We start from the raw sequence: 72,089 nt of genomic DNA on the forward strand, positions 1-72,089 counted from the left end.
TACATTTCAAAATGATCATAATGTTGTCATTTAATTAACAGTCAAGTTAACATTTATGACAAGGAAAATTCTCGTGTATAAGCAGATTAATGTTAATAAATCATGGTGTCTCAAACAGGCAGTCTCTTGTTACCATACATAACACTATATAACGTACAAATACAAGCAAGGGCAATCTGATGTTTCATTGGAGATTTTACTGAGTGAATTAATGTAATTTATCATATCACTAGCTGTAACTTCCAAATTAACGTGTTCAATGTCTAATGCATACATTAAATACGCAAGATTTGTACAAGTGATTTATACTTCACAATAAAAATAAGTTTCACTTTTAGTGTGAGTATTTAAGCGACTGTCGAATGAGACCTATCCAGTATTTGAGTCAACAGGTATATATATATATATATATATATATATATATATATATATATATATATATATATATATATATATATATATATATATATATATATATATATATATCGCACATTTTATTTGTACTAGAGTTAAACATTTTGGACACGATAACATAATTAAATTCAATATGCCATTTTTTTCCGTTCGAAAGTACATAAACATTGATCGACACATTATCACAATGTATAAACTTCTAGAGACATATTATCACAATACACATTTATAGAAATATTATCACAATACACTTTTATTTATACACATATAGAAATATTATCACAATGCATATACATTTATGGATATATTATCACAATACATAAACATTTATTGACATATTATCACAATGAACATGCCCTACCTATTATACTTTTTTTACCTTACTATTATATGTCGATGAAATATACACGTGAAGGACAAATGAACAAAATGTTTTAAAAATATGTTTTCTGGAAGCAAGGAAGATATTTAAAATAACCTTTAGGCGTTAGTTAAATCAAATTTAAACACATTTGCAGACATCCAGTCAGATGACAATACGAATTGTTTATTCATGGTTGTCATACAGTTAGTTGATAATATCAATACTTTCTTCATAGTGTGTGTGTGTGTGTGTGTGTGTGTGTGTGTGTGTGTGTGTGTGATTTAGATTTTTATCGTAGCTTTAACAATTTTTCAGTCATGTCGCTACGATGTCTGCAGTGTGACAGCTTACAGTGATGTCTACCACTGGGGCATCATGCCGCAGACATGTAGCACGATGCCCCACCCAGTCACATTATTCTGACACCAGACCGACCAGTCATAACACTAACCTCTTAATGCTGAACGCCAAGCGAGGCAGCTGTTAGTATCAATTTTGTAAGTCTTTGGTATGACTCGGCCTGGGTTTCTTCATAGTCGTCACACAGGTTGTTGATAATATCAATACCTCCTTCATGGTCGTCATACAGTCCGTTGATAATATTGATAATATCAATACTTTGTTCATGATCGTCATACAGTCCGTTGATAATATTGATAATATCAATACTTTCTTTATTGTAGTAATACAGTTGATAATATTGATAATATCAATATTTTGTTCATGATCGTCATACAGTCCGTTGATAATATTGATAATATCAATATTTTGTTCGTGAACGTCATACAGTCCGTTGATAATATTGATAATATCAATACTTTCTTTTTATTGTAGTAATATAGTTCGTTGATAATATTGATAATATCAATATTTTGTTCATGATCGTCATACAGTCCGTTGATAATATTAATAATATCAATATTTTGTTCATGATCGTCATACAGTCCGTTGATAATATTGATAATATCAATACTTTCTTTATTGTAGTAATACAGTCCGTTGATAATATTGATAATATCAATATTTTGTTCATGATCGTCATACAGTCCGTGGATAACACCAATACTTTCTTCATGTTGTAATAAAAACAGTTCATAGTAATAGTTTCTTCATAGTCGTCATACACTAGTTGATAATAAAAAAAATTTCTTCATCTTCACACAGGCAGTTGATAATATCAATACTTTCTTCATGGTCGTCATACAGGCAGTTGATAATATCAATACTTTCTTCATGGTCGTGCTATATACTCCTACTAGTACGTTGGGTTCTTAGAAGTTACGTACACGTCTTCTACATGGCATACTCTTCTAATTGATTATTTCTTTTTATTAACTAGTGTGATATACCATTGTTGAATACATCTCAGTCATCATAAACCTCTCTCCCTTATAATGTCCATATGGTTTATGTATCTGCCATCCAATTAAGACATGCTATTACAAGTGCAACTTTGGACGTATGATTTCTTTTTTAACAATCAAATTCTGATTAGGATTAATATTAGATCAATCTGCTCTACATTTGATTATGTAACGTTTTATTTTCTTGCATAATTTTTATAACTCTCATAAACAATACAATTAGGAAAGAATACTGCACTCAAATGTAATTTTGATAACAATCATTTAGGAAAAATGTGGTTAGATGCTTACCGTCAGAAACAACTAAACCTGCCAGACAATTAAACCTAAACCCATGCCAGACACTTAAACCCTGCCAGGCAATTAAACCCGGCCCTACACTTAAACCCTGCCAGACACTTAAACAATGCCCTACACTTAAACCCTGCCAGGCAATTAACTACTGCCCTATACTGAATAACTGCCAGACAATTAAAACCTGCCAGACTATTAAACCTGCCAGACAACTAAACCTAAACCCATGCCAGACACTTAAACCCCGCAAGACAATTAAACCCTGCCCTACACTTAAACACTGCCAGACACTTAAACACTGCCCTACATTTAAACCCTGCCAGGCAATTAAACCCTGCCCTATACTTAATCCCTGCCAGACAGTTAAAACCTGCCAGACAATTAAACCCTGCCAGGCAATTGAACCCTGTCCTATACTGAAACCCGCCAGACAATTGAACACTGCCAGACACGTAAACGCTGCCAGGCAATTAAACTCTGCCCTACACTTAAACCCTGCCATACAATTAAACCCTGCCAGACACTTAAACCCCGCCAGGCAATTAAACCCTGCCAGCCAATTAAACCCTGCCAGACAATTAAACCCGGCCGTACACTTAAACCCTGCCAGACAATTAAACCCGGTCAGGCAAATGAAACCTGTCAGACACTTAAACCCTGCCAGACATTTAAATCCTTAAACCCTGCCAGACCATTAAAAGCCGCCAGGCAATTAAACGCTGCCAGATACTTAAACCCCGCCAGACGATTAAATCCTGCCAGGTACTGAAACCCTGAAGACAATTAAACCATGCCAGACAAAGGTATTACAAATACGTGCTTTACATTCTAATAATTAAATTTGTCTTGCTATGCAAGATATATGGTAATTGGTTTAAATATCTACAAACTGGTGATGCCCTTCGTGGCAACTGAGGGTCTTATGTAATATCAATAGTCATATCATGAAGTAATGGAAGCATTTGTTGTCAATCTGTTACCTCAGATACTTACTTCTGCTCCGTCCTGGTCTTTCTAAGCTTGCCAGCTGTTCAAGAGAACTAAGTTATATTTACTAAGCAGTAAACAGTATATTAAAGATACAATATTACCAACCCCATTAGTAGCTTGTTTTCCATTCCGTTAGGAATTTTTCTTTTGTCACTGTTTATTGTACTACAATATTAACTACTGTAATAAATGTATTATATGACTGATTTTAATAGTTTCTTATTCAAATAAAGAAAAGAAAAGCCTTTAATCATGATAATAACGACCCAATAAATAAATGTTAAATTTATGCTTATTCATCAATGATGCGATTATGTTTTCCAGGTATTTGCTAGACTGAGGCAAAAGGAGTTGTGCCAGAGCATGCATCTTATCAGGAGATGCATTGATATGATCTGTCAACAGTGTGAGGATGATCTGCGCATGAATGCACCCTGACAAACAGAGCACTAGAGGCCAGGAGATGCATTGATATGATCTATCAGCAGTGTGAGGATGATCTGTGCATGAATGCACCCTGACAAACAGAGCACTAGAGGCCAGGAGATGCATTGATATGATCTGTCAGCATTGTGTGGATGATCTGCGCATGAATGCACCCTGACAAACAGAGCACTAGAGGCCAGGAGATGCATTGATATGATCTGTCAGCATTTTATTCGGGGATGATTAGGGTTATATATCACAATGCGTTTCTAACACAAATTCACAGGAGCGGATTATTAATACTGATAACATCATCTGACCGCAAGATGCATGTATTTATCACAGAGGTTTAGCAGGTTTTATGTTGCATATAATAGTTTTTAACACAATATTTTTCTTTTTAAATGTAACTTAACATGATCATGATTTCTTATTATTAATTTTTGCGTGTCGTTTTGAAGCAGGCAGGCGTTATGTCTAAATAAATATGCAGAAGCTATTTATTATTTTCAAAGCTAAAAGCAAACCCACTATGTTTTCTTTCGTCAATTTTCCATATTTTCCAACGACTTGCACATCTTAGCTCGACGACTGTACTTCTTTACGTTAAATACTAATGAAGAACGTAAAACGTCACGTTATTAACATAATGATACTAGCACTGAACGCTTTGGTCGTAACAATTTATTCAAAAGAAAAAAGAAAAAAATTCTTTCCTGATAAGCACATAATTATCTAATGAATGTTTCAAACATGATAAAATTGATAAATGCGAATGTGATCTAACACTAAAACGTCGGTTGTATATATGTAACTTAAACATCTGTATACAATTACCAGTCATTATATGTATTCTTCATCAAAAATGGTGGTAGACAACTAAGAACATATGTTTTAATTGTGATTTATTTCTCAGTTCATATTTGTCTTCCTGTTCATTATTTTCTCTTTGGTCATAATTCTTTGTTCACATATATTAAGTATATACAGTCTTAAATTATTTATGCTTAACGTTAGCCCGGCAAGAGACCGTTGGATGAGACAGGAATCACCGACCTGTATTACACGTTACAGCGTGAGTCCATGATGGATTCAAATGACGACCAGGACGTCAAGACAGATCTAACGGACAATGCCATAAGTTTTGAGTAGATAGAGCCATGTGAGAAAGTGATGAATCAAACTCTTTCTTCAGGAAGAAAGTAATTGGAGAAAATTTAAAAGCAGTTTTACAGTATCTTTAATAAAACCCAGCAAATTGTTATGACACTAGATACCATACATGCATACAATTTGAGCTTTGTCATATTTAGCATTTAGCTATTAGATCCAGTGAGTCAGTTCTAAAAATCTTGAGATGATATTTTAAGAAAAGATTGACATATTGGGACAAATTCTTTTTAAAAAAAAGCATAATTGATCCGATTCCATGGAAATGAAAACTATCTAGAAGTACCATCTCATAATAACACCAAGATCATCGGTATGTGTTGTTAATGTGTTGCTACAGTACTGAAAGAAAAAATGTATACAAGAGGTATTGTTAATGTGTTGTTACAGTACTGAATGGAAACATGCATATAAATGTGTTGTAAATGTGTTATTAAAGTACTGAATGAAAAAAGTTATATAACATGAACTGCTAATGTGTTTTTACAGTTCAGAGTGGAAAAATGTATGTAAAATGTATTGTTAATGTGTTGTTACAGTATTGAAATACCATTATTGCATTTGTTTTTCACGCCAACACACAATGTAGTCGTGTTTTTATACTGTGAGATTGATAAAATTGTATTCGAAATAAACACACACACACCCACCCATAACATAAGAATGCTCTGATTCAATCTGTTTGAAGTCAGATCTCCACTGTCCTAAGTCAAGATCTGAGAGCGATCAGGGTCGTATACTGATGACAAATGTTATTAAGATAATTGCTAATTTTATCAGCTAATCAGATGAAGTCTTACATCTTAACGTGTGGGAGACTGAGCTGTATGGCTTAATAGCATCAAAGTCTATTTGATTCACTTTCATATTTGTGAAAGCTGCATTTCCATTGGCTAATTCAAAGGTAATAAGAATGTGAACGTTAAGCGTCTGATTTTCATGTACGACAGTGGATACCCGATTTTAATCAGACTGGCTCAGATTTAACCTGAGACTGAATTAAATTCATTTGTCACACAATCTTCAGTGATGATGTTGCAGAATAAGAAAGTACTTGTTAATGATGCATAAATGTGTTGTAATTATGCTTTAAGTTTAGACAGGCATAACTAATTTTATACATCAAAACATCGTATCTTAGGCCCAACCGTGTCATTTTATGAGTAGCATTAAAGCTAGTTTTGATCCACTTGGTACCATATGAAACCTAGAAAGATGAGTTAATATTTTCTCCTTGTCAAACAGTTTCTAAAGAAAATTTCTTGGATTGTGATATCAAAATGTAATTTTTTTTTACAACTCATAAATATAAATTTAACACAATTTCACCTTTAATAATAATAATAATAATAATAATGATACAGTAAGTTTCGGTAATAATAATGATGATACTAATAACATTGTATATAATTCGCCTTTGTCTTTATGATGGATATCCATAAGTGTGTGTGTGTGTGTGTGTTGGATTTTTACCGTAGCTTTAACAATTTTCCAGTCATATCGCTACGATGCATGCACTGTGGCAGTTTTTAGTGATGTCTAGCAGTGAGACAGGGGCCCTGAGTGGCCGAGTGGTCTAAAGCGCCCGCCGTTACGGATCATTGCCAACTTAACTCTGCGTGGGTTCGAGCCTTGGGTTTGGACAATGTGGCTATGTGAGAAAGCTGGCCAGTAGCTTCTTGTGGGTCGGTGGTTCTTTCAGGGGTTTTCCCGGGTCCTTCTTCCACCATTTATACTGGCCGCCATGTGGAATCACGGTACCAATTGTTTTTCCATATACCTCAATGCTAATGTTTTGTGAAATAAATATACTTTGTATCCTACCTCAGCATGCAGACCCTGTATCCATTTTTCGATTGTCACTTAATTTCGGTTTGCAATCAACGCTAACCAAAGCACGATTTATCCGTCATTTTCAAACACGATTGTGATGCGAGTTAAAATTGCAACTTTAAAACGTTTATTAATATATTGAATCAAGTTTTATATTAAGATATGTGCCGTTGGTCGTAGAGTATTGCTGGTATACAATACTGTATAGATGACACATAGAAGTAAGCTATTTAAGTTAACTTACTGACAATTTTAATGATTCACGTAGAAAACTACTTTTAAAAAATTTGATGATACTTTAAATCTATTTTATTATGCTTGGAGTTCGTTTTAGGCACCCCCATTAACTGCATACATGTATATTAGGCATCCCCATTACCTGCATAAATGTATATTAGGCATCCCCATTACCTGCAAAAATGTATATTAGGCATCCCCATTGACTGCAAAAATGTATATTAGGCATCCCGATTGACTGCATAAATGTATATGAGGCATCACTATTGACTGCATAAATGTAAATTAGGCATCCTCGTTGACTGCATAAATATATGCTAATACACTAGAGGGTTTACATTCAACATATTTGACACATTTTATGATCTGTACATCCTGTTGTTGAGGGAGTGAGAAGGAGGGCGAGAGAGAAGGAGCAGACGAAGTGAAAACTGTGAAATAGGCCCAAATATGTTAATACATAGTTGAATAACATATATAAGGGCAGATATATTTCCTAAATGGGATGAAGTCAATCCAGAAGTGTTATATCCACTGCGGCGTATCAATTTTTCTGCCACTGATATATTTTGATATCTCACTATGAAATATATAATAAGGTTATTTACTTATGTCGCCGATGGGATAAAATCGTTTTATTGCATATTGATATATTATTGTTCAAGGAAGAATGCAGTTTGATCCTCTATTTTCAGACCAATAAAGCAAGTAAGTTATTGTCTAATTCAATGTTTTACTGAGCGAACGTTTAGGTTATAACACACACACACACACACACACACACACACACACACACACACACGTTTGATATATACTGCGATCATACATTATCTCTCGTAACTTATTGTCCTAGATATTGTTGCGTGTATTGTCATGCATTTTCCGGTGTGCATTCACATTTATCGCTTATCTTGAACACACATATAACGTTCTGAAATGATCTACTTTTCTTGATAAACTTGGTACGCCTAGTTTTGGGATTATGTACTATGTATGTGAAGCAGACAAGACAGCATTCAGCGGAGTTTTCTAAACGATCATTCTCAGCACAAACATTCAAAATTTGTATCCATTTATAAGCCTGAACGAAACGAAAGATATTTCCTTTGGACTGTTTTCATGTTTCATAAAATATTTCACCCGTGTCCAATTTGATATTTTTCTAAAATACCAGCTTTTATTCCTGTAGTAACTTGTTCTTACTATTGAAATCAAGACTTTCGGTCTACTTCACAGTGAATCAGCTACATTCAGTTCTGACTGGTGGGTATTGTTTGTTCTTGACGATGGTAAACGTACAAAATACAATTAGAACTGCGTGTGGTCCATTCACTACAAATTACACATGAAGTATCTACATTCCAACTGTGTTGAAATGAACACGAGACGAATCGATGGAGAGACTCTGAAAGTAAAACTGCTCATTAAATAACCAGTTGGGGGTGGGTGGGGTGGATAGGATGTCTTCTTAGGTGGAGTAAACTACAAGTTGCTGAAATTAGCACTGAATCGGTTAGGGGTTAGATTTCGGCCCACACAATTAGTGAGCTTGTGCTAATTGGGAAAAGGGAAGTGGATGTTTCAAATAAAAAAATGCATGGTCGTAAAGGAGGTCGAACATAAAGCTGAGGGAGAAGCAAGGAGGGTTCTCTCAAGTTTTTATTTTCACTGACAGAAATGAGTGCCTGTTGCTAACATACATAACTTTTGCGCGAAAGTGTAAGGAAATTATTAAAATCTTATTTTAAAAGCAATGTACGCTTAGGCTGATTTTTCTTTTAAATTAGTGATATCAGTCTATTTTTTTTTATTGGCACATTTCTACTAGATCACAAATAAAGTATTTAGAAAGTTCACTGGAATTTATTGTTACAGCTGATACAATTCACTTGGTACAATCCTACTACACATCTTGTGTAGAGTTTACACAGTTCACTTATACAATCCTACTACACATCTTGTGTGGGGTTTATACACTTCACTTGATACGATCCTACTATCCAACTTGTATAGAGTTTATACAGTTCACTTTATACAATCCTACTACACATCTTGTGTAGGGTTTATACAGTTCACTTTATACAGTCATAATACACATTTTGTGTAGAGATTATACAGTTCACTTTATACAGTCATAATACACATTTTGTGTAGAGATTATACAGTTCACTTTATACAATCCTAATACACATTTTGTGTAGAGATTATACAGTTCACTTGATACAGTCCTACTACACAACTTGTGTAGAGTTTATACAGTTCACTTTATACAATCCTACTACCCATCTTGTGTAGAGTTTATACAGTTCACTTGGTACAGTCCTACTACACATATTGTGTAGGGTTTATACAGTTCACTTGATACGATCCTACTATACAACTTGTATAGAGTTTATACAGTTCACTTTATACAATCCTAATACACATTTTGTGTAGGGATTATACAGTTCACTTGATACAATCCTACTACACAACTTGTGTAGAGTTTATACAGTTCACTTTATACAATCCTACTATACATCTTGTGTAGAGTTTATACAGTTCACTTGGTACAGTCCTACTACACATCTTGTGTAGGTTTTATACAGTTCACTTGGTACAGTCCTACTACACATCTTGTGTAGGGTTTATACACTTCACTTGATACGATCCTACTATGCAACTTGTATAGAGTTTATACAGTTCACTTTATACAATCCTAATACACATTTTGTGTAGGGATTATACAGTTCACTTGATACAATCCTACTACACAACTTGTGTAGAGTTTATACAGTTCACTTTATACAATCTTACTACACATCTTGTGTAGAATTTATACAGTTCACTTGGTACAGTCCTACTACACATCTTGTGTAGGTTTTGTACAGTTCACTTGGTACAGTCCTACTACACATCTTGTGTAGGGTTTATACACTTCACTTGATACGATCCTACTATACAACTTGTATAGAGTTTATACAATTCACTTTATACAATCCTAATACACATTTTGTGTAGGGATTATACAGTCCACTTGATACAATCCTACTATACAACTTGTGTAGAGTTTATACAGTTCACTTTATACAATCCTATTACACATCTTGTGTAGAGTTTATACAGTTCACTTGGTACAGTCCTACTACACATCTTGTATAGGGTTTATACAGTTCTCTTGATACGATCCTACTATACAACTTGTATAGAGTTTATACAGTTCACTTTATACAATCCTAATACACATTTTGTGTAGGGATTATACAGTTCACTTGATACAATCCTACTACACAACTTGTGTAGAGTTTATACAGTTCACTTGATACGATCCTACTACACATCTTGTGACAAATTTCGTCAGTTCATTTGAGACAATCCTACCACAAATCTTTTGTAGAGCTTCGGATAGTGTAACACAGGTGGTGGAGGTAGTGGTTGGTGGTGGTGAAAAGAAGCATACAGTACGGCAAAAGTAGTTGGTGTATAAATGAGTGCATGTATACGCCCTCGCTCATACTGTGATATATACGGATCAAGATAACAGACGGGCCTTGAATGAAATGTACTTTAAACCTGACAAGGATGGTTAGTGTTCACTACGACATATTAGTTTCCATAACTGCACACATTTTTCTTTTACTTATATTGAATCTATGCCACTGGAATAAATTGTGATAACGCATATAAAAGCATAATCAAGTAAATCAAAATTCTAAAAGCGAATTGACGAAGTCGCAAGATAATGTTTGGGTGCACCACAGGTCAAATATTCAGTTGAGATTACTCATTGTTTACAGGTAAAGACTGAGATCTCTATACGTGTTTAACAAGGCTGGGGACCGAAGGTTGAAAGAGTTTATCAACATCAAGGTAGTCATGGAATAGGAATGGAGCCAAGACGGACGAACATAATTCCCGTTCCCTATCGATGGAATCTACTTCTTACCGTTACTGTTATTACAGGTAAGTATTAAACATGAAAAAGGGGATGCGGATACTTGTTGCTGACGTTGAAGACGCAAGCCAGTATAAATAATCATAGTCTATGGTAGAATTAATGGACTTCTGTCACTTGTTTAACCTCCACGTAATATACTGGAAATCAAAACCGATGTCATTTCAAGGCTACCAACCCCGAAAGCAAAGCAGGTAAAACACGGGATTAAAGTAACCACTTTGTTGAAGCGTATCTTCCGCCCGACTTCGGCATGCTGCTATGTTATTCGCAACTTCCAGGTCAATCATGGAGAGCACAAATTTGTCTGGCAGAAATAGCAGAGGAGTTCCTAATGGCTGGTTATGTCACACGTTAGAGACCGGTGTTTCCCTAAGTCTGGTTCCCTGATCTCTCTCCACTCCGTTACTTTTTGTTATCACGAAGAGTAACGGAGTGGAGAGAGGTCAGGGAACCAGACTAGTGTTTCCCCTGTATACATGTAGACATTGTTGTTGTTGTAGTAGGGTTTAACGCCATTTTTCAGCACACGATAGGCTATACATGGCGGCCAGTATTAATGATGGAGGAAGAACCCGGGAAAACCCCCGAAAGAACCACCGACCCACGAGAAGCTACTGGCAAGCTTTCTCCCATACCCACATTAGCCGAATCCGAGACTCGAACCCACGCAGACAGAGGTGAGATGGCAGTGATCCGTAACAGAGAGCGCTTTAGACCACTCGGCCACTCGGGGCCCCACATGTAGACATAGAACATAATTAATTTTACTATATAGTCTCCACATTCGTTTCTCAGTATTGACCTTTCCATTGTGTGACGATCAATACAAATCATATGTTAATCTAAAATATCTTCAAAGATGACTTCACGGTGAAGTTCTTGTGAAACGTTGACCTGCATTTGTTTGAGAGGCTGCACTGTAAATAGAGCAGCACGTAAACAGAACTCATATTTCACTTCCGGATCATCGCCAAGGCCTTATTACTCATTGTGCACTGTCGCCGAACTACACAAGGACAATCACACCCTCACCCTGAGCTCATATTTCGAAGAATAAACAATTACCTTTAAATCCCTACAAAAAATGCATAAATCTAACTCTTCTATCACCAACAAAATGAGAGATGAACAAATGTTCTAAAAATAAACTAGAACTACATTATGTGATTCTAGTGGAGAGATGTAAACAACGTGAGTATTTTTCCCCGAATTGCCGACTTACTGTATTGCCTACATTTGTGAAGGGACGAAAGGTACATTTCTTTAGTTCCCGAGAGATGAAAGCAATACGGATATCTTAGAACAGAAGGACTAACTTCACCCCAACTGAGCACACATGGTTTATTTGGCACATTTTTATATAAAAAATTCAGTTGGAAACATTGGAAAGACTTCAATATTAAAATTCAAGGTCAAAACTGACGGAAAATGCCCTCGATATTTCATTATCCAAACAACATAAACTCGACGTGAATTGATAAATTAATTCGTCGCAATCATGAGTAGAGAGATTTATGTAAAAGATTGTTATTATTATTATTATTATTATTATTCAGTCTTTCCACGGTTATGAGAGGGAGGAAGAAAGTGACTATTGTGGCAAATAAATCTTCTCACAAAGAGTATTTAATGTAGGCAAGATTAAGGTTCAAAATATCGTAATTTCTTCCATGTATGTAGGCTGGATATAGACATGTATGTAGGCCGGATATATACATGCATGTAAGCCGGATATAGACATGTATATAGGCCGGATATAAACATGTATTTTAGGCCCGATAGAGAAATATATGTAGGCTGGATATAGACATGTATGTAGGCCGGATATAGACATGTATGTAGGCAGGATATATTAATCTATACACACCCATATTTTACTTTATATTATAGTACATAGCCAGTTTACGTCTCCAGTGTCCGCAGCAGACATAAAAGTACAAACAAGCACAGCGTACCTAAAACAAACGCGCAAAGTGAATATGGAAGAAGTGATCACAGCATAGCATTTTCATGCCTCAGACATCTCCGAAAGATATTCACATGATTCCAGAAGATATTTTTCAACTGAATTATAATCATCTAAATTTGCGGCCTTATATATTAATTTGTCAAATGCAGTGTAAAGTTAGGACTCCTTTCCCTCCGAATACGTTCACCCAGATAGCTGGTGGCAAACTACTTACGTCATGCTGGAGAGGGGGTGGGAACCCCAACATGTTCATTAAAGACAGTTTTTCCTATGAAATAAAATCCTAGCTCCTCTCCCTCCCCGAATTCCAAACGGCCAGTTATTTAATCATGACTACACTGTGTTTGTTAAATGTATAAAAAATTTTTTTTTAAAAATGGATGCAAAAATGAAGGAATTAATAGCTTAAGGAGTTGTTGTTGCAAGCCCGTCAGAGCATCATTAGAGAAAAATATGTACGAAACGTGTTGTTTCTATAAACACGTTTAAGTAATGTAATTTTTACAATAAAAAGCTTTGCATTTTTGATATATGGAATATCATAGTACTCGTCAGTACCTTAGCAGCAGAGAGGGCGAACAGACCATATAATTCCGACAAACAAATAAAACAAACAAAAAATAAAATTTCGTAGAAAGGTCCAGATTTTCACAAATAAACGTTTCCTGGGAGGTTTTTATTTTTTGTAAAAACCAACCCCATCAATAAAACCCTAGCTTGAAAAGGTAGCTGAAAAATAAAGTACTCTACGTATTTATTTATTTTTTTTGTTTAATTACTGGACGACCAACGTTGGTAGGCGCCCTCTCTGCTGCTATTAATTAAAAAATTTTATCAAGACTCACACGATATCTTGTTCTTGGATCATGTAAATTTATTGTTATAAATCCATGCGGAGTAGCTTGCGCTCGTGAGAAGAAATTTCTGAATTTAATTATATCCATGTCACCACCACACCAAGTTTGATGAATATTTCGCAGCGTGTGTGTGTCTACACCATTAAAGACAACTAAAATATTGCAGTTGTCTCTAATCACTTTTGGTATTTGTGTATATCGTTGAGTAACATAGATCACATCTGTATTTTTATGTCTACCTCGGGAAAATATTCTAGGTGGATTTGATTGTTTATCTAGCATCACATCGTCGTATACAACTAAATTATTAATAAATCCGTCTAAAACATCTATGGATGGTGCTCCATCAATATCGGTTATAAACTCTATAACATCATTACCTTCATCCAGTAATCGCGCGTTTTCACTGAAATCTTTAAGTACATCATAACATCGTTAATCATCAGCGGATGGTGCTACTAAATATAATTTATCCCATTTCAACCATCTCATTATCAAATTAAGTAATAACTGCGTCTTACCCGATCCAGATGGTCCTATGATAATCATTCTGATGGAATTCGGTAGCGCAGGGTGGTGTTTAACAGGTTCTCGTTTTCTTGTCGCTGAGAAATCAATTATATCCATATATATTATATCAGGAATTTATATTGTTTACGCTGTACAGTTAAAACTCCAACTGTTGATTTAGCTACGGTTACAACAAAAAATAAAAAAATAGCGTATGGTGGAAAATGTTCTGTGTGCGGTAGGAAGAAATTTTCGTTTTTACCTAATAGGCGCGGTGGTGATATTGCTAATTTGATGTCAACGTTTCCAGGTACTCCATGGGCTAAATACAGCGGAGAAAAACATCTACCAGGATATAATTATTGCGGTCCTGGTACCAGACTTGATATCAGGCTCGATAATCAAGATCAACCAAAACCAGGCGAGGAACCAATAAACGCTATTGATCGAGCTTGTCACGCTCATGATGTTGCGTATTAAAGTAAAAATCTACAAGATAGACATATTGCGGATGTGAAATTAATTCACGCGCTAGATTCTATAAAAAATAAAAATATCAAAGAAAAATTAGCTAATTGGTTAGTAAGATCCGCGATGAAAAGTAAATTAGCGCTTGGGGCTGGTAATATATAAATGGAATCGATTTATTATTATTCACCAAGAGAATACTGGAGAGGCAAAGCAGCAATTGGTAAACTTGCTGATGCAGCAGCGGTTAAACATTCTACTGCTAAAACGTGGTTATCCAAACAAGCAATATGGCAAATTTACCTACCACCACCGAAACGAATTCAGTACGCGTATTTCGATGTCAGTGTTCCTAATGAAGTTCATCAAGCTGATATTCTGTTTTTACCGCATGATACTGTGCGTGGAAAAACGTACAAGTACGCGTTAACCGTAGTTGATGTTGCAAGTAGATATAAAGAAGCAGAACCGTTATCGACGAAAACATCATCTGAAGTAGCCGATGCGTTTGAACGAATTTATCAACGAGGTGGTCTGCGATGGCCACAATTATTACAGGTTGATCCTGGTAAGGAATTTCTTGGTCCAGTATCATCGTTGATGAAACAACATAATACCAAAATACGACGAGGTCATACTGCAATTCACCGTGATCAGGCAATTGTTGAGCGATTTAATCGAACACTCGCTGAGCGGTTATTTGGATATCAATACGCGAGGGAATTTATTCAGGATAAAAGATCTCGCGAATGGGTTGCAAGATTACCAAGCGTGATAGCTGCATTAAATAATGAGATTACACGAACAACCAACATGAAACCCATTAGCGCAGTCACAAAAAAAATATGCCAACACAACGAAAAGATGTTGAAAAACAAAAAATATTGGGTGATGTTACAGTTAGATATTTATATGAGCCTGGTGAACTTGAAGGTGGTAAAGCGATAGCGACTGATCCTATTTGGAGTGTTACCACACACAAAATATCCACCGTGACAAGATCCTCAGGTAGACCTGCAATCTACAGATTAGATTCAGCTGCTCCTCAACGTGGATTTACACATGAACAACTACAAATAATCCCCACGGATACACAACTACCACCGCGATCACTTAGCTAGCACTAGCGCCTCTACGTCGATTACATTAGAGACAGGACAGCATGGTATTTTCTCGTGTATGACCGCGACTATTATCTTTTCTATCTACGGTAAATTGTCTTGAATCATAACTCGAATACCGCCATAACATTATACAATTGCAACTTGTGCAATGATTATTCTGCTGCTGTTTTAACTAAATAATAAATTCAACATCAAGATCAAAATCGCGTTTATTTTTTTTATCAGATTGTTTATATCCGATTAATTTTTTTCTTATTATATCATCATCGATGATGTTAAATTTATCAACGATTTCAGGAATTATAATTCTACGTAATTGAGATATTTTTCTGACCCTCGATACCGCTAAATAAACTAAATTTGACCACTCGATACGATCATCTACAATCCAGACTCGTGTGTCAGAAATAGTTAATCCCTGAGACGAGTGGATCGTCATAGCGTATCCCAACACCCATGGAGATTTGTCAGCGCGTAATGCATCTTCGACCACACTGATATCAACGGCGACAATATCATTTAATACGAGATTCTGTTTTTCAGTCTGCCCGGGGAATATCAACATTAATATTCTGTTTTCGTATATCTGATGGTCTATAACACAACGGTACGGGTAATTCTGAATATTTTTCTTTATGTAGTTGAAATAACTGCTGTTGTAAATCGTCTCTGATTATTTTTCTGCTTGCTACTATCAAATCGTTTTGTCTCCATAAATTTAAAAAATCACCCACTGAGGTCTCTGAGATTACTCCGCGTATTATTTCACACTGAATTTTGTTTGATTGTAATCTGATTAATTTTTTAAACTCCTTTAAATTTGCATCGAGAGCTCTATGATCATCATCTATTTCTTCGTAATAATCAACGAAATTTTTTAACCAATCATGTGGAGATGGTCCAGCAAACGGTGGCGGTTGACCATGATCGCCACACATTATTATGGCGGTATTTTTCGTCAACAACCAATCAAGAAACGTTTTTAATGTATCTAATGACACCGTGCATATCTCATCCCAAATAATTATTTTAGGTATATATTTTTCTCCCATTCGTTCAGGAGTCCATGTATCCCCGCGCCACCGAAAGAAACTATGATACGTGCACGATTGTACTTGCCGTTTTTTCATCTCGCGTGCAAGTCTATGTGTTGGTGTCAGCACGATCATATCTGAATTTCTAAAAACATTAATTGCTCGAGTCGTTTTGCCGCATCCACCAGGTCCATTGAGATATACTGTCTTATATCTAGTTATTGGATCACTCAACGATGGCTCTTTCGACATTTCTGATATTTTATTACCCTTACGATAAAAATCTCTCATTGGAACATCTGCTGATTCTGTGTAATTGTGTAATATTTCTTTTTTTATCCTCCACGAACCCCATCGTTCATCATTACTTGTGAATTTCATAACAGATTCTAAATATTTACTCGAAATATAAAACGAATCTGTTGAGACTCTGACTGCGGTCTTGGGAAATCTATTAATCATCGATAATAAATTTATAGAAACATAAGCCAACATGGAAGATCTTAGATGAGTATACTGTGGGGAGACGTCATTTATGTAACTAACGATCGTGCCCAATTTTGTTCCGTCGGATAAATAAACACTTTCTCGATTTACAAATATATTTCTCGCTGTTGTATCAGCGATTATAAAATCGTACTCGGCATCATCTAAAATTAATCGTACGTGATGTCTTTTATGATCATATGCACCACCTTGAGTAAATTTACCTATAATTTTTCTACCGAGATCTTTTGCGGTTTTAAGTTTAATCTCGAGAATTTTAGGAGCTTCTTTGATAATATTATCTTCGGAAACATCAGGACATTTTTCCTAAAACTCGCTAATAACTTCATCGGCGCTGATAGAATCTGGCATGGGCAACCAAACTTCGGTCTGTGCATGATATGATATAATTGCCTCACTGACCACCAACGATGTCAGTATCGCACAATCTAGCATATATCGTAACAAAACTATAGGTGCCCAACGTTTTTCACAAAAATGTCTGCCAAACCAAACATAACAAATCTTGTGAAGATTTTCGTTAAACTCGAATGATTCAATACAAGCAAATCCAGTCAGATCAAAATCAGGTAATGGTCCATTAATTGCCACTCGCGTCATCTCGTTTGTAGGGTGACCGAATCTTTTAAAGTACACAGAACAATCTCCGTATCCTAGAAAACTTCCCGGATAACATGCAACCATATCAACCGAAATAACATCGTTGTAATTATATTTGGTATTCCACAATCCACCGTGTCCGTATTCGACGCAACTTGCGCGTACGTCCTCGAGTAAATCAAATCGTGTTGGTTTCCATGAATTTCGTTCTCTAGCGTAATGAGCCGCAACAGATGGAACGGTAAAACAATTAGTTAGTAATTTGTCAGTATTTTCCGCGAAAAACTTTTCCGCGAGATTTTTCATCTCGTCATGGAGGGATTCTGTTCGATATATTTCACCATTTGGTCTAACAAACTGATCAAATTCACCTTCCTCATTACTTTTAAATAACCATACCGATACCGGATCGTTTTTACTTATTTCGTTGATAAAATCAAACATGTCTGCCCCCATATCTGGGGGGTAAAATCTAACAGTTCGATCACGTGGAAATATTGTTACTGCGCTGGTCCATGCGTGCGCGTTATGATCAATAATATTTATTGAAGCTCCTTTCGATTTATATTTCGATTCGTACAGTACCTCTCCCGTTATTGTTGATACTGCTATTGGAAATTTTAATATTTTTCCTAGTTCAGCAACATCTTTTATTGTAGCACCGGTATCCTTAACTGAATCAGCCCATGAGTTTATTTTTTTACGTCTTAAATCAGTTAATCCGTTTCCACGCATCGCGTTTGTAAAGTGTTCTATTACTCGTTCGGCTACACAATTTAACCTTGAAAATTTCATGGGTGCCAGTTTATCAACGTTGGGTTTTTTATTTATCTCATAAATTCCATAAATAACCGCTGTTACAGGATACGCTCGCTCATAATACGGTTTGTCAACACCCGTCAATAGACCCGGTCTGGAATTTTTACTTAATATAACAGTTTTATTATTACCAAGGACAGGATCATATTTGTCACGGATAATCCAACTACCTGTTTCTGTTAATACAATAAATTTTACTTTGAAGAAATATTTTTGATTGCCCTCGTATTCAGTGATGCAGTTAATGATAGTTGCCGCTCGTTTGTCATTCATTGTGGCGTCCTTGACAGTATTGCGAATAATCTTGAACGTTGACCATGTATGAGATGTACCATCTGTGTAAAATTCTTTCTTGGCGTCGTGAATTTTCGAGATCAGACTTTTATTTTTCGGATCAACCAGATCTCGTACTGGTAAGTCAGAAGATAATCTGTCGAGGTTGAATTTATACTTAACAGGCCTAGCTTGGGATAATTTCCCAAACTCGTTCATATAATTAAAACAAATATTTAAATAAAAAATATTATATATACAATGTCTCAATGCAGATGGTTGATGATCGGTTCAGTAAATCGATGCAACAAATCCTGTAGAGGTGAATTTTGTTGGATGCACTTACAGGGCATACGGCGAGGAAGTCTGCGGTGTGGTATTGGAGTGCGAGGCAAAACAGAATTATGTGGAAAGTGCGGTGGAAAACGGTTCAGAGAGCTTAAAAGATATTATGACCAAAAAAATAATAATAGTGAAAACGCTATAAAATCCGTAGAGGATTATATATCAAGATTTCAGACAAACAATGATTTAAACAAATAATATTATTATAATGGAGCAAAATATATTTGTCCCACATCCCACAATAACAAATTACGAATCAGATCGTAATGGCATGATTAGAAATTGCATGTTGAAGAGACCGGTTGGTACTGTTTCTAATACTGGCTATCTTAGATTTACTGTTGGGAAGAAAAGGTATCTCTGTCATCGATTTATGTACGAGTGTTACTTCGGAGTGATCAAAGACGATCTTGTTATTGATCATGTTGACGGAGATCCTCACAATAATAGTTTATCCAACCTTCGTGTTGTCACGCAAAGCGTGAACTCTGCATGTGGTAATACTGGAAGATGTAAAACAGTTTCTAGAAGGGCGGTAAATTCCACAGACACAGAAACTGGCAAAGTAATTATATTTCGTTCGATACGTTCTGCTGCGAACTATTTTGATATTCACCCGTATTCAGTACAAAAAGTAGCAGAAAATATAACCAGATCTGCTTTCTCAAAAAAATATAAACAGAAAATCACCTTTCAGTATCAATAATTATCATCTCTACTTCGCATTAGATTTATTTTTTTGGGGTCAGAAATTATCATTATTATACTACTTATTTTTTGACTCATGAAAGGGAGGTAATTTATGGTCATAATCATATACAACATCCAAGGTCTGTGATGCCTGGTGGAGCATACCCGTTTATGATTTCTAACTTACAAAAATATACAGTTCGTGTATTTTTCTGTTCTTTTCGTGAAACATTTAGAACAGCGCAACACATAGAATACATGTATATTTTATCTAACCTACAGAAAACCGAGCGCAGTATGACATGTATATTCCAGCTTACTGAGTGCAGAATCCAGCGTCTAGTCTGTATCGATCGTGGCGGGTTAATTTTAGATCCAATGTACAGCACATGGATCCTGCATATACTGACTCGATTACAGAAATACGTGCATAATAGTGTTTGGAATTAAAAATTAGTTGCATTTTTCTTGTTCAGTGCAGAAATATAATGCGAGATTGTGTACGTATGTGTGATTATTTATTTATCGAGTAATACTCCCTTTGACTACGAATGGAAAATCTCGTAATGTATATTTCTTCATTGAACAGTTATTGAGTGGATGGAAAAATCTAGCAATTAGATGATCTGGACCGGATGTTCTATCATAGATGGCGTGGTATAGTAAATAGGAAATTCCTTAATCCAGCTTTATAAATCTAACTTGTTTGGTGAGAATATATTGTATAAACGTATTTCTTGAATTCAGAATTGTCTTTTGAGCAAATATATTTGAAATTAGTTCCTTAGTTATATATTAACTTCCGAAACATATGTTTCTAACAAGATTGGATGGCTCAGTCAGTCGGTGGTGTACGCATAATTGCGATTTTTATAATTAATTGGGGCTCCGCCAGCCCCCTCTCCGCTCTCAGAACACCATCCTACCATGTCAAACGTGGTAGATACATGTTTTCATATTTCCCACGAGTTGATTATTTGGTGGGTGGGTGTTCTGTTGAGCGGAGAAAATGGCCTCATTTCATTCATTACATCTCAATACATCTCATTGCATATATTTCATTTCATTATATATATATATATATATATATATATATATATATATATATATATATATATATATATATATATATATATATATATATCATTTCATTACATCTCATTGCATAATGAACCTGCTAAAAGACTCAAATAGAGGTTCATTCATAATATATGTTTGTGCCGTCATTCATTGCATACTTAAACCTGCTAAAAGACTCGAATAGAGGTTCATTCATATTATATGTTTGTGCCGTCATTCATTGCATACTTAAACCTGCTAAAAGACTCGAATAGAGGTTCATTCATAATATATGTTTGTGCCGTCATTCATTGCATAATCTGAGCTCTCTAAAGACTCGATAGGGGCTCTTCATTCATTAAATGTTCTGTGTGCCTGGTGAACTTGGTAGAATGCGATGGCAATCTGCGAGTTCTTGGCTGTACTGTCCTTGAAACATCCCGACGAACTCGCTAAAGACTCGATAGGGGTTCTGTAGGGATAATTTTTTTTAATTTTAAAGATTTATATATTATATATTGAACCATGAAAATATTAAAGACATTATTTCTGCTATCAAAAAACTAGAAGAAAACGGAATTAATATATCTGATGAACTAAATCCTGAAAAAATAATATCTGATTTTGAAACGTTAGAAGAGCTTAAGAATGAAAATAAGTACGTTCTATCATCTCAATATAAGTTCATAAAGCGGATTCAGGCAGCTATGTTTCAGTCACTGGCTATGGTGAGCGATGATCAAGTAAATAAATTTGTTCCTCTTTCTGTCGCAGTAGAAAAGGTCAGATCGCTGTTATCCCACGAGTATGAAACGAATAAAACAATCAGTACCCGCATAAGATACTTAAGAAAAATGATGTCAGCAGGTAACTACCAAAGCAACCCTGTCTGAGATTATATTTATTCTGAATTATCATATATTTATTCTGAAATATTTTATTTATTCTGAATTATTATTTATTTATTCTGAAATATTTTATTTATTCTGAGATTATATTTATTCTGAATTATTATTTATTTATTCTGAGATTATATTTATTCTGAGATTATATTTATTCTGAGATTATATTTATTCTGAAATATTTTATTTATTCTGAATTATTATGTTTATTCTGAAATTGATGGGCTGGTTGGTAGTCAGAATTATGTGAAATGATCAATTTCGTAATTTTGATGGGTTAGTTGGTAGTCAGAATTATGTGAAATGATCAATTTCGTAATTTTGATGGGCTAGTTGGTACTCAGAATTATTATTTATTTTATTTTTTCTGAATTATTTTATTTATTCTGAGATTATATTTATTCTGAAATATTTTATTTATTCTGAGATTATATTTATTCTGAAACATTTTATTTTTTTCTGAAATTGATGGGTTAGTTGGTACTCAGATTTATGTAAAATGATCAAATTTGCAATTTTGATGGGTTAGTTGGTACTCAGATTTATGTGAAATGATCAAATTTGCAATTTTGATGGGTTAGTTGGTACTCAGATCTATTATATTTTTTCTGAATTATTATTATTTATTCTGAATTATTATTTATTTATTCTGAGATTATATTTATTCTGAAATATTATATATTTATTCTGAGATTGATGGACTAGTTGGTACTCAGAATCATGCAAACCAATCAATTTTGTAATTTTGATGGGTTAGTTGGTATTTAGATTTATGTAAAATGATCAATTTCGTAATTTTGATGGGTTAGTTGGTACTCAGAATCATGCAAATCAATCAAATTTATAACTCTGATGGGTTAGTTGGTACTCAGATTTATTATTTATTTTATTTTCTGAATTATCCATTAGATCGTCGGGTAAAGTTGCCTGATTCTCTAATTGATTTCAATTGAATAAAATGTCAAAACCAGTAAAAATGACAAAAAATCAGTAAAATCAGCTCAAATATCAGTAAAATTAGCTCAAATATCAGTAAAATTATCTCAAAAAATATGTAATTTTTTACTGATTTACTGGTTTTTACTGGTTTTGATATTTTATTCAATTGAAATCAATTAGAGAATCAGGCAACTTTACCCGACGATCTAATGGACAAAATCACCCAAGATGGGTAAAATACCCCTAAAAAACACGAAATTTGTTGATTTTTCACTGAAATTCAGAAAAAATAAAATATTTCTGATAAAATAAAATAAAATAAAATAAAATAAAATATTTCTGATAAATAAAATAAAATAAAAATAAAATAAAATATTTCTGATAAAATAAAATAAAATAAAATATTTCTGATAAAATAAAATAAAATAAAATAAAATATTTCTGATAAAATAAAATAAAATAAAATATTTCTTAATCCGCTCCTTATTTTATTCATTCTGGAATATTATTTTTTTAAGTTGATCGACTTTAATACAGGAGTGTGCATAATTTAAAATCTGATCTCTGCTACAAATGATCTCGATAATATGTTTTTGACGGAGCTCATCTAACTGTTCTTGTGTTAATAAGAAATCCTCACTTCCGTATTCATCAATAACTAAATTAACGTTAAATTGCTCCATGTTTTGTGAAAACGCTGTTCTGATGGCGTTTTCAAGTACTTCTTTGTCGTGTATAAAAACCCTCACGTGCTGGTACATTATATAATATTTGCTTGATTAATTAAGATTTCACATACAGATTTATCACGAGCTCTTCTCCACGTATGTCAATTAAGCGATTGAGGTGGTCTGTGAGCTTAAAATTTATTCGTGTTAACATATTATTGTGACACCGCAGATAAACAGGATTAGTTGGTTCTTGCACGATTAAACTTCCGGGGGAAACTTATGGTGTAAATGTATATAAAATATATCCTTGTTGAGCCTGATTTGATCTTCCGAGATCTATTTGATAGCTGCCATCGGCTACGTCACAAACCAGATTGACCACGATAGTGCTGGTTATATTAATGATTCCTGGAGATACGTGTCTGCCGCCGTCATGTGGATCGTTATCATGTCTAAGAACAGTTGCTAATGGTGCTAGTTTTTTCCATGCGTCGAGTATTTTAGGATAAAACTCATCAATGACATCATTGACAGATTTTCTTAATTTATCTGGATTATAATCAGGAAACTTAAATGTTACAATGTCAGCTTCGGATATTTTGTACTTAGTTGCAAAAAATCTTCTATGATCGCCCGATGATTCAAAAACCAGGTTTATGATTCTATTATGAAAATATTCAATAGTATCAGCTATATTATTTAAAATTTCTACTCGTTTAATAATTTCTTCACGCGTAGATGTCACATCGGACAAATATTCATAAAAAAAGTATACGTAAATCAACCAGTTGTTCCTCATGATCTGAATTTACGATATGAATGACATTATTGATATTCAAATCGTAAAATGAATTACCGCCATCAACGTTGTGTAAGAGCCAGTAGTACTCACCGGTTTTATCGACACGAAATTGACCCCGTTTATCCCATACCCGTTTTTCTACGTTCCACCAGAAACTTGTATAATTCATTTTAATATTATGATGACAACTTTTCGATGATGTAAAATCAGATTTTTTTTGGTTCTGGTGGTGCTTCATACACCGGGGGAACATCCGGCCAACCTAGTACGGATCTTATCGTGGATTGATAAATATCAACGACGTAATCAGGAGAATGTATCTCAACCGTCGAAGATAGCGTCGGTTCATGAACGTTAATTGATATTTTTGCTTCTTTTCCGGTTATTGATTTTATTCTACGTTGAAATTTCTCATTGATATCTTCAATCTCATAACTACCAGTGGGTATTCCAACATCTATCCAGTCAGGAGTACCATCTGGTTTGTTCTTGTTAGCAAATACGAGCGAATTATTTGCTGGTGTACCATGAAATGATTTTGATCTGATATTTGGCCAGCTGTAATATACCCGTAATTGAGCTAACGCTATTTCTTTTACTGGAATTGCAGTAGGAAAATTAATACTAAATTCAGGATTAGATGAACTTACCGAGATCATCGTTATCTTTGGCGGAGTTGTGTTAGTCACGATCTGCTGGAGTAATTCTGTCATTATTAATACTTGTATCTTTAATACCGATACCTTCGTCATATATTTTAGTCATCATTGAAAACTCGAAATCAGATATAATTCCATCACTGAGACTCGCTGATAACAACGAGGATAATTTCGAGTATGCTACCGTCGCTGTGTGTAATTTTATTATGTAATCGGATAATTTTTCGTTCGTGCAAGTACATATTTTTTTTGCGATGATATTAAGCACACCTGCAATCGTTGTTGCCGCTGAAATACAAATAGTCACGGCTACTGGTGCCATCATTGTCACCGCTGATAATATAACACCCGTTCAAGCAACAGCAGCGGATACTGAATAAACAATCACATCAACGATAACTAATCGTCGTCGATATTTTTTTACTTTTACTGTATATTGTTCGACTTGATCTTTTAGCGCCGCCTGCCATTCACGCGCTTGATTGTACCTGTATTGTGCACCGTCCATATATTTGTATGCAGTAACCAATTGAGGTGTTTCAGCTACAAATTCCAAACACCACCAGTAAGATGTTGCGGTTAATTTCTTATCAGCTGCTTCCAGAATAAATATTTCTTCGGTTCCGCTATTTAATATAACAGATACAACCCCGGAAAACCTGTCGGTGGAATGACGCCATGGAAACGTTGTAAATATTTCAAATCGCGCAGCACTGAACACGGACAACCTGTACACGCCAGTGACTGTTGCAGTATATTTGATAGTATTATTTTGCTGCGACCATGTTGCAAATCCCGATGATACTGTGTATACGATGTTTGTGATATGTCCGGGAGTTATTCCGGTTGGAATTTTAATCAGACCGGTTTTGTTAACGATCTCAGGAATTCCCGCTACGATGTCTTGCTGTGTTTGTTTGATCGTGTCAATGTTGGTCTTGATATCTTGCTGTGTTTGTTTGTTCGTGTCAATGTTGGTTTTGATATCAACGAGTTTTATGTCAACGGAGTGCGGAGAACCAAAAAAATCTGCAGCGGTTTTTTGATGGTTTCTGCGAAATCTTGCAAAAGCGCCCACGTGAACATCATACTCAGCCCGTAACGTGGATAATTTATTATCTACGGTACCATAGCTAACGTCAACATACTTTTTCGTTGCAGCATCTTCACCAGATGTTGGATCTCTTAAAACTACTATTTTGTTTCCGTTCATGCTGAGTTCACCTGTCATTGTGTCGCCGGTGTTTATCACGCGATTAGCAACGCTTCTTGTAATTTCATCTCTGATGGTTGCAAACGACATACTTGAATCCCTGATTCTGCCGCCGTTAGTGAACACAGGAATATTATCTGTAACTGCACCGAGTACTCGTCGAACTATATCATTCAATCTGATATTGCTCGTTTTTAGTTTACCATGTCGATCCTGAAAAATAACAACCTCATCTGGGTCAACTCCAGCCAGGTTCATGATATCAGCAAGTTCATCTTTAGTCGCATACTTCGACAGATCAACATCGCCGGATGTTCTCTTAACACGTGATAATCTTCTTCCGTAAATATCAACCATTATAATAAGACCTGTTGTTTAAAACGCTTTATGCGAAACGAATCGGTTACTTGTATAATCATGCACGACGTTATGTGGTGGTTTGGATGATTTTGATATAGCGTCGAGTACATTAATTACTTCACGGCCACATATTGGCGGATCTGTCATTGTTTGTGTGGGTAACGTTGAATACCAAACTCTGGAAGCTCTGGTTCTTGCGTGGAGTGGTGCGACATACTTGATAAATTCAACGGGTGGAGCTAAACCGTATGAATCAAAATAAACGATTCCACGTGGATCAACCGCGTATGATACCCAATGAGTACCGGGTCCTGAATTCGAGTCTAGATTAAAAATACCCGTTTCGAGTTTATTCGGTTGTTTCGGTAATTGATCTCGCATAAAAACACCTCTAAAGGTTTTTATTTTTAATTTTTTAGCGGCATCAAGTAAATCAAAATTTGATGTTGGAGTATCTAACGTGGAAGCCTCAGACCTCTTCCCCAGCGAGATCCGGGTAATCTTAGACCGCGTCCCTTTCTTTTGTATCCATTTCCAGTTGCTTTCTTTAGAGCCATTCCAGCAGCTGTTCCAACAGCACCTAACGCGGCTGCTTTTGCTACGGCTGGAGCAGCAGCAGCTATTAACGCTGGAATAGCCGCAAGAAGTGGAAATATACCACCCGTTTTAACCATGTCTTTGATGGCGCTCGGAGAAAGATGAAATTGAACTCCAGTTTTTGATTCCAGGGCTTTATTGAAATGTTTAATCTGATTATTTGTCAACGATAATTTGTTTGGACCACCACTAATCTGATCTCGTTTTAGTGATATTTTAGTTCCGCATTTGTTGGCGGTTTTTGATTGAAGCTTTTTTACCTGACCAGGAGTCAGAGTAACATTAACATGACCATACGACATTTTTATATAAAATATATTTTTTTAAATAACATGATTAAATATTTTCCACTGGTGCATCAACGACCCTCATTCGACCACTACCACCTTCAAGTAACATGGCTTTATCGCTAAGTATGACCGCGATTGCTCTATAAGGACCATGAACAACCGGTGGACCAGCCGCGATTTGTGGCAGGGCATTAACACGAGCTCGAAAGTGTATATCAACGACAGATTGTTTGGATAAATCAAGATGTTCTAGTGAAAAATAATAAATCGGATATAGACCTGTAAAATCTAGTTGTGATATTTGCAAACCAGTATCTATATTTTGATCACGTCCCATGAATGACATTAAACGATGATATGCACGCGCTACGTGATTCTGATCAAAATTTAACAATATATCTTCAGCTGGTTCTTGATGTCCATTTATCCGTAAGGAAACTTCATTAACTCCAAGGCTGTCAAATATCATATGTGAACGTTCTTGATTATTTATCCTAGCATTATCTTGCAGCGCAGTAAAAATATGTCGTGGTGCAGAAACACCTTGCTGTGATGCTATATGCCATGTAAATAAACCAACAACAGAACTTTGAATAGCATCTGTGGTTACTGTTAACCATGATAGCAATGATTTACCGCCTTGATCCATAAAAGAGAGTAATTTTTGTTCCTCAGTGATTGATGGAGTCATTACTGGCATCCACAATGAAAGTTTTTATATATTTACTTTACCATCAGCAGCAACACCAGCACCTCGCCAGATTGCATCATTATCATCACCTTTTCTTACGAGTACAATTGTGTGTTTAGCTCCAAAGATGACCTTTCTAACATTTCTGCAAAATCCAAAGATGTGAGATAATGGAATTGCACATGAAAAATTTCTACTATCTCCCGACAACGCTGCTCGGCGTGTTGCAAACCCTAAGTTGTAAGTCGCATTAACACCTTTTATAATATCAAAATCAGCACCTGGTCTGTCTGCGTGTTCAAAATCACCTGGTTGTGGATTAACTGCAGTATTTTGTGGTGTCAGTAATTTAGTATACTGAACATGATCAGCGTTGTTGGTAATATCCTTAGCAAACATCATTGTTGGACCAGCCGATCTTGTAAAGTCGTCAGAATATCTCGCTAGACCAATTATTGTTGTGGCAACATCAACATCTTTCTGAATTGATTCAATATTTTTTCCATCAATCATGTATGTGGCGCTATCAAACAACGCCATAATCCCGTTGTTGACAAAACCAACACGCAAATTAGCAGCATATGGCGTATTAGCTACAACATTCGTTACAAGTCTACCTTCTACTTCAATAAACGCCTCAGCGGGCAAGAAATATCTACTTGTATCATGAACCTGTAATTCGATTCTCCCCCGCTGATTTGGTTGTCTTGCGTCATAAGAATAAAACTGATAATCACGTATAGATTCATACTTAAGGACAGGTGCCTCCATATCAAATGCTGGGTCTGATTCGCGCTTGAACATTTTTATTATAATTACCATTTTTCAAATGATTATCATCGTCGACGAAGACCGCTTCCTGCTATTAAATTTGCTGTTATATTTTTTTCTGCTTCTTCAGATATCGCCGCTAGTTTTTGATTTACAGCCTGATTTATTATTTTACTTACGTCTGCGGGCATCACCTCAGTACTTGCCAGTTTCACCGGTGGTTGTTGTTTTCGTCGCAATAATCGTGCTAGTCTTTCTTTGATCGCCGAGAACGCCTTACCAGCAACATTGACAATTGCACTAGGAGCTTTATCACGAACAATATCGATAGCTTTCATCGATAATTGTTTTGCAACAGGTACTGCTTTTGGAGCTATCCTTGTAAATAATCCCTGAATAACATCACCAAGTCCATCTCCGTAAGTAGCTCTGTAGATTGGTAATCGTGAGTTTACCGCTCTGACCTGCATGGGTTTACGATGATGATCATGTATGATCTTCTTTTTTTTATTTACCATTTATTTAACAACTAGTCATCAGCAAGTTCATCGATAAGTTCTCGGTAAACTCCATGATACCACCTTGAAATAATCGCCGACAAATATCAGATGCTTCATTAATTATTTCTGGTGAATTATTTCCAGCACGTTTTCCTCCTATGAGAACCTCTAACCGTGACACATCATTAATGATATTATTAGGACAAATAAAATTATCTCCCAGACCACTGCCAGTAGCTCCTTCGTCTGATTTCTTAGATGGTGTCGTTCTAAACATTTCTTTAAGTTTCGACATCGGCGGCGAATAAGAAGATTGTTTTTGTTCTGTTTGTTGCAGAGGTGGAGGAAGCTGATACTGGGAGAGTTGTCCTTGTTCTAGTTGTTTCAGCCTCTCTCCATAAAGTCTTTCTACTTCTTCTTTAATAATTTCATATTTTTGACCTCTAGCTTGTTTTTTGTTGTAATATACGCGATATATATATTTAATAAGATTATCATCATTTACTTTTTCATAACGGGGGTTTAAAATACTAGATTTATTAAATATACTATTTAATATTACCTCGGGTAATTGTTCTTTTTTAGTATTTCTAATTTCTTCAATAACTCCTTCCCTAAATTTTGCAATCAATTCCACTTTTACTTCTACTGGTTCGGATTTACGTGCATGCTCTTTTTGCACGTCGGCGACTTCAGTATAAAGTTTTCCGATACTTTCAAGTACTTCTTCGCCGACAGGTGGAGGTTGAGCCGCAGCTATTTCCCTGGCTATGCCAGGTGGAAGATCTCGTAAAATCTTCTTTGTTTAGTTCTTCTTGCTATTTTTTCGGTTTGTTCCGCTGTTTGTTTTGATACCGGAAGAAGATCCTCTTTGATGACTGTTGTAACTTTCTCAGTAGCTGCAGTGATGGGCTTAAACAGTTTTTTAGTGTCCTCTTCGTACTCAACTCGTGCTTCTTGCCGCGTTTGTAGATTTTTTCTAAATGAATCTCGCACGGGAAGAAATTTTTTAATTGCTTCTAATCGTTCTCGTGCTATTCTTGCAGTATGAGATTCTGGATGTATCATTATTTTTAACATAACAATTTTTTAATTAATAGTAGCAGAGAGGGCGCCTACCAACGTTGGTAGTCCAGTAATTAAACAAATAAAATAAATAAATACGTAGAGTACTTTATTTTTCAGCTACCTTTTCAAGCTAGGGTTTTATTGATGGGGTTGGTTTCAACAAAAAATGAAAACCTCCCAGGAAACGTTTATTTGTGAAAATCTGGACCTTTCTACGAGAATTTATTTTTTGTTTGTTTTATTTGTTTGTCGGAATTATATGGTCTGTTCGCCCTCTCTGCTGCTACATTTACTTCGTGGATTTTAAATTAAGTAATCTTTTTGTCTTTGACAGCAAGGCATTACCTCATAGCCTCGACCATATATAGGAAGAACATAGAAAATGTGACGCCGACCAGGTCGAAATTATTTGCGATCATAAGGCAAATGGTGGGTCAGTCTACACCAGGGGTGCACCCGCCCCCCCCCCCCCCCCCCGGGCCGGCGAACGTGTTCTGTCCGTTCTCAGGCAAATTTAAACAACACAGAAATCTGGCCCGTAAACAGTAATTATATCGAAGAAACCAGGTTGTGCACCCCTGGTCTACACACAGAGTAACAATGAATGTGGAGAGGGCTCTGGGCGGGGTCTCAAACACTGAATTGAAATGCAATCCGCAATTCCACGCAGCTCAAACCATGAGAGGAATAAAGCTGTCTATTTTTGTCAAGAACAATACAGAATCCTTCAGGAAATCAGCAACGCGGTCGACGCCTAGAAGAGGCCATTAACGAACAAGCCGAATACACGGAGAAAAATCGCGGACAAAATAATTACTGGGTATTATAACTGAACAAATGAAAACTTACCAAATTGAATTATGTTGACGAAAGCACGTTGACATTTTGACATTGTACCAAATTAATCTCTCTGTCTCTGTCTATGTTTTTGTCTCTCTCAGTCTATGTTTCTTTCTCTCTCTCTCTCTCTCTCTCTCTCTCTCTCTCTCTCTCTCTCTCTCTCGCTCTCTCTCTCTCTCTCATATTTTTGGCACATTTGAAGATATGTTTTGCATGTAATATACTAGTGTCATGTTTACAGACTGTAACCAGTTTCAATAATATTTATGTTGGGATCTGCCCCTTACCCGTGAGCAATAGCCACTCAGCATCTAGTTTTGATTGTAGTCTGATTGAATTGAATTAACTATTAAATCTTGCGCATAATGAGAGCAATCCAGCTTTGCTATAAATCTGATTAAAATCAGATCTCCTCTGTTCTACGTGAAGATCTGACGACGACCGCTTAAGGGTCATGTTCTGGCGATCTTTGAATTAGCCAATGGAAATGCAGCTTTCAAAACTTTAAAAGTGAATCAAATCGTTCGGTATATATTTATGCTCTTCGTCGACAGTGCTGTCTCCAAACGCAAAGATATAAGGCTTCGTCTGATTGGTTGATAACATTTGCGATTATGGTAATAACAAAGGTTACCAGAACATGACCCTTAAGCTGTCGCTGTCAGATTTTCGTGTATAACAGTGGAGATCTGATTTTAATCAGATTAGCTTTGCTATTGGCTGGAAAATAAGGTCATGTTTCGACTAATGTAATTAATTTTCAGCATATAAACGTCATTACATGTATTTTAGGTGTGACGTTTGCACGCATTGGGGTGGGGTTCTTCCAATACATATTACTTAAATTATGATGAAAGTTCCACCCTGGCTCGTGAGGTTAGAAAGTTAAATTAGTGACGAGGTAGATTTACAGCTCTGAGCTCCCAGTCAGCAATGCCGACGGCTAAATTATAGAGAACACGAAGATGAAATTCAATTAATAACAATTTAATAAATTCGATAATTTAAAACGACAAACTCTCAATCACCCGTCTTTCCCTCGACCAAGTGACAGCCAAATTCATTCCGTGATTTGCAGTGTGAGTTCGATTTTCCCCCTGTCCTTGCGTCTACTCATCTCTTTCTTTCCCGCTAGTTCCTTCCTTCCTTCCGTTCCTCCAACACCTCCTTCGACTCCGTTTCCCTCTCGACTATCTTCTCCTCCAATTTCGCTTCCAATTTCCTCTTCCTCCCTTCTCTCCCCCTTTCCTCCTAGAATTCAACTTCTCCTGACTTCTCTCCTTTCTTCTCCTTTCCTCCGTCTCTCTATCTGAGACTACGGGACCAAACTGTAACTGGTCTGTCCCTCAAAGCTTCCTGTAAAAAACCACAAGGCGTTAACATATGCTTTATCGAATCTCACCTCACACTAGATCAACAATTAATCATCAGATAAGGCTATCACGGTTTCTGTCACGCATGCGTACACATCGAAATTCCCACACACTTCTTGCAGGGTAAACAATGGCGTAATAACACGGTATCAGCGAATTGTCATACAGACATCAATACATTGCGTCACATCAGTATATACACATCGATATTTAATCTCATTGTACTACAATATGACAACAATCAGACTCATGTCTGTACATTACACAAATATTCAACAATGGCAAAATCTATAATCACATGAACACATGTGTTAGTCTACTATAAAATACCTACATAGCGAATTACAATATTAACTCTTACGACGGCTAGGAAGCTATATAATTCTTTACAAATATCAAGTCATTCCTTCAAAATATGCAAACATATTAACACCACAAAGCAATTCTTCGTACTACGATTCTAGTAATAATAAAGTATACATACGACCTACAATTAAAATACAGTCGCATTCCGCAAAGACCGAACAACTAGCTCACTGACCTTATTTGAAGCTGTCTGTACTTAGAATTTCCCGTTCTAAGATATTCCCGCCAATAACGAATGGCTGTTCGGAGTTACGCTACTCTTCTCTGGGCAAACTTTCTAGCGAACTAATTCTTGCCGGAAGACGCGGAGATATCATTCTACCCAAATCAAGGTCTCCCCCCCCCCATCTCGATTCTGATTGGATGGCGCTGTGACCCTGTCCAATCGTCTTAGCGGCCAGTTCAACCTGGCTGTTTGTCTGCAGGGAAAAAAGTTAAGACACTCCCACTTCTTCGTGCAACTTCTTTTGATCTGGATAAACGTTTCCACATCTAGGTGATAATTGGCTATCTGGCGTCCTCGCAGCTCCTAGGTCTGGCTCTCCACTTCTAGCCACGGCAATCTTACGTAATGGATTAGTGCTAGCCTGCGGCATTGTTTAACATCAAACAATGGCTTGTCAGAATTACCTTGATTATACATGTTTCAAACTGGGGCTACTCTGGGTCGGGGTAAACGTAACATTAGGTTTGTAAAATACAACTGGTTTGCGCATTTACTTTGACAATGCCACAGATTCTGTTATTCCATCCCATAATTATATATTTTATTTTATTGTTTGCTCGATCCGGGCAATACTACCGTGGTCGATCATCTCCCAGATAACGATAAACACATATGGAGGATCATATCACATATCTCACTCACTAGATATGATCAAACTATTACAGCATTATAGCTCATACCAAGTAGGAATCGAACCTATAACCTAGCCCTGAAGCAACAGCGCCTTAACCTATTCGGCCATGAGCTCTTCAACCCAAAATGGATGAAGCTTTGTCGAATCAAGGATTATAGGCGCACGAGAACTCATTCGTTACCAAACGGGATCTAATACTCAGCCACATGCTAAAAACCAAATGAATTTTCTTTTTAGAAATGCACGATATATACAATAATATGGTGATATCTAATGTACCTTTTATATACACTTATAGCAACATGCTGTTCTGCCAGGGAGATATGTCCATATAGAAGATGCAAAACGTGTGAAGTAAAATACCTAACGTGTCCTGTCAAGTGTTGCCTGAATATAAATAGACGATTCGTATGCTGTGGTGACACTAACAACAATACAAAAACTGATCAGGACTTGGACCATAACTATGACCGCTACAACCACGATAGCTTTGACGAGCAAGATTCGGCACATTATCGGTAATAAAAAAAATTGTTTCAAGAGAGAGAGAGAAAGAGAGAGAGAGAGAGAGAGAGAGAGAGAGAATTCGAAGTGGCACGGAGACGGGTTGTACAAAAGGCAGTAAACGGAAACATAGACTAGAGTATGTATGTATGTATGTATGTATGTATGTATGTATGTATGTATGTATGTATGCATGCATGCATGTATGTATGTTTGTATGTATAGATGCATATATGTGTGTGTCTGTGTGTGTGTGTGTGTGTAGTTGCATGAGTGGGGGTTTAAGAGTACGTCAGCACAATCCTGTGTATATAGATCCAAGTTATATATATATATATATATATATATATATATATATATATATATATATATATATATATATATATATATATATATATATATATATATATATATATGAGGTGCACAAAAAATAAAGCTTAATAATCATAAAAATTAATATTAATAAACATTATAAAATTGCAGAGCCCAATTTTAAAATATATGAACCATGCTCCTAAAATTTCCAAAACATCAACTAGAACATCATTACGGTTCCATCCCAGTTAACAAAGGCTGCCGTCATTAGTCGACTTTTATTATTTGCTGTTAGAAAAGGCCCGGGCCTCATCTAAATTCCTGAGCCCGCAAGAGGTGAGGAGTTTGAGTGGGACACACGGTTTGACAGAAAGAAAGATAAAATAATGCAGGCAGGGCCTTCGTAATGGGGCGGTTAATACGGGCGCAAAGCCGGGGTGTGTGGGGGTGTGCGCAATTTCATAGAGTTTTTTGTTTTGTTTTCTCTGAGTAGGGGGCGCCGATTGATGGGGGTGGGTCATTCAGACAGATAAGTGATTAGTGGGGTATGTTATCTGCCAGTCTTGAGTAGATCATACATTGAAATGTCTGCGAGGAAACGAGGTGATGTGGAGCAGAAGAAAGACAATAATAGCAACAAAAATGATGATGACGATAAGAATAACTCAGAGGGAGTTGAACCAAGAGGGAATTGAACGTACTCATCATTCTCTAGCTAGATATCCTAAGTATCCTAAGTGTATAGATGAAATTTAAAGACCGATTCTGTCTCACAAGACTTTGCTAGAGAACACGATTTCTAAAACAGTGAACCAAAATGTCTATAGTACACATGTGCTGTCTGAAAGAGTAATATTGGTGAATTTTCTCGGGAAGAAAGTTTTGCAACAAATTCGACTATTCATCAATATAATTATCCCAATGAAGTCAGAACAATGATGTCACCCAATTCACATTGAATCTAGCATGTCCTGTGAATTTGCGTGATTAAAAATGAAATATTTCGATTTTTATAAAATCTTTTTCAGAACTCTAAATGAATTCTCAAATCATCTGTACATAGTCATTGGAGTAGGTACAGTAGCAGTTCTACTTATCTTGCTTACGTGCACTGTCTGCCTGGTGCATGCCCATACGAAAAGGATCCATGGAAATGGACCAAATTCAGGTATGTCCTATCATTAAATTCAGGATCCTACTTGAGGTCTCATTGCACCACTAATTAATGAAACGTGTTTGAATTATTGCTGTCTTTTGCTAGACTCGAATGATTGAAATCATTCGACGAATTTGAAGCAGGCAGCCACTGACTGATATACTTCGACAAATTTCACAAATTAAATTCAAGCGCAAATGTTTATCTCTTTTATCAAATGACGATTTTTTTCCCTCCGATATGCGAGTGGTATTTAAAAGTTTTGAATAATAGTGTGCTGTGCAGCAAAGTTCCTTATTTGCGTAAACTACTTCCATGCATCCCGTCAAGGCACGTACCCTGCACACTTTCTCCATCTAATTATCCAGTTATTAAAATGCCATTTTGTGTACACCTTTTGGTATGTTGTTCATACACTTGAAAACTGCACTTCCAACAGCATGATATCATTCAAAATTGTCTGCCCCTATGTGATTCTTTGATGAGGGGATCGTTGTGAACTAAACTGGGGCTGTATAGATGATGTGGCAAAATTTAGGATGATGTGTACATTCGGGAAGTCTGCAAGGACGGTGGATTTATGCGGCTGTGCGTTACCATGGAGTAGATTGGATACCACTGGTACATATGTGCGGATGGGTCGTTTGGTAGTGTTCCATAACTTTTGGCAACAATTTGGAGGCACAAACGTGTCTAGTGACATTAGCAGAGTTAGGCACATGTATCTGGATGACCGATACTTTTGCACAGAAAAATAATGAGTATCATATTATCATTACTGTCCGACCATTTCGAGCGATTAATGGTCTGTCCTCATTTTCTCCAATTCAAACTTTATTATGTTCTTTTGAGTTGGCTCAAAACAGTAAATACATGTTTTATTGTCTTCCATATTTTGCGATATCAACACGAGTCTGGTTTGATCAGCTGTCAACAAATGTGGGATCCATCTTGCACAAACCTTTATGAGCGTTATACGATTCGTCAATGTATTAAAAACAGCTGTGGAAATAATGACATTGACTTTAAAAATATCTTCCACTGTATATCGAGCATCTTCATCAATTGCTTCCTTCACACCGACCACTTCACGCTCACCAATCGCAAAGCTCTTCCAGAACGTGGGTCATCTTTCGTGGATGCGCGACCTTTTCTTTTTGTTTTAAAACAACCTCAAAATTGTTGGTTCTAACAGTCTTTCGGGAGAGAATTTCATCAGGTAAACTTTATCCAAGTCGACCTGCATATCATTCACATAGAATTCTTTAGTGGCCTAGTGGTTAGAGCCTCCGCTTCGAATGCTTCAGGTCGCGGGATCGAACCCCGGCCGAGTCATGCCAAAGACATTAAGATGATACTACCAGCTGCCTCCTGCCTCGCTAGGCTCTCGGCATTAAGAGGTTAGTGTTAGGACTTGTCAGTCTGATGTCAGGATAATATGAATGAGTGGGACATCATGCTACATGTATGCAACCTTAAGATATGACTACTGATCTAGAATGATGATATATGATATATTGCATACGTGATCATATCATAAATCGGACAAGAATCTAATTGAAAGAATTTCAGTAAATACCCATTAGAAATGAAATTTATGGAACGAGTTTAAAATCTTCATTTAGTTTTATCAATTTTATTTCAAAATAAGAACAAAGGATTAGTTATATTTATCACATGACATTTGCCTATACCTTTGTTGAAAATTGAATTGCTTTAGCCAGTAATTCAGTCGAATGCTGGTAACGTATTTTATCAAATTAATATGAAGCACTGGTCTATGCTTGCTTCATAGTGTTATTCACACAATATAAAATTAAAAATCTGAAATGGGTCAGTGAAACGTCACGCGGAAATGTCTCGAACAAACAATCTTGTAAAAAAGCCTCCTCACGAACAATACTCTACCTCAGTACTTAGTTTTATGATTTGGAATGTAATAACTTAAAGCTAACTCATTTTGCTTGAATTGTCAAAATGCCATATTTATGAGTCCTGTGAAAGTGAATCCAAAACGACTTCGTAACCTTGCATTCATTTAATTTCAGATCGACAACCAAGCCGAACAGGTAGACAAGAACCGTCGATAGCACAATGCAGCTTGGAGATGCACTGTGTAGGAAAACCCCCACCTTACGCGGAGTATCCCCCATCTTATAGCCAGGTTGTTTCTGCTGGCAACACAGATCATAACAAACCTGACGACGTACAACACTCAGAGACGTGTCAGGAAATCTTCAGACCACCATCTCCCCTCCCTGCCCCGTGTAATGAAATATCGGAAACGTTGCTCACGCAAAGGGACATACCACAGCAGAGATATTGAATTGATAGTATACAGTATAATTAATTATCTAAGTTATTTTATCTTATCTTAAAAGGGTAAGCGTGAAAGTGGATTACTATTCAAAGATAAATTGTAAGTGGTATTGTTATAATTATATTAACAAGACACGTGAATATAGATTATGCACGAGCTGAGTTGTTGTAATTCATCGGTTTTTTTTTCAGCGTAAGGGTTGGAAAATGTACAGTTATGTCAATTATTATTTGAAGTAGTCTACATATATGTTAATTTGTTGCTACATATAAGTCAAAGAAATCATTCGTCCATCTTGTGACAGGTCCAACAACTTCAGAGAAACGATTCTTAAGCACACATAAAACATCAGACATCCAGTCCAGGTACACGCATACCTAACCCAAACTTGTCAATAACATACCTTCAGAATTTCTCCGGCCAGGAGTTCAAGAACCTAAAGGTTTGTGTGAATCTGTATAATATAACTATGATCACCATTTTCTCTTATAATCCTAAACTAATTCTTTAAAGTGTTTTTCTTACAATTATATAAGTTTAACTCCAAAATTTAGCATTTTCCATTCATGTTTTAAACTGTGACAAAAGGCACACACACACACACACACACACACACACACACACACACATATATATATATATATATATATATATATATATATATATATATATATATATATATATATATATTCAGAAACTCTTTAAATGAAAAGAACAATACAGAAAGGGAGATAACTTGTTGCCTTAACATGTTCCATTTTTAAAGGAAAATTTGAGGATGTATTATTTCTATAAATCACCCTACCACATATATCTGTGTACATGCCGGCAATGATCTTCAATTTTCTAATACTGATTTCAGTATCATGTAACTTAAATAATAAACTCTAATACTGATTTCAGTATCATGTAACTTAAATAATAAACTCTAATACTGATTTCAGTATCATGTAACTTAAATAATAAACTCTAATACTGATTTCAGTATCATGTAACTTAAATAATAAACTCTAATACTGATTTCAGTATTATGTAACTTAAATAATAAACTCTAATACTGATTCAAACCTCATGTAACATTACAAAATAGAATATCATGACAAGCGCTGTCGAAAGCTTTCTACTGCATCCCGTAAGTAAACCTATCATGTCCTGTCTTGCTCGTATCCATAAATATATATATATATATATATATATATATATATATATATATATATATATATATATATATATATATATATATATATACACATATATATACACACACACACACACACACACACACATATATATATATATATATATATATATATATATATATATATATATATATATATATATATATATATATATATATATATATATACACATATATATACACACACACACACACACACACACACACACATATATATATATATATATATATATATATATATATATATATATATATATATATATATATATATATATATATATATATATATATATATATATATATATAATTTTCTACACGCTTTTGGCCAGTGAATACTTGACTTTCACATCTTTGGTGATTTTGCCATGAGTTAGGTGTACATTCTAGTATTGAAGTACTCGTAGTTACTTTTTCCGTAAAATGTGAAAAATGCGATAAGCTCTTCTTTTTGTAGCTGTGATTCAATTTAACCATACAGGTTTTTTTCACTTATTTTTGTAAATGGGATTCAATTTAACCTTACTAGTTTAAGCTCTTCTTTTTGTCGATGAGCTTCAATTTAACCGTACAGATCTACGCTCTTCTTTCTGTTGATGAGCTTCAATTTAACCGTACAAGTCCAAGCTCTTCTTTTTGTCGATGAACTTCATTTTAACCGTACAGGTCTAAGCTCTTCTTTTTGTAGATGTCATTCAATTTGACCATAAAGGTCTAAGCTCTTATTTTTGTAGATGTGATTCAATTTAACCATACTGTTTTTTTTTCTTCTCACTTATTTTTGTAAATGGGATTCAATTTAACCTTACTAGTTTAAGCTCTTCTTTTCGTTGATGAGCTTCAATTTAACCGTTCAGATCTACGCTCTTCTTTTCGTTGATGAGCTTCAATTTAACCGTTCAGATCTAAGCTCTTCTTTTCGTTGATGAACTTCAATTTAACCGTACAGGTCTAAGCTCTTCTTTTTGTTGATGAGCTTCAATTTAACCGTTCAGATCTAAGCTCTTCTTTCTGTTGATGAACTTCAATTTACCCGTACAGGTCTAAGCTCTTCTTGTTTTAGATGTGATTCAATTTAACCCTACTGTTTTTGTTTTCTCACTTATTTTTGTAAATGGGATTCAAGTTAACCTTACTAATTTAAGCTCTTCATTTCTACAGGTCTAAGCTCTTCATTTTTTGAAGTGTTTACCTCTTTAATCTTATATTTGTTTGAAGTCTAGTATTAAAACGTCGAACAGCAGTCATTCTAATACTCTTCGAGGCACAAAATTCTCCATAAAAAATACAATACTTTATCAAGGTTATATTAGTGCTTGAAGTTAAAGAAGTTATAGGGATAAACACAAAGGAAATCGCGTTTTCAAATGAGATATCAGATTTCGATGGTTTCATCTCATGGACAAGGTACATTATAAATTATGGATTTTGAAGGAAGAAGGCAAATAATTGAGCAAATTTACAATTTACTTTTGATAGAGTGAATATTAATGTTTGCATTACACAAAAGTTTGTAGTTTTGCATTTATATGTATAAATAAACTTAAGCATATCGATTGGTAGATAATGAAAGTTTATTTATAGAAAAGAGAATCTTTTTTTTAAGACCTTATCCTAGCTGCAAGAGAAAAAATATAGAGACATTGTTTTCTTAGTGCAATTTCAGTCTTTTAAGGGTCTTCAGATTGGAACAGTCATTACTGAAATTAGCACCTGACTTTTTGATACGGAATTGAAAGCTCATGTTTTAAACACAAGTAGGTCCGGAGAATGCAGCGGCTCCTATCCTTTTCTCTACACAGTAGCTGTCATCCAGGTTTCATCCATACTAAAAAATATAGGTTTGATCATGAGCACTCAGAAATTAAAAGTTACTGAATTTTTAATATCATTGTGTTTGCATGGGTTTACTATAAAAACTGAATTAGTACTGTGATTACTATAGAAAGCAAATTCAAACAAGGCCGTGAAGAAGGGGAGAAAACTCTTAACGTCTTCAAAAAGTTAAATAAACCAGGAGTAGTAAAACCTTCTGCACTTAAAAATTATATCGATGCAGCAGTCACTACTACCACTAACACAACTACCACTAACACATCAGCAAGAGCAGGATATGAACATGGAAATGGTTAAAGAGAGTTGAAGTTTATGTCGAAAAGTCCATCAAAACCCCAAATGGCTCTTTTCAGGTCCACCTACAGCTCTGCGAAAGAAACGATGCTTTTCAATGATTACCAAGTCAAATAAAACTCAGATCTCAATATTATAATATGCGTGTGCATATTTTCTTATTGATACCAAAAAGCCCAAGGCAAAGTAACACTTAATGTTTTTGGGGGTGTGGTGGGTTTTTTCGGGGTGGGGGTTTGGGTATATTCTTTTGAATATAAATCACAATGAAATTTCAATATACATCATCAAATTCCATTTTCGTATATCTTTCTATTTTAAATGTTTTGCAACGGTATGAGTTCTTCTTGCTGTTTCTTCTCTTTCTTTCACCTCCTTTGAATTGCTTGGAACGGGTTCTTCTGATTTTGCTTTTGAACGTTCCTAAATGTTCTCATGTTTGTTGGGACACTCTGAAGGCCAACGTATCAACATTGTCAATAATTACAACTACAATGATGGCAACAACCAAAACATCAACAGAATTAGTAATTACAACTACAATTATTTTTGCAGCTTTACGACTGTCATATGCTTCAAATTTATTTATATAGGACTTGCACACACACACACACACACACACACACACACACACACACACACACCGCAGTTTTACAGTGAGAAAGCAACATATCATTAGGATTTATGAATACAGTGCATATAGCTTCTCGTGAAATATGCGCTACGCTCCACTGCATCGTTGAAGTGTTGGTTTGTAACAGGTACATAATTCAGTTGTTTCAGTAAGGATTTTTATTTTCGAGTAAAATCATATTTTACAAATTGAAATATAACTTTGTAACACGTGTTTAAAATTATATTACTGACAAATTGTTCGTATATATTTTCTAACTAATTTTCTTAATCTACCCTATTATAAATTGAGATAAATGGAAAGAAAATGCTAATATTTTCATTTTATATGAAAATATAAAATTTTAAATATTTTTTAGACTGAATCCAATAAAATATAGTACAGTGAATGTGAAACCAGCATAATATAATAACTTCTATATATGTACGAATATTTTAGACAGAGGAAGAGTAAGACAAAGTTTGTAATAGTTCAATTTTAACATCAACATTTTATTCTGCTAGTAAAGCAAGATTCACGCCATAATGAGGAGAAAGTTTTATTTGAAGATTTAAAAAAGAGAGATAAATAATCTTTGACTAGGCCTCAATTTATATATATAATCAAACCTGCCAAGACGGTCACCTTTTACTATCGGTCACCGGGTCTCAACGACCACTCTCGTTTTCCCCGTGAAATTTCCTCTACAAAAGTAATGTTTTAAATGGTCATCTGCTTTCTGCAGTCATCGGTCAGATGTTTCCTATCCAAACAGTGGTTACTCACTTTTCGCGCGTAATGTCAACGTAAATTAAGCGTTTGTTTTAACAGGAAAATCATTTACTAAAGGCATGCAAGATGATGTTTAAACTTGCCATAATGTCCATTTAATGTTCGGGCGTGGGGTTGGAATTTTGTTAGGAAGCAGGTTATTTCTTTCCTTTTACCTCAGGATAATTTAATTAAGTCAACGAATATAATACATCAAATTAGTTATTTTTATTTCTACTAATCAGAGCAAGAAGATTTATTTCAAAGTAATTGGACGCCAGAAAACTTTGCTTTAGAAACTCTTACGTACTCCCCTCCATCATCCATTCTAAACATAAAATAGCCGAACACTAATCTTGCATATATTCTCCATATTCAAGTCAACCTGGCTGTAAACTTTAATTGGCTACTCTTTATTTCAAAGTTATTTCAAGAATTTGAATAAAGCCACAATAATACTTATCCGTTATTTGTAGGTTTCAATACTCCAGGTAAACGATCATTCTTATAGCTCACCCCACCCACCCCATTTTCACATCGAGGGTGGAGTGGGGGCATGGGTTGTTTTGATTATCATAATGACTGTATTCATCAGTAAAAACAGAGTAACTAATTTTAACCAGAATTTGATTTAGTCAATAAAATTTTACCTCTTGAGCAATTAATATCAATTTTTACTAAATAATAGATTGGAGATTAAGATAATTACTATCTACATATTGTTTATAATCCCAAAAAATATAATTAAGCTTTCAGATACTGCTCATTTACGTTGGATAAGTTAAAGACAATAAGGCAGTTGAAGTATTATAACAGTATGAAATACATCAGCATATATCCGTATGCGCAAAACCCACCGTAGTCAGAGAAAAACTAGCGGACAGTCACAATATATACACAAAATTTTCATTAATATCCATGATTGAAATGAAAATTTTAACAGGCATTTAATTATTAGGTTAGTTCTTTTAATTGATCAACGCTAGAGTCTCTATTTCATTTATGTTATTTTGTCAGGAAACTATATTCAAGGATCGCTGTGCTAAATTTTGCAAGAACACGTAACTGAGGAGGAAAACTGCATGAAGGGAACACTGTTTCAGCTTAAGAAACATCGCAATTTTGTTTAACAAAGGCTATTTGTCAATCACTGGTTCGATTCTTTCTTTGTTTGGCTATGGTCTTTTACGTCTGAGACAGCTGTCTCCATGTGCAAAATGTAAGCAGCTTAGGATAATTACCTTTTTTCTTACAGTAGGCTTCCGTCAGTCTCACGAGACCATGAATCTGCGCCGATGAATGTTGACATCTATTTGGCAGTATATTTTGTATCTATAAAGCCTGATGAAAGAGTGTCAGTCACTGTCACACTCATTGCACTTGTTATCTGTAGATGATTTAGTTCCTTGGTGCTGGGCCTTTCTGTTGATCATTTTTTTCTTCTGCTTTCTGCCTAAGATCGCTCTCGTACTTTGTGAATTCCTCCTGTAACTCATGTTGCCTCGCACGCCTAACTGAGGCAAACGTGTCTGATCTGATGCCAAGTGCCTTAAATCACGCTTGCATGCATCTTAATAGCGTAAATGAGGTTTTCCATTCGGTCTTTTACTCTTTCCAGATCCACATATAGGTTATCCTTTGGAATTCGACCTTCTTTCTATCTTTCATTCTGAACACGTGGCCCAATCAACACAAGCGTTTTTTGCTGAAAACGGGTGTACATACTTGTGAACCTTGTTCTGTCAAGCACCATGCTATTGAAAACTTTGTCTCTTCAGGCGACGGTAAGGATGCTCATGAGACAGCGCCTATGTAATGCATTAAGCTTTCTTTCTTGTTGCGTATACCTAGACCAAGATTCACTTCCGTATAGGAGTCTGCACACCACAAAAGCTCTGTATACTTGGACATTGGTGTATTCCGTCAGCTTAATATTGGACTATACTCGTTTTGTCAGTGTGAGAGTGGCAGCCTTCCCGATGCGCCTAATAAGTTCGCTATCAGGGGAAAGATTGTCTGTGATTACTGACCAAAAGTACACGAATTAATAAACTACCAGCAGTTCAAAGTCCTGAATGCTATTTGATGGAGGGCATTCTTTTTTGTGCGTATCGTTTAGCCACTTTGATACCATCATACATGTTCTTTATATCACCGATATTGGCAGAGATCTGAATCTGCGAGCAGAGATGAAGACATAAATTATTCAGACTATGGCGTGCAGTGCGCTGTACTTTGTTACAGATTGTCCTAGCATGTTCTTCTCAGTGGGTGAGGTTTTGTAGGCAGCAAAAGTCTTTCGTTTCTTTTCGACGGCAGGGAGCATTTCTTCTGAGTGAGCCTCAAACCAGTTATCTGACTTTCCGCGTTTTTGGACAAAGTCTGAAATTGCGCCGTTGTGGATAGTGTCCCTTAGATATTCCCATTTTCCAGAGATATTTGTTTTGGCTGCTATTGGGAAGGCTTCCTCCAAACCTCTGACAAAATAAAGCACCTTCTCGTGTAGGCGGGTGCTGCTTGTGTCAGTATGAAGTCTTCCCACTTTCTTGAAGCAATGCAGTCTCTTCGGCTGGTGCTGCACACAAGAGAATGATCAATGTCACAATCTGCGCAAGGGTAACTGCGTTATCTTTACACTACTAAGGTTAGAGCGCCTTGTGAGGATGAGGTCAGGCTGATGTCATTGCTTGGATCTGTGATGTTTCCAGGTGATGCTGGTGATTGCAAGACTGTGATGGCAGCATGGTTCAAGGGGGCGCTGGTGTTCTTAATCATCTTTCCCTCCAGAAATGTCCCAAGTAGGTTTTCCAGGAGCTATGGTCGGCGATTCTGATAATGAAAACATCAAGGATGATCAATGGCCCTCACAAGGTGATTTTTCCATCGGTAACATTTAGATTGTAGGAAAACGGGTCGTTAACTTCCGGGACGGAAGTCAATGTCGGTGAGTAGACGCTGATCAAATCTGATCAATCTAATTGAACTTTAAGCTAAAATTTCAGGATTCTCGCAGTTCCTTCTGAGGTACAATTTAGCGTGGCAAACTGTTCTTGATAACGAAACCAACCCTATGCTCTCTTGGCTTATCTAGAGGTTTTCCCTGCCAGAAGAATGATTAATCTTTCTCCCTGAATGTACCAAATGCAGAGTCTTGTCACTTGGAGGGAAACAATGTTCATCTGAAGCCTGCACAGTTCATTGTTAATCACGACTGTCTTAAAAGCGTCGTTTACGTGTCGCAGATTTTTCTGAGAGTCCTGATGAAATGGTGCAATCAAGCACTGAGACTTATAACCAGTAACTGCTATTTCCCGTGTTGTGTCGACACCTGCATGGCGAAGCTGAAGTGTCCTCTCCAGGGCGCAGGCATGGGCATGTTTTGTGAAGACCCTAGGATGCTCAAACGTCAGGGTCTTAGTAAAATGCAAAAGAAAGAAAATCCCCATGCGTTCGGTGCCAGTTCAACTGCAGAAGCTGCCAGAAGTTACCAGGTGCTGGCATATGACCGCCTTTGGGGCTCCACTCCTTTTTTTTTTATTTGGGGTATACTCCCTTAGCCTTCGTCTCTCCGCGGGCAACCACAAGGCAGTGGGACTATTTGCCCATAGCTTGTGATCTGATTCACGAGCACCAGTATGTATCCACTAGCCGGTAGTCCTGAATGATGCGTGTCTGGGAGACAGATCTTCGAGTCCTCTGTAGTTTAGCCTGGGTCCGCAAGGTATTCAGTTTCCGTGTGTCATGACGAGGAGGCATTGGATCAGGTTTCTCGCTTAATATGCTACATACTGACAGGGAGAGGGTTACGCACTTAGCTCTCCTTTTCGCATTTCTGTTAGCCTGCGGTGGAAATTGAAAGCGAGAGAGACCAGTAATACTACACTACACAGCCACACTAGACACATCACAACAACAATTACTTCCTTTCTTACAGTATGTATAAGCAAAAATATATGACATGAAAAGTAGAGAGGTAAAGTTAAAAAAACATCTATGAAAGAAAATATCCTCCTCAGGAATTTTACCATAAATTTGTTTCAAAGTAAACTATGCTTACTGTTGAAATAATAATAATAATAATAATAATAATAATAATAAAATAATAATAATAAAAATTATTATTATTATTATTATTATTATTATTATTATCATTATTGTATTTCGTGCATAGTATTTGTTGAAAAACCAAGTTTGTAAGGTGAATCTGCATTCAGTGGTCACTTGTTTACAAAGGTCGGTTTATCTTTTTCCCATGGATGGCTGCAATTTACAGGTTTCAGTGTATTCTCAAATCTTAAACAACCGTGTGCTGTGCCACGAGAAACTTTAATTTGCACTAGTATCCTAAACTGTTATTTCCACGCTTTGGAGAAAATTGGTGGATATTGTGATGTCCTCCATCTGTCCGTCCGACATTCTGTCAGTTTTTAGATTTCCTCCTTAACCGCTTGATGGAAAGTCACAATTTGCAAAAAATGATTTCCTTTTGGTTCATTCGTTGGCTCCAGGCAGAGGACCAAACTCCAAGTGCACTACAATTAAAAAACTGAAATTACAAATTGCTACACAATTACGAATATTTCGACTAAACGTGTATATGTGCAGTCATTGTAGGAAGACACATCACATATGACCCTAGGGACAATACACGTGTGTTTGTTTGTTTGTTTGTGTGTTTGTGTGTGTGTGGTGTGTGTGTGTGTGTGTGCGCGTGCGTGTGTGTGTGTGTTTGTGTTAAGGGAGATGATGGAGGTGAAGTAATATGTGATACAAATGTGTGAAGATCTGCGATGGTGAGACATAAATGTCGCTCTAGTTAAGGATTTAGTAGGTTTTCATAAATAAATGAAAATATTTAGTTGAAAAACTGCATCAAAGTCGTACTTATTTATTAAACAAAAATGCGCGATCTCCTGAGAAATATGGCCACCCGGACTCTTTGTATGCTGCACACGTGTGGGCTGGGGGCGGGGCGGAGGGGGGAAATTCAATTAGGTAGCGATTTCAAACTTTCTAAACTGATGATAATATTCTTTATCTATGTAAATTTAATTCATATTATCATTTTTATCATGTATCCTCATAAAAATACAGGTATAATACTATGATCTCTGTTTGGTGTATACATGTACCATACAAAATAAGTGTAACTTATATATACGTTGATTTCTGTCATCGGAATCCGGAGTGATTGTGTATCTAGAAGTTATTTCTTGAATTTCCAGGCAAGAGTGTCTGCTGTCCATGAATCTCAATATTCACGACGAAGTTCCATCCGTTTGTAGGGGATTGACTTAACCCGGGACGAAGTTCCATCCGTTTCTCATGGATTGCTTGCAGTAACATGCTGACCCGTGACGACATTCCATTCATTTCTCAGGGATTGCTTGCCGTAACATGCTAAGCCGGGACGAAGTTCTATTCATTTCTCAGCGATTGCTTGCCGTAACTTGCTAAGCCGGGACGAAGCTCCATTCGTTCTCAAGTATTGCTTTCCTTAACATACTGACTAAAGACGAAGTTCCATCTGTTTATCGGGGATTGCTTGCCGTAACTTGCTGAGCCGGGACGAAGTTCATTTGTTTCTCAGGGACTGCTTGCCGTAACATGTAAGAAGCTTTCATTATTTAGATAGTAAATTTATTTGGGATGGGTCGCTAATTACAAAATGGTGTTACAAAGAAAAAGATGTGAGGTTGCATACAGCTTAGATTTTCGGGGGAGGATGGGTGTCAACGCAAATTTCATATACATCATGCTGACAAAATCAGTTCCACTTTTCTATAATAATAAAAAGACACATTCTTATATTGTAATCTATAATTTTGGCATCCAAATCCCTATGACATCTTAACTTTATTATAACATTGTATAACATTTTTTAAAAAGTTATTCCAAACAATAAGTTCTCATAAAGCTGTTAAGATGCATAAGAGTTACGGAACTTTTGTTAAGACGATACCATTTATTAAGCTAGTCTTAATGATGGCCTGTAGGGATGGGGCTGCTCTAAAGCGTCGTAACAATGGTCAATAAACATCGATAGATCGGTATTTATTGCAGAAATATCAAATAATTTTCACAGAGAACAAGTAATTTTTTTAATGTACTTTCTTATGTTTACTTATAAATGAACAAGCTTTATCAATGAAAACTAACCCTAAAAGAAGCACTTTTCTGCACATTTTATTGTGATATAAACTTTCTCTAATGATAATCTTTTCAGAACACCTTAGTGTGCATGGTGTAATCTTCAGTTCTAATTACCTGGTAAGTGTTGAATTCAGGTTTACTGGCTATGAGTACGGGACAGATTGAATAGTATTTGAATAGGATATAAACGAGCATATTCACTAAGCCATTAGCTATTTGCGACTCGACGGAAAGCGCACCAAACATATTCCCCAAAACCCGAAACATATTAAATATGCAAACAATTGTTTACACTAAACATTCTAATTATCGTGACATATAAGAAATTTTGAACATGAATTAGTCACGTATTTCCTTATGAATTTCATGTTTGCATTGTCTGTATATAAAATTCGCTCAACTTTGAAAACGTACTTACCATCAATTCAGCCTTTTAGCTGTCACCATGTTCATTAAATGTCTAACATGGATGTTTTCGGATTAAACTAGTTATTCAAATCCTCCATACCAGAACCCCTCTACTCGTTGTCGTCATAAGTTTGCGACTAATTGCAAGAAAGAAAAGTACATGTATGACCCTTACAAACGCTGGCGTAGGTATTACATTCGTCGATAGCTTTGGTCAAAGAAGAGGTTTGGGGTAAAAAAACGTGTGTCATGTACCTGTGGGTGAAGTTTGTTCTCTCATAAGTTGTCGATAGAATGGTGTGGCATAACACATATTTGAGTTCGTTTTACCAACCGGCACCCCCACCACCCAATGGACGGACGCCCACTCAACAATAGAGCGATATATATTAACAAACTAAGAGCACACATAATATACCAAGGTCACGGTCATTTTTTGTTACGGTTATACTGGAAGAACGCCAGATTGTTGAAAAGTCTCATAGGTATCCTTTGTGAGTTAGAAGTTCAATAACTTACAGAAAACACAGATTGGTTCGCTGGATAACTGCCAACCCGACATGAAGCATTATATCATTGAAAATAAGGAAGTCGTGATCCATTTTAAAACTATTATAATCTAACACAAAAAGAGGATTATTAACAGTTAGTCAGGTATGAATCGGTTTTTCCTACGTCCAGTTTATATATAGACAAGACGTTTTAACGAATGTAATTTAAAGACTAATCAAACAGGCTTAATAACAATACAGTGGACAAAATTTACTTAATGTACGGAGTCTATCTTTGAAAATGTGCCATCGGATCAACTTCCTGTTTCTTGTATTGTGCTTTTTCACAGGCAAGCAAGAATGTACATTAGAAATATAAATATTACATTGAAAATAGTACAAGATTACGTTTTCTTAGTAAACATTAATCAGAAAAAAAAGAAGAAGCTTCTAAGAATGATGTGTTGTGGAGAATAAAAGCACTGCATCAGTGAATGAGATCAATGTGTAATTAAGAAAGAAACTTTACCCGGGAAAAATTAAAACAAAAGATAAAAAAAGGTAAACATAGGACGTCCACATTTGTTGATATATTTAATTTCGTTTGACACGACCGAAGCTCTTTTGGGATAATAGGTCAGGATCCATTTTTTCGTTTACCAAATAAATACTTGTGATCGCAAAATATTATCTTATGGATAGTTATGCCAAGCTTGGTAAAATTTGAATTCGTCATTTAGAAAAGTAGAAATATGTTATCAATACACATTAGACATTGAGTAAAGCAGCGGAATGGTCAGATGTAGCACAACCTCTTTTAACTTTAACAGAACTTCAATCGTGAGACGACCTGAATCTAAGGAACAACATTCATTAATCCAATTTATTGACTTAATTTACATTTCTTCTTCTATGTTAAGAATAGTCTCCAAAAAGGACAAAACTATGTGGCTTCTAGCGAGTCTTTAAATACAGTAGTTACCATTGTCTGTATTAGTTTAATAAATCTTAACTTTTAGGGACGTTTGCTGTGACAACCCCTGAAGATGATAATAACAAGATTAAAGACAAAATTGTCGGTCATGGCAGAATACCGCCTTCAAACATAGATTCAAGTCCTGAAAAGCCGCCGATTCCAAACAACTATGGAGGAGGAGGCAGCCAACATAAAGATAATCCCGAGGAGTAACGGCAATGCTTAAGTGGTGGAAATGTGCAGCAATTACTTGTATCTGTTTCCAGGATTTTGAACTCCCAATAAGAATGAATTTAATGAGGATCAGCAGAAAACGACAGTGGCAGTTGTAGTAGACGTGTGAATAAGTAAAGAAAAGGCAAATAAGGAAGATGATGATAATCGAAGAGGAGGATTCAAATGTGCGTGAAAGTAAATAGAGATCGTCATATCGATATATGTTCATGCAAACACTGACAGTGCAATTCCACTGCATTTTCCTAAGGTCTATGTAGGAAAAATGGATAATTTTAAGGCATGCCATGTAGATTAACTATTTAAAAAACCTTACCGAGGTCGACATAGATCTGTAAATAATAGTATAATAGGAAGCTTTGGTTTGTTACTCGTACACAACACCTTCCATCTTTTTTCCCAGATGATTTAAGATTCTATTTACATACACATTTCTGATTTGACAAACCCATTGTACTGTGATCTGTTTTGGCCTGTAATTTTTAGATGACACGTAAGAAACATATATAATTTTCAATTAAAGATAGTTCATTATCATTAAAATGCAGCGTAGCAATATATTTTGTCCGCAACAACCATTTATTATATATTAAAATAACGATCATAACAATATATCGCTGGCATGACCCGATATGACATTCTGCCCCGTATAGCTGTATAAAGAATCGATGAATATTGGCTAGCGAAGATATGGCTATGTATTATATAGCAGTTAAGAGGCTATTGAAAGAAAACTTCGATGTACATAAAAGTGAACGTATTGTTGGTAAAATCTGCGGATCTGATGTTAGAAAGGAAGTAAATTGGAATTATAAGGTGTAAGGACGCAAATGTCTGTAGATCTACGATGAGCGCATTAACTTGGGGCAGAAAACAATTAATTAGATTTATGGGGACATGTGTTTGTTAAATCGCTATACTGCAATTATTTATAATGTCTATGTCGGGAGAGGAAGTGATTCTTAATTAATCCTTCGTTTATTTAGCCACCAGACAGACTGTTCGTAAAAGGTTAACTCCGATTTTATATCGGAACTGAGAGAATCGATATTCTCCAGAACAGTTATTCGGAAAAGTAGAAGTCAGGCTGACCATAATTTTGGTGCCTTGTTATAAAAGGCGGTAAAAATATTTAACCATGATTGGTTACACTAAATACAAAACTCCTTGGGATTTAAATATTGCCCCCATTAAAAAATCGAATCAGTTTGCAATTTTCCTGCAAGAGTGAAAATATAATTGACTCCGAGAGTAAATTTGGAAGAAATGCTCTCTTAAAACGTTGGTCAAAGGGGCCGGATGTCTGGAAAGTCAACGGACACAATTTTTTGCGGTGGAAGCGAACAAATATAGAAAGCACAAGGTATTTGTTTCAATTTCATGTAGTTCGTTGATACTAATATAATGATTTGCTTGAATTTAATTGTTTATATTTGCATGAATGTATTTTTTTAAATCCGTAGATCAATTCTCTTGAAATGCGTGTAACTCTGTTTTAGTTAATCTACCTGAATCCGTACAATGATCCTTTTTATATAAGCTTGGAGAATTGTTTGAAATTTTCATCTTGATTGTTATAGGTATCTAAGAATTTCATGCATTACTTTAGCTGATATGAGTTACGAGGATCCGTTAAATTCACCGGTCTTAGATGATTTCGTGTATGCTAAAGACTTAGATGTGTGTATTCGCTGAAAATAACGTAGTTCAGCCACCCACGTAATGAATTTGATTCATTCATTTGTGTAACTGAGACGAGAATAGAACCGTTATGTCTCGTGTAATGCTAATGGGAATCAATTATGAAATAGCTATTAGGAAGTACATTAATCTTGTGAAACTAGGATTGTTTATGGTCTGCCATGTTTAGCCTGACCAGACAGTCTTTGGTCTGTTTGAATTCCGATAGAACGATATCTGACATAACGAGAGGGGAGTAACGATCTGTTCCCAGTAGAACAACTGACAGAATATTTAGGTTGTCTCTATTTATTTTGCAAGGGTAAATAGCTCCACGGACGTATCCACGGAAGTATCTACTGACGTATGCAAGTACCTACTTATTCAAGTATCTACGTAATTACTTATCCACCTACCCACACAAAGCTTGAGTGCCGAAAAGAGGTGAGACATTGGGGAGGCCGGAATATGGAAAAAGCGAAACGACCTAGGAGAACCGCCATAGTGAAGTTGGAGTGAACCAGGAATGAGCAGGTTATGAAATTGTACAAGGCAATGACTTCGATCGTTCACTCGATTATATGATGAACTAATTCTATTATTTAAAACAGATCGGCTATTTATATAAATATATATGTGTTTGAAATTCGGTGAAATATTGTTTGCAAAAGAAGTGTATCTTCCTAATATAATGCATTATCAAAGATGTTTATGTAATTGATTAAAATTTTGTTTTTCCATATACGGGGGCTCGTGTTATTCTGTTCTATATATCTGCTCAGATTTATATTTATTCAAGCTATAATTTCACACTTGAGTTTAATATTTATTCGATCCGGGCAACAATACCGAGGGCGATCACCCCCTAGATAACGATAACCAACTAAAGAGGACACCTTGTACGAAGGTACAATCTCATAATACCACACCACCTATAGCAACCGCTACATAAGGATTAGCAGCAGAGGGGGCGAACAGACCACTTGTCTGAAACCTCATTTGCTTAAAATATAAGCTTCTTCCGAAATAAAAAAAATAAGGTCACTGACTAACCTGAGTTGTGTTTACATACCGGAGGTCCCGCCCCCTCTGCTGCTATCAATTTATCCAAAAATTTTATCAAGTCCAATACGATATCTTGTTCTAGGATCATGTAAATTTATTGTTATAAACCCGTGCTGGGTTGATTGTGCTTGTGAAAAGACATTTCTGAATTTAATTATATCCATGTCACCGCTACACCAAGTTTGATGAATATTTCGCAACGTGTGCGTATCAACTCCATTAAACATAACTAAAATATTACAGTTATCTCTGATCACTTTTGGCATTTGTGTGTATCGCTGAGTAACATAAATCACATCAGTGTTTTTATGTCTGCCACGTGAAAAAATTCTGGCAGGATTTGATTGTTTGTCCAGCATCACATCATCGTATACAACTAAATTATTAATAAATCCGTCTAAAACATCAACGCTCGGCGCTTCATCAATATCGGTTATAAACTCTATAACATCCTTATCTTCGTCCAGTAATCTTGCGTTTTCATTGAAATCTTTAAGTACATCATCACATCGTTGATCATCAACTGATGGTGCTACTAAATACAACTTATCCCATTTTAGCCATCTGATTATCAGATTAAGTAATAATTGCGTCTTACCCGATCCAGATGGACCTATTATTATCATTCCGATCGAATATGGCAACGCAGGATGGTGTTTAACTGGCTCTTGTTTTCGTGTCGATGAGAAATCAATTATATCCATATATAAATAATATGAATCTATATTGTTTACGTTGTAGAGTTAAAACTCCAACTAATGATCTATCTACGGTTACAACAAAAAATGCGAGAATAGCATATGGTGGAAGATGTGCAGTATGTAACAGAAAAAAGTTTTCTTTTTTACCCAGAAAAGATGGTGGTGATATTGCTAAATTAATGTCAAATTTCCCAGGAACCCCATGGGCTAAATACCCTGGAGAAAAACATCTACCAGGATATAATTATTGTGGTCCTGGTACTCGACTTGATATCGGGCTTGACAATCAGGATCAACCAAAACCAGGTGAGTATTCCATACATGATATTGATATAGCATGTCAAGTTCATGATGTGGCTAATAAAAATAAAGATCTACAACATAGGCATAGTGCAGATGTGAAGTTGATTCGCTCGCTAGATTCCATAAAAAATAAAAATATCAGAGAATCATTAGCTAATTGGTTAGTAAAATCTGCGATGAAAGGTAAACTCGTATTAGGGGCTGGTAATTAATTATAAATGGAATCAATTTACCAAGGGGATACTGGAGGGATAAAGCAGCAATTAGTAAACTCGCTGATGCAGCAGCGGTTAAACATTCTACTGCTAAAGCGTGGTTATCCAAACAAGCAATATGGCAAATTTATCTACCATCACCGAAACGAATTCAGTACGCGTATTTCGATGTTAGTGTTCCTAATGAAGTTCATCAAGCAGATATTCTGTTTTTACCTTATGATACGATTAAAGTACGTAGACGTCAAATAACATACAAATACGCGTTAACTGTCATTGACGTTGCAAGTAGATATAAAGAAGCGGAACCATTATCAACAAAAACATCATCTGAAGTAGCCGATGCGTTTGAACGAATTTATCAACGAGGACCATTACGATGGCCACAACTATTACAGGTTGATCCTGGCAAAGAATTTCTTGGTCCAGTATCATCGTTAATGAAGCAACATAACGTCAAAATCAGACGAGGACACACTGCAATTCATCGTGATCAGGCAATTGTTGAACGATTCAATCGAACACTTGCTGAGCGGTTATTTGGATATCAATACGCGAAGGAATTCATTCAAGATAAAAGATCTCGCGAATGGGTTGCAAGATTACCAAGTGTGATAGCCGCGTTAAATAATGAGATTACTCGAACAACCAATATGAAACCTATTAACGCAATTACCAAAAAAAAATATACCTGTACAACGACGTGATTTTTCATCACAGCCAGTATTAGGTAATGTGACCGTAAGATATTTATATGAACGAGGTGAACTTGAAGGTGGTAAAAAAAAGAGCGACTGATCCTTTTTGGAGTATTACGACACACAAGATATCTAACATAACAAGATCCACTGGTAGACCAGCAATCTACAGACTAGATTCAACTGCTCCTCAACGTGGATTTCTACGTGAACAACTACAAATAATTCCCGATGACACTCAATTCCCACCGCAATCATTTAACTAGCATCCCTACGTCGATTACATTCAAGACAGGTCAGCATTGTGTTTTCACGTGTATGGCCAAGATGGTTATCTTTCCTATCTACGGTAAATTGTCTTGGATCATTTTTCAGATACCGCCATAACATTGTACAATTACAACTTGCACAGTGATTATTCTGCGTATGTTTCAGCGTATTAGTAAATTCAATGTCAAGATCAAAGTCGCGTTATTTTTTTTATCACACTGTTTATAACCAGCTAATTTTTTCTTATTATGTCACCGTCAACATCATCATCATTGATCACTGACTCGTCCAGGACAATCCTTCGTAGTGAGATATTCTTCTAACTCTAGATACTGCGAGATAAACCAAATTTGACCACTCGATACGATCATCGACGATCGAAACAACTGTATCAATAATAGTTAATCCTTGAGATGAATGAATCGTCATCGCGTATCCTAGCGTCCACGGGGATTTATTTGTTTTTAGCGCATCTTCAACAACATTGACATCATGCGCGACAATATCATTCAACACTAAATTCTGTTTCTCGGTCTGTCCTGGTATATCAACATCAATATTTTGTCGTCGTGTATCTGCTGGTCGATAACATAACGGCACTAGCAACGTTGGAAACTTTTCTCGTTGTAACTGAAACAACCGCTGCTGAAGTGTGTCTCTGACTATCTTTCTACTTGCAACTATCAAATCGTTTGGTCTCTACGCACGCAAAAAGTCGTTCATGGGTGTTTCTGAAATCACTTCACGCATTACTTCATAATGAATTTTATTTGGTCGTAGTGTGATTAATTTTTTAAACTCGCTTAATTCTGGATCAAGTGCTCTATGATCATCAGTCACTTCTTCGAAGTGGTCAACAAAATCTTTCAGCCAATCATGTGGAGATGGTTCACAAAAGGTGGTGGCTGGCCGTAATCGCCACACATTATCACAGCAGTATTTTTTGTTAATAGCCAATCAAGAAACGTTTTTAATGTTTCTAACGGTACTGTACATATTTCATCCCAAACGATAATCCTCGGAATATATTTTTCACCCATTCTCGAAGAAGTCCATGCATCACCCTTCCATCGGAAGAAGCTGTGATAAGTACACGATTGTACTCCTCGTTGTTTCATCTCTCGCGCGAGTCTATGTGTAGGAGTTAAAACGATCATATCTGAATTCTGAAATAATTCGATTGCTCGAGTCGTCTTACCAGAACCCCCTGGTCCGTTCAGATAAACGGTCTTGTGTTGGATCGTACACAGATGCCGCAGATGATAATTTTGATATATGATTATTTATCAGGTAAATATCTTTGATCGTAACATCAGCGGATTCGGAATAATCGAGTATGTTTTCTTTTTTTATTCTCCATGAACCTCACTGTGCACAAGTATCGATATGTAGTTGTTCTAACAATCCTGAATATTCTTTATTGATATAAGACGAGTCCGTGGCAACTCTGACAGCAAACTTAGAAACCTTATTTATCATCGATAATAGATTTATCGAAACGTACGCGAGCATCGATGATCTTAAATGAGTATACTGAGGTGACTCACCGTCCATGTAGCTCACGATTGTACCTAGTTTAGTTCCATTTGACAAGAAAGCTATTTCTCGACTTATAAGCGTGTTTTTCTTCGTTGTATCAGCGATTATAAAATCTAACTCAGCATCGTCCATGATCAATCTTGCACAATGTCGTTTATGATCGTATGATCCTCCTTGAATGAACTTGCCAATTATTTTTCTGCCAAGATCTTTCGTAATTTTATTCTCGTAATCTGTTTTATCCGGGTTTTCATCATCAGAATACAGTTTTTGTTGTGGTAACCAAACTTCGGTTTGTTTCCGATATGATATAATTGCTTCGCTGATCGTCAACGATATTAACATCGCACAATCAAGCATATATCGTAATAGTACTATTGGTACCCACATTTTTTCTGAAAAATGTTTTCTAAACCAAATATAACAAATTGGATACAAGAGAATCCAGTCAGGTCAAAATCAGGTAATGGTCCATTTATCGATGCTCATGTCATTTCATGCGTCGGATGACCGAATCGCTCAAAGTACACAGAACAATCTCCGTACCCGAGAAAACTTCCGGGATAACACGCGACCATATCAACCGAAATAACATCTCTGTGATCGTATTTAGTATTCCATAATCCATCGTGTCCGTATTCGACACAACTGGATATTATGTCATTGAGGAAATCAAATCTAGTTGGCTTCCACGAATTTTTCTTTCTAGCAAAATGAGCCGCAACTGACGGAACAGTAAAACAGTTGCTCAATAGTTCGTCAGTATCATCAGTATATTGCAGTGCAAGATTTTTCATTTTCTCGTGGAGAAGATCTTTTCGATAAATAACGCCATTAGGTCGCATAAACTGATCAAATTTATTTTTTTCTTCCACGCATGATTCGTCGTTAGAACTCTGAAATAACCATACTGACACATGATCGTCTTTACTTATTTCATTAATAAAATCAAACATATCTCCGCGGTAAATTTTAACAGTTCAATTTCGTGGAAACACTGTTACTGCGCTAGTCCATGCGTGTGCGTTATGATCAATAATTTCGATCGAAGCACCTTTTGATTTATATTTTGATTCAAACAATATTTCTCCTGTTATCGTCGCTACGGTTATTGGGAACTTTAGTTTTTTCCCTAGTTCAGCCACATCTTTGATTGACGCCCCGGTATCTTTAACCATTTCTCCCCACGTGTTTATTATTTTACGTCTTTTATCCATTAAGCCGTTTCCACGAGTCGAAACTGTAAAATGTTCTATTACTCGTCAGCCACACAGTTTATTTTTGAAAATTTCAACGGCGCCAGTTTCTCAACGTTGGGTTTTTCATTTATCACATAGATTCCATACATAACCGCGTCACAGGATACGCTCGCTCATAATATGGTTTGTCAATACCAGTCAATAGACCTGGTTTTGAATCTTTACTTAGTACGACACTTTTTTCACTCTTGTGTACAGGATCATATTTGTCACGGATAATCCAATTACCTGTTTCTGTTAGCACGACAAATTTTATTCTGAAAAGATATTTGCGATTATCAATGTAGTTAATGATAGTTCTGCTCGTTCGTCATTCATCGTAGCGTCGATGACACCGTTGTGTATAATCTTGAACGTTGACCATACATGAGATGCACCATCTGAGTGAAATTCTTTCTTGGCGCCGTGAATTTTATTAATCAAACTTTAATTTTTCGGATCAACTAGATCTCGCATCGGTAGGTCGGGAGATATTCTGTCGAGATTAAATTTATTTGCTCTCCAGGGCTTGATTCGGGACAATCTATCGAACTCGCTCATATTATATTTCAAACAAGTATTTAAATGAAAAATATTATATATAATGTCTCGATTCAAATGGTTGATGATCGGTTCATTAACTCCCTGTAATAAATCCTATAAAAACGAATTCTGCGGACAACACTTGCAGTGCGTTCACCGTGGAAGCTTAGGACCAATACCGTGCCTGCGATGTGGTGTTGGAGTGCGAGGAAAAACACAATTATGTGCACGCTGTGGTGGTAAGCGATACAGAGAACTTAAAAGATATCATGATACAAAAAATAATGACAGTGACAGATCTATAAAATCCGTAGAGGACTATCTAACTAAGTTTTCAGGCAAATTATGATTTAAACAAATACTATTATTATATAAATATAGCAAAATACGAGGGAGTTTGTGAAGCATCCTATCATCAAGAATCACGAATCAAATCGTAATGGTGTGATCAGAAATTGCAGGTTGAAGAGACCAGTTGGTGTTATTAGTAATACTGGTTATCTAAGATTTACTGTTGATGGGAGGAAAAATTATTTCTGTCATCGATTCATATACGAGTGTTACAAGGGGTTGATCAAAGATGGTTTTGTGATTGATTATATTGATAGAAATAAACTTAATAATAATTTATCCAATCGGAGGGTTGTCACGCAAAGTCAGAATTGTAGACTTGGAAACACCGGTTGTAATAATAACAGTGCCAAAGCAGTCTTATCTAGAAATTTAGAGACGGGTGAAGAGAGAATATTTCAATGGATGTAAGCAGCTGGCAAATATTTTGATATTGAAAGGTTTTCAATACATTCTGTCGCGGAAAGTATAACCAGATCCGCTTTCTCTAAAAAATATGAACAAAGAATCATCTTCCAATATCAGTGATGGAGATAAATCGTCAAGTCAGTAAGTAATTACCTCTAATTATATTTATTAACTATTTATTTAATATTTGGGTCTGTATTATACGAGTACACTATTTATCTGAAGAAGGGGGATAACTCCGTTGAGCATACTCATGTAATTGAGTTACTTCCCTTTGACAGTGTCACGGATCCACATACGTGTTTACGATCGTAAGCGGAAAATTGTTGCACATAAATATAAATTTGTAAATAATATTTTTTCTGTGTGTTTCTAAAGTCAGTTGATTTCGACAAAACCGTATTTAATTTTGATTTGTCTATAGCTGGCTAACGTTAAGAATATCAGTTGTTTTCCGTTGTCTTACAGAAATAGTATCAATTATCTCCCTTATTTCATACCAGTGACTGTATTTTGCAGAAACAATATATTTTTTTAAATTAAATTCGTTCGGTTTTCCTGGTTAGCTACGATGTCTACAGTGTGGCAGTTAAAATCCGGTAATGGTCCATTTATCGATACTCGTGTTATAGTGATGTATGTCTTCTGCGATAATAACAAGTAGCCAGAACGTTTTTCCGGTACATATATTATCCCGAAAAATAACTAACTTTTTAAATCTGACTTGTACGTTTTATCTGTATTCAGAACTGAAAAGTCTTACAGGAATAGTATCAATTATCTCCCTTATTTTATATCAGAGTGACTGTATTTTGCACAAACAATATATACTTTTTAATTAAATTCGTTCGGTTTTCCTGGTTCGCTACGATGTCTACAGTGTGGCAGTTTATAGTGATGTATGTCTTCTGCGATAGTAAAACAAATAGCAAGTAGCCATAACGTTTTTCCGGTACATATATTATCCCGAAAAATAACTAACTTTTTAAATCTGACTTGTACATTTTATCTGTGTTCAGAACTGAAAAATTAGTTATACTGAGTTCATTTGTTTTATCGAATGGTTTAATATTAAGTTTGTAGCAATAGGAAATGTAGAGATAAATACCCAGTACTGATTTCTTCAGTGATGGCTAACTATATAATAACTTTTAAAGCGTATATAATCAGATTAGGATCCATGGCGCAAATGGTAGCGCAGCTGACTCTCATTCTGGGGGTCTGCGGTTCGAATCTCGTAACGGACATATTGTCGACGGTACCTATGGTAAGGTTTTTCCTATATAAAAGTGGGGGCGGCAGCAGCCCATGTACATCCCACACTACGAAACCACGTAGTGTGGGTGCGTTTTAGCAACCCCGGGTTTTCTCCTGGGGGGGTGTACATGGCGCATAGACAATCTTCTGTTCGTTTCGGTTAGAAAAATTCTCCGGAGATATGTCTATGACGCCCCCAAAATAAACAGTAGCGTGGATGTATAAGCTCTAAGTCCCATGGGTACCCACAAAAAAAAAAACATTTAGAAAAAATGTTTGGCTAAAAGAAACGATCATGGGATGCCGAGAAAAGACCATAAGAAAGGTCTCAACCGAGAAAGAGTCTAGGGACAAAAGTCTCAAATGAAGACGAAAGTCTCAAACAAAGGATCCCATGGAGACACACAGGCCAGTGCACGAAAACCCATGAAATTGATAACCGCTCAGCATTGCTACTGTTTATTTTTGTTAAAACTTATTTATTCTGAAATATATATTTTTTTATTCTGAAATATTTTTTAAATTCTGAAATATTTTTTTATTTGATCGATTTGAGTACCCCATCAGAATTAACAAACTGATTGATTTACATGATTTTGAGTACTAACCACCCCATCACAATTAACAAACTGATTGATTTACATGATTTTATTTACCAACCACCCCATCAGAATTAACAAACTGATTGATTTACATGATTTTATGTACCAACCACCCCATCAATTTCTGAATAAATAAAATATTTCTGAATAAAATATTTCAGATTATAATAATTATTTCAGAATAAAATATTTCAGATTATAATAATTATTGCAATTTGCACAATTTTAAGTACCGTTTACGCCATCAAAACAAACAATCTGATTGATTTGCACAATTTTAAGTAGCAACCACCCCATCAAAATCAACAAACTGATTGATTTATATGATTTTAAGTACCAACCACCCCATCAAAATCAACAAACTGATTGATTGAGTACCAACCACCCCATCAGAATTAACAAACCGATCGATTTTGCAGCAATCCACCCCATCAATTTCTGAATAAATAAAATATTTCTGAACAAAATATTCCTGAATAAATAAAATATTTTAGAATAAATAAAATATTTCTGAAAAATCATTAAGATTTCACATACAGATTCACAATCAATTCCTCTCCCCGCAGGTCAATTAAGTGTCCAAGGTGGTCAGTTAGTTTAAAATTTATCCGTGTTAGCATATTATTATGACACCGCAGATATACATGATTGGTTGGTACTTGCACGATCAAATCCCCAGGGGGTACTTGTGGTGTGAACGTGTATAAAATGTATCCTTGTTTAGCCTGATTTGATTTTCCAAGATCTATTTGATAGCTACCATCGATCACATCACAAACGAGATTAACCGCGATTGTCGATGTCATATTAACAATTCCTGGTGAAACATGTCTGCCGCCGCCGTATGGATCATTGTCATGTCTGAGAAGAAGCGGAGGTGGTGCTATTTTTCTCCATGATTCGATGATTTTAGGAAAGTTCTCATTGATAATATCGTTTAGTGATTTTACTAGTTTGTCAGCATTAATCCCTAGTATTACAAATATTGGTAATTGTTGTTCAGTTATTTTGTAATGATTGAGAAACAACCGTTTAGGGGTCGTTGTTGTAAGTGGTTTTGTATCAGCATCACCGTAGTAAATCATATTCCAAATGATAGTTTTATTGACGTATCTAAGATCTGATATAACCTGATTTAGATGTTTTATCGTCTCAACGATTTGTTGTTTCACATTATCACTGTAGTATTTTGTGATGTCAGAAAAGAAATTTTGTAGTTTGCTGATTGATTGTCTAAATTCAGAATTAACAGGATCGAAATATGACTGAATAAATCATTCATTGATGATTGGATTCGTTTTATCATCATGGGTATATAAATGCTCTATTATTCTAGGAAGCTGCTCACCATCAGGAGCAACAGTAATTAGAATAATTCCAGTCTGTCTCCACGGGTATTTGCCTTGTTTTTTTGGAGCTATTATAAATTTCTTTTCATTTATTGTAAAATCATTCCGACGTGGTTGTGGTGGTCCCTGATATTCTGGCGGGATTTCAGGCCAACCTAGTACTGATCTTATCGATGATTGATAAATATCAACGGCGTAATCAGGAGAGTGTATCTCAACCGCAGAAGATAGCGTCGGCTCATGAACGTTAATTGATATTTTTGCTTCTTTTCCCGTTATTGATTTTATTCTACGCGCAAATTCTTCATTGATCTCTTCAATCTCATAACTGCCAGTTGGTATTCCAACAACGACCCAGTCAGGTGTTCCATCATCTTTATTTTTGTTAGCAAATACAAGCGAATTATTTGCTGGTGTACCATTAAATGATTTCGATCTGATATTTGGCCAACTGTGATATACTCGTAATTGTGCTCGTGCAGTTTATTTTACTGGAATCGCAGTTAGAAAACTAACGTTAAATTCAGGATTAATCGAACTTACTGAGATCGTCGCTGTTTTCAGCGGAGTTGTGTTTGTCACGATCTGCTGAAGTAGCTCTAGTGATGTCATTATTTAATATATTTGTGCCTTTAATACCAGCGCAGTTGTATATTTTAATCATTTCTGTAAACTCAAAATCAGATATAATTCCATCATTAAGACCTGTTGATAACGACGAAGATAAATTCGAGTATGCTACCGTCGCCGTGTGCAACTTTATCATGTAATCGGATAATTTTTTATTCGTGCAAGTACTTATCTTTTTTGCAATGATATTGAGCACACCTGCAATTGATGTTGTAGCTGAAATAAAGATTGTTACGGCTACTGGCGCCATCATTGTTATCGTTGATAATAATACTCCGGTGGACACAACAACAGCGTATACTGAATAAACGATTACGTCAACGATAGCTAGTCGTCGTCGATATTTCTTTATTTTTACCGTATATTGTTCGACTCGATTTTTTAAGTTCGTTTGCCATTCACGTGCTTGATTGTACCTGTACGATGCTGAGGTACTCATTATATTTTATACAGTAACCAATTGAGGTGTTTCAGCTACAAATTCTGACACCACCAGCAAGATGCTGCGGTTAATTTCTTATCAGCTGCCTCGAGAATAAATATTTCTTCGTTTCCGCTATTTAATATGATAGACACAACTCCAGAAAACTTGTCGGTGGAATGACGCCATGGGTACGTTGTGAAAATCTCGAATTTTGCAGCGCTGAACACAGTCAGCCTGTACACGCCAGTGACTGTTGCGGTATATTTAATAGTTTTATTTTGCTGTGACCATGTTGCGAATCCAGATGACACCGTACATACAATATTGGTAATATGCCCGGGAGTTATTCCGGCTGAAATTTTAATCAGACTAATTTTGTTAACGATATGAGGAATTCCACGGACGACATCTTCTAATGTTTTTTTAGTTGTGTCTAGGTTAGTTTTGATATCAGAAAGTTTTATGTCAACGGCGTGCGGAGTGCCGAAGAATTTATCTATGGATTCATCGGTTTTTTGAAAATTTCTTCGAAATCTTCCAAAAGCGCCTACGTGCACACCATACTCTGCTCGCAACGTGGATAATTTACCGTCAGCGGTATTGTAGTTAACGTACACATATTTTTTTGTCGCAGCATCTTCGTCGGATGTTGGATCTCTTAACACTACTATCCTGTTTCCGTTCATGCTGGGTTCACCTGTCATTGTGTCGCCGGTGTTTCTTACACGATTAGCAACACTTTTTTGTAATTTCATCTATGATGGTTATAAACGATATACTTTAATCCCTGATTCTACCGCCGTCAGTAAACACAGGAATGTTATCCGTGACCGCACCACGTACTCGTCGAACTATATCATTCCATTTGATGTTGCTCGTTTTTAGTTTTCCGTATCGGTCCTGAAAAATAACAACCCCATCTGGGTCAACTCCAGCCAGGTTCATAATATCAGCAAGTTCATCTTTAGTAGCGTACTTCGACAAATTAATGTCGGATTTTTTTTTCTTACTGGTAGAAGATCTTCCGTAGATATCAACCATTATAATTTAAGATCTGTTTAAAACAAAACGGTTACTTGTATAATCATGCACGACTTTATGAGGTGCCGCGGAGGACTTTGATATAGCGTCGAGTACATTAATTACTTCACTGCCGCATATTGGCGGATCCGTCATTGTTTGTGTTGGTAGCGTTGAATACCAAACCGCTGCGTGAAGTGGCGCGACATACTTGATAAACTCACGAGGTGAAGCTAACCCGTACGAATCGAAATAAACGATTCCACGTGGATCAATTGCGTATGCGGTCCAATGAGTACCAGGTCCTGAATTATCATCAAGATTAATACTACCTGTTTCAGCGCTGTTTGGTCGGTCCGGAAATTGATCTCGCATAAAAACACCTCTGAAGTTTTTTATTTTTAGTTGTTTAACAGCATCAAGTAAATCAAAATTTGATGCTGGAATAATTAACGAAGTGATCCTGGAAGCCTCAGACCTCTTCCCCAGCGAGATCCCGGCAATCTTAATCCGATCCCTCTTTTTTTTAATCCTCGCCCTGTTGCTTTCTTTAGAGCCATTCCAGCAGCGGTTCCAACAGCACCTAATGCGGCTGCTTTTGCTACGGCAGGTACAGCTGCAGCAATTAATGCTGGAATAGCCACGAGAAGTGGAAAAATACCGCCTGTTTTAATTGAGTCTTTAACCGCACCCGCAGAGAGATTAAGTTTGACGCCTGTTTTTGATTGTTTATGGCTGTTGAAATGTTTAAGTTGACGTTCTGATAATGATAATTTATTTTGACCGCCAGTGATCTGATCTCGCTTTAGTGATAATTTCATTCCGCAGTTTTTTGCTGAATTTGATTGAAGGTTTTTAATCTGACCAGGAGTCAGAGTGACACTAACGTGATGATATGGCATTTTATGATAATACTCGTGTTTTTAAATAACATGATTAAAGATTTTCCACTGGTGCATCAATAACCTCATTCGTCCACTACCACCTTCAAGTAACAACGCTTTGTCACTGAGTATAATCGCGATTGCTCTGTAGATACCACCACCTGGCAGGTCAGTAACACGAGCTCGAAAGTGTATATCAACAACAGATTGCTTGGATAAATCAAGATGCTCCAGCGGAAAGTAATAAATCGGATACATATTTATAAAATCTAACTGTGATATTTGAAGCCCAGTATCCACGTTTTGATCACGTCCAATAAATGACATCGAACGATGATATGCCCGCGCTACGTGATTTTGACCAAAATTTAACAATATATCTTCAGCTGGTTCTTGATGTCCATTTATCCGCAAGGAAACTTCATCAACTCCAAGTTTGTCAAATGTCATATGTGAACGTTCTTGACTATTCGTCCGATCATTATTTTGCAGCGCAATAAAAATATGTCCTGGCGCAGAAACACCTTGCTGTGATGCTATATTCCATGTAAATAAACCATTAGCATTATTTTGAGCAGCATCTGTGGTTACTGTTAACCATGATAGCAATGATTTACCGCCTTGATCCGTAAAAGAGAGTAATTTTTGTTCTTCAGCAATAGAGGGAATCATTACTGGCATCCACAATGAAAGCTTCATTATATTTACTTTACCAGCATCAGCAACACCAACACCTCGCTAGATTGCATCATTATCATCACCTTTTCTTGCGAGCACAACTGTGTGTTTAGCTCCAAAGATGACCTTTCTAACATTTCTGCAAAATCCAAAGATGTGAGACAGTGGAATAGCACATGAAAAATTTCTATTATCTCCTGACAACACTGCTCGGCGTGTTGCAAATACTAAGTTGTAAGTTGCATTAACACTTTTTATAATATCAAAAGCAGCACCTGGTCTATCTTCATGTTCAAAATCACCTGGTTGTGGATTAACTGCAGTATCTCTTGGTGTTTGTAACTTAATATACTGAACATGATCGGCGTTGTTGGTAATATCCTTAGCAAACATCATTGTTGGACCAGCTGATCTTGTGTAATCATCAGAATATCTCGCTAGACCAATTATTGTTGTAGCAATATCGACATCATTCTGAATTGATTCAATATTTTTTCCATCAATCATGTATGTGGCGCTATTAAACAGTGCCATAATCCCGTTGTTGACAAAACCAACTCGGTCATTGACGCCGTAGTTAGTATCATCCGCCTGTACAAGTTCACCTTCTACTTCAATAAACGGCTCAGCGGGCAAGAAATATCTACTTGTATCCTGAACCTGTAATTCGATTCTCCCTCGCTGATTTGGTTGTCTTGCGTCATAGGAATAAAATTGATAATCACGTACTGATTTACTTGTATCCTGAACCTGTAATTCGATTCTCCCCCGCTGATTTGGTTGTCTTGCGTCATAGGAATAAAATTGATAATCACGTACTGATTCATCTTTGAGGACCGGTGCATCCATGTCAAATGCTGGGTCGGACATACGCTTGAACATTTTATTATAATTACCAATTTTCCAAATGGTGATCTAAATTATTGTTGTCTGACATGAAGACCACTTCCCGCCATTAAATTTGCAGTTATATTTCTTTCTGCTTCTTCAGATAATTCAGCTAGTTTTTGATTTGCGGCTTGATTTATTATTTTACTGACATTTGCGGGCATAACTTCAGCGCTGGCCAGTTTCATTGGTTGCTGCTGTTTTCTTCGTACTAATCGAGATAGTCTGTCCTTGACTGTCGAGAATGCTTTACTGGCAAGATTACCAATAGCGCCAGGAATTTTATCACGAACAGCCTCAATAGCCTTCATCACCAAGTCCATCTCCGTAAATTGTTTTGTAAATTGGCAGTCGTGAGTTTACTACCCTGACCATGATTGGTCCACGTTGAGCAGTGTGTATAATCATTTTTATATACTGATTAATTAATTGTTTAGTCGCTGTGATAATCATCAGCAGTTTCATCAATAAGAGAACGATAAATGTTGCAATCCATAATACCGCCTTGAAATAATCTTCGACAAATATCAGATATTTCATTAACAATTTCTGAAGAATTGTTTCCTGCACGTTTTCCTCCAATCAGTATTTCTAGTCGTTCTACGTCAGAAAGAACATTGTTAGGACAGGCAATAAGACAACTTCCCGTTACTCCAGGTACATCATCATGAGATTCTTCTTCTGGAGATTGTTGCGCTGGTCAAGAGATTTTTGACTTTTCTGATGAAGAAGATTGTTGCGGTGAGGAAAATTGCACTTGTTGTTGTATTCGTGCAAAATAATTATCTACTGCGTTAATAAATGCAATATATTTAGTATCAGAGTCTCTAGCTTGATCAACTCCATAATATATGCGATATATCCATTTATACCAATTTTTACGACTTATAACATCATTGGCATGCTCGGGTTCTAAAACTCTGTCTCGTTGATCATAACTTTGCGCGGCAAACTTAGCTAATTCATTTACGTCTTTAATTTCCTTTATGGCGTTAATACTTTTTCCGGTAAATTTATTTTTTATATCAACTTTAGCCCTGGCATTCTCTGTTTCTGTTTCTGGTACACACTCTTTCATATCACCTATTTGAGTACGAATTTTGTCAATACCTTCAAGCATTTCTTCGCCGACGGGTGGAGGTTGAGCTGCAGCTATATCAGTTGGAAGATCTCGTAAAATCTTTTTTGTTTTCTTAGTTCTTCCTGCTATTTTTTCAGTTTGTTCTGCGGTTTGTTCTAATAGTGGAAAAATACCATTTTTCCTCTTCTCATCCTCCTCCTTAGTAGCTCCCCATATAGTTTTTTCAGCAGCCGCTGCAGCTTTTTCAGTAGCTATAGTGACAGGTTTAAACAACTTTTTAGTGTCTTCTTCGTACTCAACTTGTGCTTCCTGCTGTGCTTGTAGGTTTTTTTCTAAATAAATCTCTAACAGGAAGGAATTTCTTAATTGCTTCTAGTCTTTCTCGAGCTAATCTAGCGGTGTGAGATTTACTAGCCGGTGGCATTTATTAATATCATGATGATTTAATTATAGCAACAGAGGGGGCGGGAGCTCTGGTATGTAAACACAACTCAGGTTAGTCAGTGACCTTATTTTTTTTATTTCGAAAGAAGCTTATATTTTAAGCAAATGAGGTTTCAGACAAGTGGTATGTTCGCCCCCTTCTGCTGCTGGATTAAATGATTATGGTTGGGTATTTATCGATGTGTCAATTTTACCTAATCACTCAAAAAATTTACATAAACTCCTTCTGACTATTTACTTTGTGAGTGCTTAGGTAACATTTACACATCGATTAATACCCAGCCATGATCATGTAAGCCTTATAATTCCAATTTCGTCCTTTCTTTCGTCAAATCAACTTATTCCATCAACAGTGCATTCCAATTTAAATAGCGCATACTTTCCTTTCATTCGCCGCTTCACATCGCCCCATAATACATAACCTGTACAGAATCACAAGAACATATTGACTTCATACTTTTCATCTTAGGCAATGGTTACCGATGGTTTCCAACAAATTTTGTTCATTTACAACATTCTTGTTCAGTTGTAGTCAGTCCTATCTGCTACGTCAAATGGCATAACGGTACCACTTGCGCAAGTCCAGGTGGGTGGAACTTAAGATGTAGGAACATTGCATTTAGAAATAAAGAACAACACTAGCTGTGATTGGTGCATTAAGAATTGTACTTTCTGTTAGGCTTAAAAAAGTTATGACTCTTGGCAACATGTGAGATTATGTTAATTCCTATTTAGATTATATATTGTATTTTTGATGATTTTTTTAAAAAATGTGGTACACATGGCTGAAAATGTGACTGTTGTGACTAGATAACTCTTACACCTGTCTAGTTCAAGCAGAGTTATCTCTCTTAAATGCAATTGAGTACCTGGTTTTGTCCTTGTCAAATTGACAATCTAACATTGTTCTCTTTGAGAGTGTGTGACATGCATGCTGAGGTAGGATAAAAAATAATTTATTTCACAAAACATTAGCAATGAGATCTATGGAAAAACAAGTGGTACCGTGATACCAGATGACCATGGCCTTACAGCAGATACGGAATAAATAAGTGTGCTTGATTAAATATCCAATCAAACCTTAAATCATGATGGATTTTATCAATGAACGACATGGAAATATGAGCAAGAAGATGCTATCCCATAAAGGTAACAATTAAATAAATTGTATACAGTAATACCATGTTATATCATTCTATACAGCGTTAATACTTGTGAAGACCCGTTCGGTGATCTAATGTAAAATGAAATGTAACTACTGTCACAGTTACGTTTATTCGGCAACTTCATCTTAGGCAATGATACCCATGGTATCAGCACATTTCTTTTCATATAAACAAAAATAACATTCCTATTTAATTTTAGTATATCCTATACAGGAATAACATTTTTATATCTTTTTCATCAGCGTTAATACTTAACAAGAACCTTTCAATTATCAAATGTGAAATTAAATGTACAGTTGTTAAATAATAAAGTTGCTCGCAAAAACCAGCCGTGTTTTGTTTGATTGCATAGTTTAATGCTGGAGTGCTGTAAGGAATTAATAACTACATAGCCAAAATAATTTAAATTAGCAAATTAATCACCCTTATGGATTGTGTGTGTGTGTGTGTATGTGTGTCTATGTATATATATATATATATATATATATATATATATATATATATATATATATATATATATATATATATATATATATATATATATATATATATATATATATATATATATATATCACAATGGCGGTTTTACCATTTAAAAACTTTATTCAGTCTTTGAATAATGGTCTCATAATTATTTGTTTTTAATTTTGTGTAAGTGGTCATATTCACCATGCCACCATTGATAACGTCAATGCCCCATTTTGTGTTTCATTTAGTAGCCTCTGAGTATTGATTTATTTCAATAGCTTTTAAGTCCTCCTCAGATAATTTCTTGAATCTTGCTTTATATCCATCAGCAGCCTCAAAATTGACTGGCCCAATTCCCACGCTATTATTGTTGTTGTTGTGTATGGCTAAGGTGACTGAGGTCATGGGGTGCTTTGCAGGGAATTTATCAATCTCTGTTGTTCTGTTTCATTTTCAACGTTTGTAACATCCATCGCATTATCGTCAAATCCATCTTCATCTGCTTCAATCGCTGCTATTATTTTTTGTTTTAACTCAATGTCATCTTATTGTTCAAAACCCTTCGCAGAAAATTACAGTGAAAAATCACTGCCCTCGGCCATTTTGTGCGACTATATAGCAGACGAACGCCAAATTGTAAACTATGCATTTGAATCAAAACATATTTGAAAAAGTATAAAAGGGTATATTTTATATTTATTTGCTGAATAAAAAATTTAAAAGATGAAACAATCG

At 36.0% G+C, this 72,089-nt stretch overlaps 1 protein-coding gene across 2 annotated transcripts; it reads left to right on the forward strand.

Annotated features, from left to right (window-relative positions):
* Positions 1–10,868: 10,868 nt before the first annotated feature.
* On the forward strand, positions 10,869–51,859 carry LOC149801821 (uncharacterized). 2 transcript variants are annotated; one of them, XR_016420480.1, is made up of 7 exons: positions 10,869–11,034; positions 34,485–34,704; positions 36,034–36,173; positions 38,210–38,494; positions 48,416–48,799; positions 49,417–49,460; positions 51,262–51,859. XR_016420480.1 is itself a non-coding variant. In XM_089954358.1 (4 exons), the coding sequence occupies exons 1-4, from the start codon at positions 10,959–10,961 to the stop codon at positions 38,485–38,487; spliced, it is 714 nt and encodes a 237-aa protein (XP_089810484.1). In that variant the 5' UTR covers positions 10,869–10,958; the 3' UTR covers positions 38,488–38,637. The 2 variants fall into 2 exon arrangements, 1 of the variants encoding a protein (XP_089810484.1); XM_089954358.1 differs by lacking the exons at positions 48,416–48,799; positions 49,417–49,460; positions 51,262–51,859 and having other exon boundaries at positions 38,210–38,637.
* Positions 51,860–72,089: the final 20,230 nt, after the last annotated feature.

The sequence above is a fragment of the Sinohyriopsis cumingii genome, chromosome 4, assembly GCF_028554795.1.
Source record: "Sinohyriopsis cumingii isolate HCF-2022 chromosome 4, ASM2855479v2, whole genome shotgun sequence".
NCBI classification, from domain to species: Eukaryota; Metazoa; Mollusca; class Bivalvia; order Unionida; family Unionidae; genus Sinohyriopsis; species Sinohyriopsis cumingii.

Coding starts and splice junctions, on each gene's coding strand:
- LOC149801821 (XM_089954358.1), top strand. CDS start 10,959: ATGGAGCCAAGACGGACGAACATAATTCCCGTTCCCTATCGATGGAAT. Junction 11,035..34,484: donor TACCGTTACTGTTATTACAG/GTAAGTATTAAA, acceptor ATACACTTATAG/CAACATGCTGTTCTGCCAGG. Junction 34,705..36,033: donor CAAGATTCGGCACATTATCG/GTAATAAAAAAA, acceptor AATCTTTTTCAG/AACTCTAAATGAATTCTCAA.